The following is a 72089-nucleotide window of genomic DNA, read 5'->3' on the forward strand; positions in this document are numbered from 1 at the left end:
TTTGCTAATTCATCCGCTCTTTCATTTTCAGCCCTGGGAATCTTAGTGACTGTGACTTCTTTAAAATCTTTCCTCATCTTCTCATAGGCTTCCTTGTAAACTTGCATCTTTTCGTTGTTTACCTCAAAATGTCTGGTCACCTGTTGAGTTACTAGCTGTGAATCTGAATATATTACGACTCGGCTTGCCCCCACATGCCGAGCTGCTTGTAGTCCTGCTAATAGGGCTTCATATTCTGCCTCATTGTTGGTAGCTCTGAAATTCAGCCGTACAGCCAGCTGCACAATGTCTCCCTGCGGAGATATTAGAAATGCACCTACACCACTTCCATGATGGGTAGCCGACCCGTCTACATAAACTTTCCAAACCTCCTCGGAATCCGCCTGATAAACCTTTGTCAAGAAATCTGCCAGAGCCTGTGCCTTGATCGCAGTTCGGGGATGATACTATATATCATATTCCCCTAGCTCGGTTGCCCATTTGATAAGCCGACCTACTACCTCCACCTTGGTGAGCGCTCGACCCTTTGTACTGTTTGTCAGGACGGTAATAGGATGCGCCAAAAAATACGGTCGGAGGCGCCGAGCTATGAGAACAAGTCCGTAAACCAACTTCTCCAGGGCTGTGTACCGAGACTCAACCCCCTTCAATAGATGGCTGAAAAAATACACTGGCCGTTGTACATTGTCCTGCTCTTTAACTAGCACGGCCCCCACGGCCTCGGGGGTGGCTGATAAATAGATCCAAAGGGGTTCTCCAACAACAGGTTTGAACAATGATGGTAAAGATTCCAGGTATTGCTTTAGCTCCTCAAAGGCCTGTGTGCACTCTTCCGTCCACTGAAACTTAGCTGCTTTCCTGAGCACTTTGAAGAAGGGCGCGGCTCGATCTGCAGATCTGGAGATGAATCTGGAAAGCGCCGTTATCCTGCATACTAACTTCTACGTTTCCTTCAGATTCTGAGGGATCTGCATGCTTCGGAGTGCTTGAACCTTCTCAGGATTGGCTTCTATCCCTCGTTCAGTCACCAGATATCCCAGAAACTTCCCTCCTTTGGCCCTGAATAGACATTTCAGAGGATTCAGCTTTACACCATATTGTCTCAGAGTCCCACAGGTTTCTTCTACATCTCTTATTAGATTGGACGCCAAGGGGGGCTTGATTAAGATGTCATCAACATAGACTTCAACGTTCCGCCCGATCTGACTCCGAAAGATTTTGTCCATCATCCTTTGGTAGGTGGCTCCAGCATTCCTAAGTCCAAATGACATGACCGTATAGCAGAAAGTACCGTCAGCCGTTATGAAGCTAACCTTCTCCTGATCCTCCCTAGCTAAGGGTATCTGATGATATCCTTGATAAGCGTCCATCATGCATATCCTCTCACAGCCAGCAGTTGAATCCACCATCTGATCGATCCGCGGGAGAGGATAACAGTCTTTGGGGGTGGCTTTATTGAGGTCGCGGAAGTCTATGCACACCCTCCACTTGTTGTTAGGCTTCTTTACTAATACAACGTTAGAAAGCCAGGACGGGAATTGCACCTCCCGAACATGTCCCGCCTTCTTGAGCTGATCCACTTCAGCTCGGATAATTTTATTCTGGTCGGTAGAGAAATTTCTCTTCTTCTACTTGACTGGCTTGACTTCAGGTATTAAATGCAGCGTGTGCTCAGCTATCTCTGGTTTGACTCCGGGCAGTTCTTCCAGGGACCAAGTAAAAACATCCCTATTACGGATCAGACACTGTATCAGCTCCGACTTAAGCTCCGGTGGTAAGTCACTAGCAATGTGAGTGATGCTCTCTGCTCTGTCAGTATGCAACTGAATCTCTTCCCAAGGGATAGGCTCCTCGGTAATAGGCAGAGGCTCCTCTTGGATAGCGTGCACACCACCATCCTGAGTCCTCCTGCTCTTGCGTGCCTCCACCCGGACCATATCAATGTAGCAACTACGAGACACCTTCTGCTCTCCCTTGACTTCTCCGACCCGCTCGCCGACCGGGAACTTAATCTTCTGGTGAAAAGTGGAGACAGCAACCCTGAACTCATGCAGAGCTGGCCTTCCCAGGATGACATTGTAGGAGAAAGGAGAATCTACCACTATAAAGGTGCTCCTCCTGGTGCGCAATAGTGGCTCAGTGCCCATGGATATGGCCAGCTTAATCTGACTCATGGGCTTGACTTCGTTACCTGTGAACCCGTATAAAGAAGTGGTTATGGGTTGGAGCTCAGCGGCATCAATCTGCATCTCCTCGAACGCAGCTCTAAACAAAATATTGACCGAGCTCCCGGTATCCACAAAGACCCGAGCCACTCGGCTGTTAGCAATAACGACCTTGATTATGAGAGCATCGTCGTGGGGTAGTTCCAGACCCCCCAAGTCTTATGGCCCAAAGCTAATAACAGGGCCAGACGCTTGCTCGTGGCTGCACCCCACAGCTCCCACATATAACCGCCGACCGTGTGACTTACGGGCTCGGCCTGAGTCCCCGTCAGTGGGCCCTCCTGAAATCATGCCGATCTCTCGCACAGCAGCGTTACCCCGGTTTTCCAGCTCCCCGACATCTCTTCGGACCGACTTGGTTAGAAGGACCGGCTAGGTCGAGTCGGGTCTCGACGAGCACGCCCGTCCATTGCGGCCCGCCTTCCTCCATTCTTCAGACTTGGGCGCTAACTCGGGAGGCAAGCCTTGCTCGCGCCCGGAGTCATGGGCGAGTGGAAGCGTGAGATCATGCGTCTGGACCGATGATATGTAATATGGTACTCCCTTGGTCCACAGGCACGTGTATGGCGAACTTCAGAGGTGCGACTCGGGGCTGAGGGCAAGCCTGGGTTGAGCAACGCTACCAAGAGGTCGAGTCATGGTGCTCTCCTTCGTGTCGGTTGCCGAGCCACTTGCTTTTCGGCCTTCCTCTTAGTGCTCGAGCTTCCTCCACTTTGATGTAGCAAGAAGCTTTCTCCACCATATCATCAAAACTTGGTGAGGGTTTTGATGGGTCCTGAAGAATTCTTCCGAATCCGTGGGAGAAGGCTCATTAGTATTTCGAGGTGGCGGAGGGACGCCATTGGCCTCTGATCGAACCGATTGATATAGCCGAGAGGCTCACGAACCTCATTTAGAGCGAAAAAGGGTGGTTTTTTGATACTTACGGCGAAACGACGTAAGAAGGCCGTTTTGAAATCCAAGCGATTGATGGACTCTGGGGGCAATCCATCGAACCACTTCTGCGCCGAACCCGACAGGGTATGTAGGAATACTCGGCATTTGACAGCATCGCTGTATTGATACAACATAGCCGCGTTCTTGAACTTTCGCAGATGCACTTCTGGATCTTTGCTTCCATCGTATTCTCCAATGTTCGGGGCTCGATAACCCTTTGGTAGGTTTTCCCTCAAGATTTGAGCCGAGAAGGGTACCTTGTCATCCGGGTCTTCGAGCGGATCCTTGGCAGAGATTATAGCTTTTCCCTTTCCTGAATCCCGGGGTGGATGTAGAGAGCTTTCCGCCACCGACGCCTACGACTCTTCTTTCTTTGGACTATGCTCGCGGGGTCCAGGTTGATGATAGTTGCAGCGAGGCTCTCGGAATGAAGTACGGGGGAGTTCTTCTGGTTGCTTCCTCTTTGAGCCCCTGTCGGAGACAGGAGCTGGTTCTTTGGACGCTTCAGGCGCTAGGTGAGGTCGTGAAACTGTTCCTTGTTTTTCAGAGGCGGCTCGCTTTTTGACCTCCTTGAAGAGCTCGTACTCCCCCGCGATCATGGTAACATTAATCCTCCTGCCGGAACATCGACCAGAGTCCTCCATCTTCACGCTTCGGATCAGGCTATTGTGTTTCCCACAGACGGCGCCAAATTTGATCCTGTCCGAAAACTGAGTCGGACGAAGGCTGGTCATGATGGCCTGGTTGTTGACGGAAAGTCGTGGGTGATCCGGCTCTCACGGGCGGCTGACGATGCTACAGGCCCCTGCACACACTCAGACGATCCCCCCTCCTCACGTTAGAGACCAGAACCCAGGGAAAAAGTCCCCGGGTCAGGCCCTCCGACGCTCAAGTCAGGTCCTTTTTCCCCAGAAAACGCAGAGAGAAGAAAAAACGATTGAAAGTGAAAAGTTATGGAAAAAAGTGACGAGAGAGCGTACCCGCGTACGAAGAATCCTCCCCTTTTTATGCCCCCGCCTCACTTCTAGAACCTGCAACTATCTCAGAAAGCGATAGACGCTGGGCTTTGTCGTGTAGTCCCGGACACCTGTCATGCTGCTACTGGTTGTGAAAGCATCTTCTTGTTTAGGAACCTCCGCCTTTACACATGGGTTTTGTCTTGTAATGAAGGACATCTGTCAGGCTGCTATTGGTTATGAGGACATCTTTTCGTTTAGAAACATCCGCCTTGGCACATATCGCTGGTATGTAATGATTACCCCTTAACGGACAATTGTGATTCTCCGACTCCCGCATGGCTTAGCTCATCCGATCTATTGTGGCCTGCATCTGCCTCGCACCCTCCAATCAGATTCAGCCTCTAAGCGTCACCTGCCAGTCGGGCTGACTCTGAACAGCTCTGTCGATCCCGGTCTGTACCCTGCACTTTGTGTTTCTTGGCCCTCGACTGTAAGCCTGTAGATCGAGCTACCTTTAAACAGCTCTGCCGATCCCGACCTGTACCCTGCGTTTTGTATTTCCTGGCCCTCGACCGTAGGCCTGTAGATCGAACTGCCTTTAAACAGCTCTGCCGATCCCAACCTGTACCCTGTGTTTTGTATTTCCTGGCCCTCGACCGTAGGCCTGTAGATCGAGCTGCCTTTAAACAGCTCTGCCGATCCCGACCTGTACCCTGCGTTTTGTATTTCCTGGCCCTCGACCGTAGGCCTGTAGATTGAGCTGCCTTTAAACAGCTATGTCGATCCCGACCTGTACCCTGCGTTTTGTATTTCCTGGCCCTCACCGCTGGCCTGTAGATCGAGCTGCCTTTAAATAGCTCTGCCGATTCTGACCTGTACCCTGCGTTTTGTATTTCCTGGCCCTCGACCGTAGGCCTGTAGATCGAGCTGCCTTTAAACAGCTCTACCGATCCCGACCTGTACCCTGCGTTTTGTATTTCCTGGCCCTTGACCGTAGGCCTGTAGATCGAGCTGCCTTTAAATAGCTCTACCGATCCCGACCTGTACCCTGTATTTTGTATTTCCTGGCCCTCGACCTCAGGGCTGTAGATCGAGCTGCCTTTAAACAACTCTGCCGATCCCGACCTGTACCCTGTGTTTTGCCTGTCGTCTCCTTTTGTCTTTCAACTACTTTGCCCCTTGATCGATAAGTCTGCCTGACCTCTGACTACCACATATGCTTGACTTTGACTGCCCAGTCAGCTTGACTATTGACTGCCACATCATCTTGACTTTTGACCGCTATATGACCTTGACCCTTCTCACCCTTTCCTTTTGGGCCCCTCTATTGTCAGCCGTATCAATAAGAATTATATTACTGATCTAAAGAGGGCAATAGATGATGATACTTTAGTATTGGATACTTTGCATGATCTCCTTTTGATAATTTTGAATGGAGACTACGATACACATCAAGATTGTCTATGTTCGGTTCAAGAATAATAAGTGCTATCCAAAGGAATCAGCATGTTGGATCAAGAAGATTTATGAGAGGAGTCAATAAATTAGGTTTTTGTTTTACAAAATATTTATTATTGTCTTTAGTCCCCCGTTTAATTGATTTTATCATGAAATAAACACAATTTGTTGTTTTGATGTCTCTGAAAATAAATAAAATTATATTTCAATCACGACACTATTTCATTTTGGCACTTTTAAAGACCTGACAAATTAATTCAGCAAAAGATATGAATAATTTATCAGCACTCTCCTAATTAATTTTTATGAAGATGATCCCAAGGCTCATAAGTACTTTTTGCATACCAAATTATTATATTTGAATTTCATGATATTTTAAATAAATAGTTAGCCCATGAAAACTGATATAAAAATTAGACTGCAAGAGTTGGTTATTAAAACTAAAGTTAAACAGAAAGAGAGACTTATTTGTTAGGATATCCATCAAGATCTTTTTTACCTTATGATTTTTATGATCATTTTATATATCTCTATTTTTGTGTGTGTGAAAATGAAATGCAATAAAAATATCAATAAAATACAATAAAAATTACAAACATGTAAGTCAACCTAGAAAAATAAAATTTAAAATAATTATAATTTTTTTATCATTTTATATATCTCTATTTTTGTGAGAACACGAGGAATAAGAATGACTGTGCCATGTTCGCTTTCCTCATATGCAAATACTCTTTTTTTCCCTTGGTTGCTAAATAAATGATCAAATATAAAAAAGTGATAATTTGACAGATCTATCACGTAACTTATAATAATTATGAAAAAAATGGATGTAAGGAGATTTTATATATATAAAAATCACATTGCAATTTGGTAAATACCAATCATTCAAAGTCCTTTTTTCATACAACATTCTCTAAATCATATCCGAGGTATAGCCGTGTTTATACTCAGATAGTAGAATTAATTCATTGAATAAAAGTCAATTTTCACAGGGTTCATTCTAGGATTAAATGTCCTCCTACTTAAGAAATTAGTACTTAGATTTATCATGACCCTGGGGTTGTAGTACAGTGGTAGGGTATCCAGGTTGCTATGTAGATACTCATGGTTTGATCCCTAGTTATGATAAATTTATAGAAATTTTTCCTCCAAACAAGGTGTTTTTTTTTAGTACTAAGATTTAGCTGATCTCTTCATCTTGTTATAGGGTTGACAATTAAGAATGCTCGAGATGTGCTAAATCACCTTTCTACTTCATTTAATAAAATAAAAGGATAGTTTTCATTGGAGCAAAATGTGATATCGTTCATTCCAAGAGGTCTAATATTGTCGACCCCATTGCAAGATAGATGCAGTGATCCTTTGCACGGGAGAGGTCAAACATCCAACATTGCATTTTGTACGAAATTGACTTCAAGATCTATTGTAGTAAATAATCAAACAGGTACTAACCGTGTCAACCCATGAGGACAGATAATTTTCATTCATTTTGGTCGAACTTATTTATAAAAATTTAAACTTAGAGTGATGAAAACTTTTTTTTTCCAAAGTTAGGCTATAAATGAGACGATTATAAGTAAATTTAATATTCATTTTGATAAATCTTATTTATTTATATTTAGTTAATAGAGAAAGGATATATTAAATAAATAAATTTAAATATTAATTGATCCGATTTGAGATTAGGATAACTTAGCTAAGTAACCACGATCAAGTATTTTTGACTGTTTGGATACAAATCATGTGGATACGAATCATGTTAGCTTTCATTGGGCAACTCTGAATGAGCTTGTGGTGGACTGACTTAGGGGGGCCTTTGAGAGAGACAAAAGAGGGTTAGAATGAAGGTCAAAGAGAACTTTGACGCAACCACTCTGATACTCAAGTCAGGTTTTGGTGATTAGAGAATTGAGAAGAAGAAATGAAAAGTAGAGAAATGTGTATTTATTTTTGTGAGAGCTCGTTCCACTGTCTGCGAGAGCAGCCCGTGTTTATACTACAATTCCACATAGAGAGAAATGACACCCATGCCTCCAACGTCTCTAGTTACACTACAAAAAAACATAAATTTAGTAATGAAGTTTAGTAATGAAAAAAATTTCGTCACCAATTAGTAATAAAATTTGTGACAAACAAAGTAATCATCACAAATTAGTAATAAATTTTGTCCCTAACTTAGCAACAAAACTAATTCCTCACATAATTCACCCCTAAAAATATATTCATTGCAAAATTCATTTCCATTTGATGATGAATTCTTGATTCATCACCAAACATAGAGATTTTGCCTTGGTTAGGATCTTAAATATGGCGATGAATCCAGAATTCGTCGCTAATTCGAAGATGAATCAAGGATTCGTTGCCAAATTTATGACAAATTTTGGATTCGTCACCAAATTTAATGGTATTTTCCAATTTCATAGTTTTTGTTGGGATCTCAAATTTGGTGACAAATTAAGGATTCATCCTCAAATTGGCGATGGATCATGGATTCACTGCCAAATTTAATGTTATTTATCATTTTCATATTTTGGTCGGGCTCTCAAATTTGTCAAAGAATCTAGTATTCGTTACAAATTCGGTGATGAATTATGGATTCATTGCCAAATTCAAAGAAATTCTCCAAAATTCATTGGGATATCAAATGTGGCGATAAATTCAGAAATCATCGTAAAATTTAGAATGAATCCGTGATTCATCACCAAATTATCAATGAATTCATGATACATCGCCAAATTGGTAACAAATTACGATTGGTAATGAATAGAAATTCATCACCAGATATAATAGCTTAACAAATTTTCACGATTCCTTTCCACCTCCAAATCTGCCCGATCCCCCCTACTCTCTTGATCCCCCAAATCCCTTGATCAGACAACAACAATGTCGGTGAACGTGAGATTGGAGAGGCGTGGCAGTAAGCATCCTTCCCTCTGCCACTCCTCCACTCTCATTTTCCCCTCACCTACTGGATCTGGCTTCCACACTCTTGAGGTTGCCACACTATGGCTAACTAGCCTCTGAGGATGGCTGTTGTGGCCAGTCAACTGTTGAGGCCAACTGACCGACCTTTGTCTCTGGTTGGCAATTAAGGCTACTGAGGCAGGCTGGCCACATTGAGGCCTATCATTCGCTATGACTGGCTAGCCGATTCCCTACCTAGCTTGCACCACACCATCTCGATGAGATATGGGTGTTTCCGAGCTAGAATTTTCCACATCCGGATAGTAGCTTCATCCTCCGATTCAAGAAAGCTTGAGTTGATTTCATTTGTGTTGGGATTGATTGTTTGATGTGTGATTGTGTCTTTGATGCATTCGCTATTTGAATGAATTTTTGTTGATTAATTGTAGTAGATCTAAGTTTTATGATTAAGAGTTTCTGTATTTGATTCGAATCTGTTGATGCTTGTTAAGTGTTTGATGGAATTCTCCCTTTGATTTGGTTAATGTAATTTAGATGTTAAAAATTATGCATTGTTAGTTAGTTCTTAATAGCTTGTTATATTTTTATTTTGTTCAATCATAGAATGCTTGTAGGTTAGTTTAGAATAGTTTGCTTATCATTCATTTCAAATTACTTTATGCTTAGTATAGTTTTCTTCATGTTAGTGATATTTGTTACATATTTCTATTGGATTGCAAATAGTTATATTTGATTGTTACCCTTATATTTGATTGTTGACTTCGTAATATTATTTGTGAAGGTCTCATGTTGGCGTGACCTTAGTGTATTTGGAGATACTTGTTTTTGTTCACTTGTTTTAGGTATATCTACGTTCATTTATAATATTACTTATTGTTATATAAATTTGACAACAATTAATTATGTTATTGTTGATTAATTGTAGTAGATCTAATGTTTGCATGCTTAAGAGTTCTTGTATTTGATTAATTTAATAGAAATTAATTATTTTTATTTTATGAGATACTAGTTTTTAGTTTTTATTCGTAATTGTTTGAATAATATATTAATAAATTAAAAATTGAAAAATGTAGAAAGAAAGGAGTTGAATGCATAAAAAGAACTTACCTGAACGTTGGGGTTTAACTTATGAGTTTAAAGTTGCGTTAGAACGATTTTTGGATTTTGCGACTAGTAATATTGATTTTATGGATGTGGATAAATTAAGGTATCTGTGCAAAAAATGCCACAATGATAAATTTTTATAGCCTAGTAAAGTTGGAGAACATCTTTATAAATTTTTTTTTACTCTGAATTACTATAATTAGACATGACATGGTGAATCGTTTATATCTAGTGAGGATTATGGACAAAATATACACGATTCAATTAATGGGAATTGAAGTTATTATAATCAATTAAATTCATATCAGAGGATGGTAATTAATGCAACGGGTCAAAATTTCAATCCTAAAATGGATGGTGCACGTTCTAGTTGTCTTCTAATAGTTGAACAAATGTTTACTACTTATACATCACCATTGGAGAAGGTAGAAGTACTAGGTGTTTATGAAACATGATACAGTGTATAATGGTGGGGTATGATAAAGTTGGGTAGTTAGAAATCAAGGGGGTGTGACAGTCAGAAGTCAAGGGGGCGTGACAGTCACTAGGTATGGAAAAAGGAAGTAGGACCGTGTGACGACATTAGCAATATGATTCCCGGTCGGGTTATCACAGACTAGGATTCCAGATCTGAGACACCTTGGTCTAAGACCTGGCCTAGTTCTTTCAGTAAGCTAATTCCCGGTCAGCCAGCTCCTGATCAGCTCTTGGACGATCTCTCCACAACTCCCGGCCCCCAGGGTCTAGGCCAGGTGTTATACCAGACTAATCATCCCGAGCCGCCCTAATCATACCCGATCGGGACGGAAGGCGCTACATGACAATAAGGTCAGGGAATCATAACTGCATGTCAGAGAATAACTGCTGAGTGTCAGAGAATATTCCAATGGTCTACGGTCATCTGTGAATAGACCCTTCCTTCAGCCTATAGGAGGATGCCATGCGTCCTCCATTACCCGACAGGACCTGACACCCAACATTCCCTGACATCGGTCAGCCTCCAGAGGTACACACTGTCATATAAAAAGGGAGGTCCTCTCTCTTGCGTAGGTACACTCTCTGGCACATTCGCACTTGTCTTCTACTTTTCTTTCTTCTTCGTACACTATTCTTCTGGGGAAAAAGTATCTGACTTGAGCATCGGAGTGTCTGCCAGGGGACTTTTCCCTAGTTTTTGGCCTCTAACATCCTGTGTGCTTGTTTAAGTGTGCGTAGAGCTCAAGTACCGTCGGTGTAGTCATCGTTGTCCATCAACACCACGTGGGGGTCCATTCTTGTAAGCGCATATGACAGCGGTGTCCTAGTCGCCTCTCCATCAACATAGCAACAACTCATCCGACCTTCATCTGACTCAGATTCCGAACAGGATCAATTTGGTACCGTTTGTGGGAAATTTCTTCACCTATTATGGAGCGTGAAGATGGAGGAGGCTGGACAAATCAACGTGACTATGACAGCGGGAGAGTATGAACTGCTCAAGGAGGACAAGAGGCGAGCGACTTCCGAAAAATAGACCACTAGTTTGCGACCATACAAGATGCCTGCCATTTCCAAAGACCCTACTCATGTTTTGGATAAAAGGTCTAAGAGGAAGTAGCCCGAGGAGTTACCCCTGACCTTCTATAGGGAACCAGTCCCAGACTATTATTACAACGACCCAGACTGTTATAATAAAAAAGAGAAACCTTAGGCCTCTATGACGGAAAGCTCCCCGCCCAGGGACTCAAAGAAGGGGAAAACTATAGTCCTTAGGGAAGAGCCTCGAGGGGAGCCAGATGAGCAAGTGCCCTTCTTTCTAAGGGTACTAGAGGAGAAGCTACTGAAGGGGTACAAGCCCCCGACCATTGGAGAGTATGATGGCAGCAAGGATCCGGAGGATCATCTCCGTAAGTTTTAGAACGTTGCACTGTTGCATCAATACAATGACACTATTAAGTGTTGAGTGTCTTGAATACTCTATCTGGCTCAGCACAGAAATGGTTTGATGGATTGCCGAATAGGTCCATTACTTATTTCCATGACTTCAAAACTATCTTCCTGCGCCACTTCGCCAACAACAGGAAGTACTAGAAGACATACCACTGCCTCTTTGCCTTCAAGCAAGGGTCGGCCGAGCCCTTGGGGAGCTATATCAAGTGCTTCAACCAGGTGGCCCAAGACGTCCCATCTGCTACCTCAGAAATATTGATGAGCGCTTTCTCTCATGGACTAGTAGAGGGGGAGTTCTTCCGAGATCTCATCCGAGACCCCGTGAAGAACTTCGATGAGATGCTTGGGAAGGCCGCTAGTTATATCAACTTAGAAGAGGCTTAGGTGGCTCGGCGGAAGGCGGATAGGAGCCTATCCTCGCCAATAAACCAGAGAAGAGGCCACCCCAACCACCAGCTCAGCCTCTTCCACGTGCCCAGGATGCTCGACCACCCTTCCCTCCCGGTCAGGATCCCAAGCCGACCCAACGTGTGGCAGCGGTTCAAGACCCAAGGCTCGTGCAATGGGGGTTACGTTATTGCACTTACCATAGGTCCCACACCCCATGCCATAAATGATTACTTCTAGTTCGCCCGAGACTCTCGGTGCATAGCTGAGCTAGGCCTGCCTCCACCTGAGATCGCGCCCAGGATTCAGCAGAGGATACTGGCCAGCCAACATCCCATGGCAGGTCAGTCTAGTAGACCCTTGGCTGACAATGCAAGATAAGGAAATCAGTAGTTCGGTCGCAACCAGGAGTCAGGGGAAGCCCGGGAAGAGGAGAACAGGGGAAACGCGGCAATCCACGTGATTGGTATGATCTCAAGAGGGCCCACAGATGGAGACTCTATTAGGGGTAGGAAGTCTCACGAGCGGTGCCTAGAAATATATGCTGTAGGATGCAGTCGAGAGCAAGCTGCAGGGCCCATCATCAGCTTTGGGTTGTAAGACCTGGAGGGGTTGGAACTTCCTCACGACGATGCCCTAATAATCAAGGTCATCATCGCCAACAGTCGCGTGGCTAGAGTTTTCGTTGATACTGGAAGCTCTGTCAACGTGCTGCTCAAGAGTGCATTCGAGAGCATGCAAATCAATGCCAGTAAACTCCTGCCCATTGCTACTTCATTATATGGTTTCACCGGCAATGAAGTACGATCCATGGGTCAGATCAAACTAGCTATATCTTTGGGTAGCGAACCCCTGGTGAGGATGCGGAGGAACACCTTTATAGTGGTGGATTCATCGTCCTCATATAACGTCATCTTAGGGAGACTGGCACTACACGAGTTCCGGGCAACAGTCTCCACTTTTCATCAGAAGATCAAATTCCCTGTGAAAGACCAGGTCAGGGAAGTTAGAGGTGAGCAATTGGTCTCTCGTAGGTGTTACATTGACATGGTGAAGGTGGAGGCTCGCTGCGAACCCAGGATGGCAGGATTCATGTCATTCAAGAGGATCCTTTGCCTATAGCAGAGGAGTCCATCCCTTGGGAGGAGATCCAACTCTATCTTGATCGCCTAGAGAGCATCACCCGCATATCAAGTGACCTGCCTATCGAAGTCAAGATGGACCTGGTCCAATGTTTGACTTGCAATAGGGAAGTCTTTGCTTAGTCCCCCGAGGAGTTACTTGGGGTCAAGCCCAAGATGGCTGAGCATAGATTACACCTTCTTCCTAATTCTCGATCGGTCAAGTAGAATAAGAGAAACTTCTCAGCAGAGCAAAATAAGATCATCTGAGATGAGATGGATCAACTCCGGAAAGGAGGTCACATTAAAGAGATACAATTCCCATCCTGGCTCTCTAATATGGTCCTGGTATCTAAACCCAACAATAAGTGGAGAGTCTGCATCAACTTCAGAGATCTCAATCGCGCCATCCCCAAGGACTGCTACCCGCTGCCCCGGATTGACCAGATGGTGGACTCGACCTCAGGCTGTGAAAGGAATTGTATGCTTGATGCTTATCAAGGATGCCACCAGATTCCTCTAGCACAGGAGGATCAGGAGAAGGTTAGCATCGTCACGACATATGGTACTTTTTGTTATACTGTCATGCCTTTTGGATTGAGGAATGTTAGAGCTACCTATCAAAGGATGATGGATAAAATCTTTCAGGAGTAAATAGGGAGAAATGTGGAAGTCTACATGGATGACATCCTCATCAAATCCACTCTGTCCATAAATCTGATTGCCAACATAGAAGAAACCTACAACACACTACGGCAGAATGGGCTGAAGTTAAATCCCTTAAAATGTCTATTTGGAGCTGGGGGGGGGGGGGGATTCTTGGGATATCTCATCACTGAGCGAGGAATTAAAGTAAATCCAGAGAAGGTCCGGGCACTTCGAGATATGAAGGCGTCTCAGAATTTGAAGGAAGCTGAGAAGTTGGTGGCCCGAATAACTGCATTGTCTAGGTTCATATTCCGATCTGTGGATAGAGCCCTGCCCTTCTTCAAATTACTTAGGAGGGCAGCCATGTTTCAATGGGATGAAGAATGTAGCTAGACCTTCGAGGAATTAAAGAAGCACCTGGAGACCTTACCCTCACTGTTTAAGCCTATTGCTGGAGAGCCACTCTGGGTTTATCTGTCAACCACCCCTGAGGTTGTGGGGGTGGTGTTGATAAAAGAAAAGGATGATGTATAGCCGCCAGTGTACTTCTTCAGCCACTTATTAAAAGGGGTCGAGTCCCGATACACGGCTCTAGAAAAATTAGTCTACAGATTGGTACTCATAGCTCGCCGCTTAAGACCCTATTTTCTGGCACACTCCATCATCGTCCTGACTAACAGCACCATGGGTAAGACTCTCACAAATGTGGAAGTAGCAAGACACCTCATCAAATGGGCCACTAAGTTGGGAGAATATGACATATAGTACCAGCCCCGAATGTTGATTAAAGCACAGGCTCTGGCAGATTTCCTAACAAAGGTTCATCAACTTGACTCCGAAGAAACTTGGAAGATCTATGTAGACGGGGCATCTACCTAGTAGGGAAGAGGGATGGGGATACTCCTGATATCCCCTTAAAAAGATGTCCTTCAGTTGGCCGTCAGGTTAAATTTCAGAGCTATGAATAATGAGGTAGAATATGAAGCACTATTGGCAGGGTTGCAAGCAGCTCAGTATGTCGAAGCCACTTAGGTGGTTGTTTATTCAGACTCTCAGCTTGTAGCTCAGCAAGTAGCTGGCAACTTCAAAGTTAACAGTGACAAGTTGCATGTATACCGAGAGGCATATGAGAAGATGAAAGAGGATTTCAAGGAGGTCACGGTGACTAAGATTCCCCGAGCAGATAACCAAAGGGCTGATGAGTTAGCTAAAATGGCCAGCTCTTTGACCACTTGGGTATTGAATAGGTCGATAGCCCAGACCTACCTAGTAGCTCAGATAGACCTACATAACAATATGGAGGAGTCGATCGATTGGAGGGTCCCAATGATCATTTATCTTCAGTAGGGTGTTCTGCCGGCTGATCCGGAAGAGGCCAACCTGATCAGGAAAAGAGCTCATATGTATACCTTGATCGGGGACCAGCTATACAAGCAAGCATTCTCCAGACCGCTACTCAAATGCTTAGGAATGGAAGAGGCAGAGTTTGCTTTACAGGAAGTACATCAGGGATGTTGCGGCAACCATGCAGGAGGAAGGATGCTGGCCTACAAAGTGTTATTGGCCAGGTATTTTTGGTGCACTCTGCAGAAAGATGCTCAAAGACTGGTGAATACTTGCTTATCCTACCAAAAGTATTAGAACCTGACCCATCAACCCGACTGATATGCTAAAGACCTCACTAGTTTAATGCCCCTTCGACTAATGGGGCATGGATATTGTGGGACCATTCCCGATTGCACCAGGTCAGAAATGGTTCTTGCTTGTAATAGTGGACTACTTTTCTAAATGGGTGGAAGCAGAAGCCCTGGCCAAGATTACTGAGGGAGCTGTTATTCAATTCTTATGGAAGAACATCCTCTGCCAATTTAGAATACCACACAAATTGGTTTCAGATAATGGAAGACAATTCTAGGGTCGCAAGATCCAGGCCAAGTATCAAGGATTTGACATAACTCAAGCTTTCACATCCGTAGCTTATCCTCAGAGCAATGGGCAAACCGAAGTTACCAATAGGGAGATAGTCCAAGGGTTGAAAGTCAAGTTGGATCTGATAGATCGAATGAGTACGATAAAGGGGGGGGGGGGTGAATATCGCGCCTTTTTAAAAACTTCTCTTTTCCTTTGAAATCAGAGTCGTGCACAGTAGAAAGTAAATAGACAAGTTTGTTTACTTCGTTCGGAGTCTAGGTTGACTCCTATTCGAAAGCCCGTGGTCCTTACTGCACCGATGAGCAATCCACTAAGATCCTTCTTCCCAAAAACCTCAGAAAGAAGTAATGCGTACAAAACACAATGATATAAGATAGTAACAACCTACTATCTTATATAAGATTAAGTGCAATACAAAACAAATAAAGTATACCGACTGTGTTCAAAAGTTGAAGCTTGGTTGACACTTGTTTGCGTGTAGAGGAATAGTAGAGCAGTCGCACGAGCAGCACTAACACAGAATTGAACCACAACAAATTGCCTCATCAGCCTCAGACCTCGAGCTTCAATTTATAAGATCGTCGATGTTCGGTCGACCGATCCCTATGTTCGGTCGACCGAAACACCTCCCTTCCTTCCTGGCTGAGATCCGATTGTTAAGTCGATCTTCTGCATTAACTGTCCATTAAGGGTTCGATCGACCGATCCCTTTGTTCGGTCGACTGAACAGGCTCCTTCCCTATTCATCGAGATTCGCCGAGATTTGTATTTACTGTTCATTTAATATTGATCGTTTGGTCGACCGATCATCCGGTTTGGTCAACTGATCAATGTATTTTCCTTCTACTCCTGATTGTTGCTTTCTGTGTTGAGTCATCAGGGTTCGGTCGACCCATATTACGGTTTGGTCGACCAATCATGGCTTGATCGGACTCGATCTGTTCTGGTCTGATTTGAACACTACTTTGATCTCTTCATGTTCGGACGACCGATCTAGGTCGACCGATCCAGCCAAACCTACAACACAGTGTTAGACAGAAAAGAATCCTTTAAAACAGATGTTAGCACAATAATATAATAATGCATGAGTAATGTAGGGTAGTAGAACTGCCTTGATCTCAACTTGGAAATCTTTCTAATTTCTTCACTTGGATCAGCGACCTTAGGTTGTTCCCTCCGGGAACCCGACCTCACTGTCGCTCCTCAAGTTATTTACCTTAACTTACCGGCCAAACATGGTCCTCCAGACATGTTTTGTAAAATACCGTAAAATTAAATAATAAATGTTATTGGATGAAAAATCTTATTGGATTTTTCAAAAATTTTTAGAATTTTTTAGAAATTTTTCGAGATTTAAATGGAGTCCGTATGACTTGTTTTGAGGGGATGAATCGGTGGGGCTAAGCGAAGCCTATTTGGGATACCCATTTAAATGGGAGTTGATTGAGGATTTATAAGGTTTATTTAACTTAAACCTAGGTTTTAATTTCTTTATTTTTCTCCCCCGATTCATTTCTTCCTGGGGCGGAGGGGGGGGGGGGGGGGGGGGGGGGGGGGGTGAATAGCGCTCGCGGCTATTTCGTTCGATTATCAGAATCATAAAATGATCGTCGAGTAATTAAAGCAGCAGAATAAAAATAAGCAAACACATAAGAACACAGTCGTTTACTTCGTTCGGAGCCTAGATCAACTCCTACTCGAAGGCCCGCGATCCTTGATCGCTTTCCTTGGGCAACAACTAAAATATCGTGAATAAGTACAAGTAGAAATAAGTACAACTGAAATTGAAATAATACCGACAACAGAATAATAATAAATGAAGCTTCGGGTCGTCGGCGACTGCAACAGCACTTTAGAATCGACTCTTGAGCAGCACACAGCAGAAGGAAAGCTTGTAAATTGTTGATTTGACGTGCTGCTCGAACCCTACTTTTAAACAGTGTTCAAGGCACCTTAAACAAGCTCCAAGGCGCCTTGAAGCTGAATTCTATCCCGATCAGTTCGCTGCGATAAGCCTTTGACTGCTGGAACCTGAAGGCGCCTTCAACGCCCTTCAAGGCGCCTTCAACGCCCTTCAAGGCGCCTTCAGGCTTCTGTCCTAGGTGCCTTGGCTTCCTCCAAGGCGCCTCCAAGCTGGTTTCGCAGCCAGATCAGGTTTTGCACCCGAGGCGCCTCCAAACTCCATGGAGGCGCCTTGGACACTGTTCATCCGAGGGTAATTGTGCACTTTGGTCCCTGCAAGATATGTTAATCATAAAAACACCCTGCAGCACAAAGTTAGCATAAAACAACAGTATGAATATGATAAAAAATATTGTGACAGTCTTCGGACTGTTCGGGTCTGACTTCAAATTTCCAACCGAAAACCCTAGGTCGACTCGACGCCTACTGTTCCCTCTACGGGGAACGCGTCCTCACCTACTCCACTCAGGAGATTTACCTGTTGCCAGTGCGATCCTCCAGATCGACTGGACTTTTGCTCAGCATTCGACGCTTCCGGACTTTCTGCTGGACATCCGCTTCCCGACTAGTCCAGTCTTTCACCTGATTCGCGACATCAGGGCTTTCCACCTAGGGTTACCACCCCCTAGGACTTTTGCCTGAAGCCATCGACCTGCCAAGACTTTCCGCATAGGGTTACCACCCGCTATGACCTAGGGTTACTACCCCCTAGGATTTTCCCTTTGCCTAACCGCAGCTAGGACTTTCCTGAAATACTCAAGCAGACTTGTTAGATCACAAAACACCTTAACTTTGAATCCTTTGCCATTATCAAAACACGAGTTCGATCGTTGGATGCTTCTCGCACCAACAATCTCCCCATTTTTTATTATGGCAACTCAAATTCAAAGTTAAGTAAGCAGATATCAAATAACGAATAGATGAAAACATTTAAAGCAAGCTTAGCAATTTTGCTAAAGTAAACTCTATGAATTAAAAGTATAGCACCAAGTTTAGGCTCCCCCTTAACTGTTACTCCCCCTTTAATATTCATTATTTTAAATTTGATTTTTCTACTCTCATTTTTGAATTTGAATTTTACAATTATTTGAGTATTTGAATTTTCAATTTGCTACTCTCCCCCTTTGCCATATATCAAAAATAATCAAAAAATAGTTATTTGATTTTTAAAGAGGGATAAGAAGATTTTGACAACACTTAACATTTTATAATTTTCATTTCTTACCTTTAGCTAAGTGAAAGGTTGATGTTAGCTCTTTGAAAACTTAGTTAAAATTAGAAAACCACTAGAAGGTGGAACCTTTTGACAGTCTTTAACTAAGTTGAAAAAGCTAGTAAAACTATATGTAGAGAAGTACTTGTTTAGATTTTGAAATTTTGTTAGTGAAATATTTGGAGCCAAGTGATTTTTAAGAAAACATTTTTGGGGCTAAGTTTTAAAATTTTGTAAATAAAAATTGGACCTTAGCTAAGCTCTTTGCAAGTATTGTATTTTGAAAACTATAGCTTAGGTTAAAAAACTTAGCTTAATTTTAAACAATATTAAATTTTAGGGCAAGGAGGGAGTGAAGTAGCTAAAAATTTAGTTTAGGTTATTTAGTTGGTCCTTAAGTCCAAGCATGAGTCGGGTACAATAACTTTCAAATTATCCAGTTTTACTTTTAGAGGTATCAGAGCCCTAAAGATCACACATGATTAATCTGAAAATTGAGTATCCTTTTACCAACTGTCTAACCTTTAGCTACTTTCTGATTGCCTATAGGGCAATAGCTTTCACTTGGTTAGTCAAGTTAAGTCAATTTGGTCCAGATAGATTTGACTAGAGTTGGAAAACTTGACTTGATTGATGTATATTGCGTGTTTAACGCCCAGACTCATATTGATGCACAGATATAAACATTCTTGAGTCCAGGCTGTACCCTATGCATCTCACACCGTTCTATGTCTTTCAAACACAATCAAGGTATACCTAGGTGTTTGTGAGATGCTCTAGCTTAAGTCTAGGGGTACATGATTTCTAGGGGGAAAACCTAAACTAAGTCTAATTTTGAACCTTCTAAGAAAAAGGGAATTTTGAAAACTATTTTTTCTAGAACTTTTAAAATGATAGGTAAACCCAGATTATTTGAAACTGAGTAAGTTGTTGACTAACAAGCATGCAAATAAGTAGATATCACTTCAAGAAAGTCTAACAAAATGAATAGATAGTGAAGTGAAGGTGTCCATAGTCAACAGTCCATAGTACAATGCATAAAAGGGTCATGTCAAAGAGCAGGATCATCTACTCGAGGAGCATCAGCTGGCGGGTCATCAGCGGGAGGTGGTGCATGGGACTGCTCGGGTGCTGGCTGACCTAGAGGTAAATCCGGTAGCCATCTCGGATCAAATGGAGAGAACTATCCGTCGTGTCTGGATGGACTCAACCTCGAGTCGAGCAAGTCTGTCCTCGACGGAGAGTGGTGCAGAGGTCGAAGGTCTAGCTGAGGTGGATGGCCCGGCAGACGGGGAAGGATCCGCGAAAAGATCCTCAGCTAAGAAGTCAGCCCACTCCTCTCCCTCTCCTTGTATATCCTCGGCCGCTGGAGTGATAGGGTGTAACACCCCTAGAAAGCCTAGATAAGAAAGTAAGGATAATGAGAGTTTGAAGGTAGTGAAAAGAAGGTGTAAATATTCTAAGTTGAATATTAAGATGGGAAGGATTTAGATGATTAAAAACTTTATGAAAGAAAATAAAGTTGAGAATATAAAGTTCTATACATGATTTATAATGCAAGGAATTAATGTAAACAAAAGAGATATGAGATATTATATATGCATGTATGAAATATTTATGCATAATGCATATACATGAATTATTTTGTACAAAAATATGTTAGGAGAAGGATTTGATCCTTGGTTCTCTTGTGGATGCATGCATGTGTTAACCAAGTGTGATAGGAGTGAATATTGTAAGAGGAGATATGGGAATTATAATTAAAGGAAAGAAAGGAGAGAAATTAAGAGAAAGAAAAGAGAGAAACTCAAGAAGCATTTCTCTAGCATATTCTTTCTCATTAAGAGAAGTAAATGAGGAGGATGAATCAAGTCAAGTTTTCCTCCCCTCACTTTAGTATAAATAGGCATGGAGGGGGGGGGGGCTTCATCCTCAACTCACTCTCCTCCTCTCCTCCATTTGTGCCGAGCACTCTTCCTCCCTCTTTCCTCTTGTTGCCGAGAGCAACAACTCTCCCCCTTCTTTCTTTCTTTTTGTTGCCGAGCAACACAAGAGGAAGAAGCCTCCTCTTCTTCCTCCTCCTCTCCACCAAAAGACCTAGCCACTTCTTCCTCCATTGGTGCTGAGCAAAGCAAGCAAGGAAGAAAGGTCCACAAGCAAGTTCTCAACTCTAGGAAACTTAAGCAAAGAAGGTAAGCTTCCCCTCACCTGTGGTACAAGGCTTTCATGTGATTTTCGGATTCTTTTTCTATGCCTTGAAAGAAAGTTTTCCCCTATGTTTGTATACATATATGATGCATGATCAGAGGTGTATGTAACCCTAGAATTTCAATCAAAAATATTGTAAATAGGTTAGGAAAATTATTGTCTAACCAAACTAGTGCAAGTTTTCCCCTATGAAATGCTAAGGACCTTCCTATGGTTTTCTTGCTTGGAAGTTGATTGGAACCAAAAGAACCCCACTCTCATGTTTCGGCCAAGAAAGAATTTAGGGTTAGGAGGACCTTGAATTTAAAATAACTATGCTTATATGACATGATATAAAGTTCTTAAGAGTTGTATACTTGTATGTTGAAAGAAACTCATGAACCTTACTCTTAATATTTCGGCCATGGTAAGGTGATAGTTTAGAGAAGCTTAAACAAAATTCTAATATGCTCAATGACCTCTGTGATATTATGTTATGAAAGATGATTAATGCTCTCATGTTTAATTGGAATGTAGAAAATTAGTTACATGATTTATGACATGTAAGATCACAAGAGTCCTAGCTTGTTTATGATCCAACCTTGTGTATGATGTTCTTAGTAAATCTTGCTATGAAATTACTTAGGTTTCCCATGCTTTAGGCCACTTAAAGGAAGTTTATATTCTATGAATTTCGGCCAAGTAAGGTTTAAAGGACCTAGAGGCCTTGGAAATGAAACCTAAGGGGTTAAAAGTACTTCTTATGAAAACTTGATAATGTGTGAATGTGATACATGTTTGTATGACCTAAATGAATCATTATGTGTTCGGCCATGAAGGGATAGATGCCCTAGAAACCCTAGAACAAAATTAAATATGTCTATGCCATGCTGTATGAAAATGATATGATAATAAGTTAGAATGCATGATTGCTTTAGTTACGAAATGATATGCATAATGAAGTTATATTATGAAATATGCCATGATGTGTTATAGCATAGAAAATGCTATACATAATGAAAAGAAATGAAGTTATGTTATGATATGTGATAGCATAGAAAATGCTATACATAATGAAAAGAAATGAAAAAGAATAAATGCATGAAAGATTGTTAAGGATATGATATGATAGTTATGCATGATAAGTTATTTTTATGGTTTGTACCAAGGGTGGGCTCCGTAAACGCCCCTGGGTCGATGGAGTAAGACTCGGGCCTCGTCAGTAATGGGCCTTTGAGTGCCCTAGGTCGATGGAGTAAGACTCGGGCCTAGTATGTATGCATGGTAGGGCTCAAGACTTGCTACCTTGGACCTACGCATTATGTATGTGGTACAAAACGGGATCCCAAATGATGATGATATTAATTTCAAGTACTATTAAGTATAAGTTTTCAAATTCACGATGCATTGCCTACATTCATATGTGCTTGAATTATATGATGATATGATATAATGTCATGTGATATTATGATATGAATATGATGCCCTTGTATGTCTCATGCTTGTGATTTATTTGTTTTATGATATGATATTCATGCTTCTATGAAATGATATGTGAATAAGAAATATGCATGATACGTTTGAATAGAATGATATGTTATGTTATGATTAGTTGAGACGATGATATGTTGATCCATTCTTGATATACGATGATTCTCGGTTTTAGTGAGTAGGAAAGGAACTTACTGAGCCATGAGTGCTCATAGCTTACTTTCCTTGTACCGCAGATAAAAGAGAAAGCTGGATGTACAACGGAGCAGCAGGAGGAGCAGATAATGATGTGTGTGGTGGTGGCTCGGCTAGGACGATTCGGACAAATTAATATTTTTAGTTATAAGTTCAATATATGCACATTTGAACAAATCAGAATATGTGATATTATGCTTAATAAATTAAATTCTTTAAAGTTTTTATACTTCCGCTGTTATAACTAAAGCATGTACGTAAGTAGTATAAGAACGTAGCGCCACCTTTGGTTGGGTAAGAAGGGTGGTCGTTACATAGGGGCAGCTGCTGGCTGTGGTCGTCCTGTCCAGGCTAGAACTCCATCAGCGGTGATATCAACACTGGCTAGTCTACAACTACGGGATCCTAGCTCGTCATATATGGTTGGAGGGATGACTGTCCCTCTGGTCACATCTATGCCCTCTATGGTCGAAAAGAAGCGTGTCAAAATATGACAATAGGGCATTTGTACTATCCTGGAAGTGACTGTTCCAGATGCACAAATAATGTTCTGGAACATATGCAAGGATATATCGATATCTAATCGATGACACAAGGCGTACAAGAAAAATGAGTGTGAAGACCTCATCTTCGGGACATCCCGAGATGAGATCGGCAAAATACATGCTGTCAGGACCCTATACATCACATAGTCCTAAACCCAAAGAGAGACTGACCTGAACTCAGTCAGGCCAAGAGTCTCTCTTCCCCGAAGAAATACATATAGATAGTATCTAACGTAATATGGGAGTAGGGATCGCCAAATGGCAGGTCCCTACTAGGGTAACATAGGAAAGTAGACTCTGAAGCCCTAAGTTCTAGGGTGGTGCGTAACAAAGTGGGAGTAAGCTCAATGTCAACGCCAACAACTCTGGTGGAGTACTTAATATCATCAACCCTCTCAAGGTTGTGATAGAATTGTGCACATAATTCCTGATTTACTGTATCAGTGCAGTAAACCAGTTGGTCTAGCTGATAGTGCTCTATCATCTGGATAGATGGCTGACAAAACTGGGTAAAAAAGGTCCTATTTGCATATCTAGGTTTGATAGGTTCAAAAGTGTAATTAGCAAAGGTATCCCTAAGATGTACAGTAGGGAATCTGATATCTACTGATGGAAGTCTAGCTGGAGTAGGATCAACGTGACGGCGCTTCCTATTTTCAACGATTTTACCAAAATTGGCAAAAATAAGCAGAAATTTTATGTAAAACTTGATCGGGAAGGGTTGAGATTATACCTAGGAGGCATTGCTAGGTGTTGAGGGAAGATCAACGGGTTGAAGGCGCCTTGGTTGCTAGAAATCGCACGCAGAAGTCGTGCTCGGTGTCGGCAGAAAACGAACAGAAGGAATCTGTTCAGTTTCTAAAGTTGGGGATTGAAGGCGCCTTAAGCATCTTAAGGCACCTTAAGTAGTTTTTTGGAGGCGCCTCGGATCGATCCGAGGCACCTTAAGATGATGCAGCGAGAACTTTCCTGCAGCGCTTGGGGGCGCCTTCCCGTGTGGGAGGCGCCTCCATGAGGCGCCTCCATGAGGCGCCATGTGTTTTTTTTTAATTAAATAATTAAATTTTATTAAATTTTGAAGGTTTTAATTTATTACAATAAAGAAATCTTGAAGTTAATTAATTTTGAGAATTTATTTAATTTATTTAGAAGATAAAATAATTTTAAGTTAATTAATTTTGAAAAAGAACTTTGAGTTAAAATAATTTTGAAAATAGAATTGTAAGTTAAAATAATTTTGAAAAAGAACTTTTAAGTTAAGTTAATTTTGACAATAATTTTAAGTTAATTAATTTTGAAATTAGGTTTTAAAAAGATTTTGAAATTAAGTTTTTAAAGATTTTAAAATAACTTTTGAAAAGATTTTTTAAAAGAGTTTTGAAATTGAGTTTTAAAGATTTTTAAAATAATTTTGAAAAAATTTTGAAATTGAGTTTTAAAATCATTTTGAAATTATGTTTTAGAATAATTTTGAAATTAAGTTTTAGAATAATTTTGAAATTAAGTTTTAAAATCATTTTGAAATTATGTTTTAAAATCATTTTGAAATTAAGTTTTTAAAATAATTTTGAAATTAAGTTTTTAAAATAATTTTGAAATTAAGTTTTAAAATCATTTTGAAATTAAGTTTTAAAATCATTATGAAATTAAGTTTTAGAATAATTTTGAAATTAAGTTTTAAAATCATTTTGAATAATTTTGAAATTAAGTTTTAGAATCATTTTGAAATTAAGTTTTAGAATCATTTTGAAATTAAGTTTTAAAATAATTTTATTTTAATTAATTTTGAAAATAATTTAGTTGAATTAACTTGATTTAAGTTTAAGTCAATTTTAGTTTTAATTTCTTAGTCATCTCACCCGATCTAAATTTTTCAATCAGGGAACCCTATAATTGTTGTGAGATGAATTATGGTTAAATTTTAGGGTCTGGTTTAACTTTGTGTTAGATTTAGGTTTAGCTTTTGGTTCAACAAGTAAGCATTCTTTGGATAAACTTCTGGACTATGATGAGTCACAAGGAACTCATTAAAGTAACCATGCCTTCGAGGTTTCCTAAATAGTCCTACCCATTGAACTTAATACTAAACCTTGGTCTAATTAGTTAGGATCCATTTAAGGGTAGCTTCGGTCACTTCCTGTGAGATCTCGGAAAATTTAATTAATAGGGTTATTTGGAAAATAGCCTTATAGGATTTTTCCGGAATTTTTAAAAATTTTCTGGGAATTTTTCGGAACTCGTACGATGAGTTTTGAGGGGATTAATTCCGGGTTCGGATAAAGCCTATTTGGGATACCGTTTAATTGAGGAAATGTTTTATTTATAAAACCTTTTCCCTTTTATTTTCTTTCCCCAAAACGGCGACCCCGATCCTCTCCTCACCCGAACCTTCTCCTCCTTCCCCGATCTCCCCTCTCTTCTTCTCTGTGCTCTCCCTCTCTTGCGGATCACTCGGCGTCGAGGCCGAAGGAGACTCTTCATCGGAGCTCGACGGTGCTAAGGAGCTGGATCCGATCGGGGGTCCTGATCCGGTGAGTTCTGCAGCTGAGCGTCAACGGCGAGGTGGCTAGGGCACGGTGAGGAGCAATATTCACCGACTCCCAACCGATCGACCTCCGTTCTTCTCTCCTCGCGCTGCTCATAGTGCGATCCACCTCTTCACTAGCCGGATCTGGATCGAGCCGTGCCACCCGACCGCCGGCGTGAAAGGGGCAGTTAGGGCTCCAAAGGTTAGGGCTCTATTTCGGTGTTGACCTTCCTTGTTGGATTTGTGATCGTCTTCCAGTTCTGGGCTAGGAGAAAGCATCGGATTTCTGTGGATTGTCCTTGTGGCCGATCAATGCATTCTCCTTTGTGATCCAATTGAATCCATTGAGGTGAGGTTCTGTTCTATTCTGTGGTGTTGATTCTTGATCGCTTTGAGATGTTTACTGCATCAGATCAGTTCTGGGATGTTTCCTTCTTTGCTGTGATTGAGGTTTCGGTTGAATTCTTGATCCGAATTGTGGAGTGGATCCAGCAAGGTGCTGTTCAGTGGGTTGTCTAGCTCCAGCAACAGCTACCCTTCCTGGTAGCACCACTTCTTCGTGTGGATCAACAGATCAGAGTTAGGAATTAAGGTAAGATGAATTAGATTGTTGTTGGAATACTTGGCTGAATCCATGATCTCCTTGTGTTTGATCCGAACAGAGGAGTGAATTCCAAATAGGTTCTGTTCTGTCCTGTTTTGTGGATTGGTTGGCTTCAGCAGTAACTCATCTTGGTCTCGGCAGCAACAATCCTCTTGTCCCAATAGCCACAGTAGCTGTGGAATTGAGGTATGGTTTTTGATCTTGCTGTAGGTTAGTTAATTTAGGTTTATGATTTGGATTAGGGTAATTGTTTCATGTGTTGATGAATTAGTCTATGTATTGAATAGGGTTAGGTTTGAATTGAATTTTGGTTAGAACATGTTGTATATCATGTTTCGAATTTGGATATTTGTTAGGTGATCATGTGTTAGATGATTAGGAATGATCTTGATACCTATTGATAATTTATTCATCATTAGGTTGTGTAGATTAATTAGGTTATGTGGATTTAAGTTTGAATTTCTAATCTAATGGTTGATTAGGGATTAGGGAACTATCCCTAATTAACCGTTAGAAAGGTTGAAGGATATGATTTAGGGTTTGTCCCTAAATTTCTATTTAGGATTTATTTAGCTATGTGTTTGTATTCTAGCTAAATAACAGTAAATGTATTTATTTATACAGGATTTTGATTCGAGACAGACGTCTCGACATTGGATTAGGGCTGGATTGTACCTTCTATTTGAGGCGGGTACCCTTTGACTTATCTTTTGATAATGTCTTATGATATGTGTAGCTTATATATATTTACTAGTGGTAGATAGTAGACTATTTCTTCCCTGGTCTTAGCTAGTTGATACCTATCACATGCTTCATCTGCTAGTTGCTTTACTTCAGGATTGGATATTTTAGCTCTTGCCATGTGTATATGTGTTCATAGAGATGTATATTTATAGTGCTATACTCTACTGGATTAGTTGCTTTACATGTGTGATACATGCTCTTGGATTCATGATACTTACATCATTGTTATATGTGATGTCTTTGGAGTTATGCTGTTTATATCATGGTTATAGTTATATGTGTTTACCTTTTTGGCATGCACTTATATGGAGAAGGCTTTGTTCAGGTATGTCATATTGTAGCCGCATGCACCATATCGCATGATTGCATGCTGGGCGATTGACGACTCCATTATTGTTGAGCTCGTCGGCCGGCTACATGGGCCTGCACACAGCGTGTCCACTCATGGGTAGTGGCACAGCACTAGGGTGTGTATGGTAGTTAGCTCAGTAGTGCTTCATTGGTCCGCTCATGGGTAGTCATTGCGTGGTATGACGGCGGATCCCTCCGTCCGTCGCGTCTGGGAGTTGAGAGCATTGTCTCCCTCACTATGTTTGAGGTAGGAGGATAGGTGTACTCACAGATCCGTCCACTCGGTCACTCTTCAGGCGGTAGTGGCGGCAGAGTGCCCTACCCACTCGGCCTCACCATTGTGTGTGAGATGGGTGACTGGCGTCAGGGGTGACCTGTCATATTGCATCATATCATGGATTGCATTCGTTATGATTGATGCATTTGGTGATTGCATATGATTGACATGCATATAGGTTATATGCTTTTGTCCGACTATCTTTATCTGTATATGTCCGGTTACCGAGCCTCGCGGTGAGTACAGTTTATTTCAGTTATGCATTTTCTTATTATTCTTGCTATAGGCTGTACTATCATGCCTTTGGTTATTACAGTTTATTTCAGCTATCGTATATGTTATCGTTAGGAGACCGTCTGTAGGTTTCTTGTTAGGAGGCATCTTGTAGGCTCATGGTTTAGTGTCTTGTACCATAGGATGTTGCTAGTAGTTATATGTTCTGTACATATCTATTGGATTACCTGCCGAGTTCTTTGAACTCACCCCGTTGTTATTATTTTTGAGGCCGGCAGGAGATATTCCAGTCGCTAGCCCCATTATCGCGAGGATTTTCTTTGTCGGATTATATTTTGCTTTTGCATCTTATATACTTGTATTGTGGGTTTGTATTGTGGACTTTACATGGAACATTCGGGTCTGCTTTTGTTTTCCGCTGCGGATATATTTTCATTACTTCGTGGATTTTGTTTTTCTTCGTTGTAGTGGAGTAGGATGTGTACGTATATCTTCGTTGGTTTCTATATCATCTTTTCTTTATATAACTGTGTGTATTGTTCATATTATATCTGTGTAGAAATGTTGAATATAATTGCATGGATTGTTTACTATTTGTGTGTATTGTTCCGGCCGAGTGTGGCCGAGGTATAGATATATGTATACTGAGATTCATATTGTCCGCCGTACAGGAGAGATGCTGCCGAAATTTCTTCGGACAGGGACTACATGGGGCGTGACACTTCCACTTGGCCAAATGCACCAGGTCGAAGCAATATCTTCCTAGACATGCGATGCCCAAGCTTCCCTAATGTACTATCATCCAAAAACTTCACCAGTACTGTGGGTCAAGTTAAACCTAGCCCGTTTTAATCTAACCTTAATTACCCTGCCGGGTAATCTACACTTGTTTTACCCATTTCAGGTAGATTAAGTTCAGTTACCCAGTCGGGTAGTTCAGTTGGGGGTGCCAGCTATTCTGGATCCTCCATCTATATTTTATTGAATTCGAATTATTTTAATTTAAGTTTGAATTTCTAATTTTTGAATTTTGATTTAATTTCAAATTTTGAATTTGTAATTTAAATTTTGAATTTTTTGAATTTTAATTTAATTTCAAATTTTGAGTTTGTAATTTGAGTTTTGAATTTTTTGAATTTTAATTTAATTTCGAATTTTGAGTTTGTAATTTGAATTTTGAATTTTAATTTTATTTCGAATTTTGATTTAAAATTTGAATTGTTTTCGTGTTTACTCCCCCTGGATCATAGCCTCGATATGGTCTATCGAGGTAGTGTATTTGATCCTTCGGGACCCAGTATTGGCCAAGTCCAACTTGATTGACCAATTTGGACTTGGGGACCCATGCTTGGATTACCTTTCTATTTGGTTTGTTTATTAAGGATAAATAAGATTTATATTTCTTTTTAGTTTTATATCCTAGCCCAGTTCTATTGTAAACGACTCTTTGTGTCCCAAGAATTAGGTCAAGATTCTTGGAGCCTAAAAAAAACCGTTCTAAGGTATTTTTTAAATCCTTGGCCTGATTTTTCAAACTTGAATTTTCTTCCTCAAGTTTTTGAACATGAGTAGAATTTTCAGTCTGAACTTGATCAGGTAAGGATTTAGAGTTAGTCACTTCTTTAAGGACAACTACTTCCTTTAGAAGTGATTTTATCTTAAGGTTTGACTTAGCTAACTTGCGTAATAAATAATTGATTAAATTATTAAGTCTAGGAATACTTACAGCGGAGTCTGGCCCTTTGGAAACGGATGCGGATCCGTGGCTTCGCTCGGACTCGGCCTCTGACTCGCTCTCGCTCTCGGATTCAACGATCTGGTCTCGGGCTATCAATGCGAGTAAACTCGTCTGATCGAGTTCGTCGTCGTCGTCCTCTGAAGAAGATTCATCCCACTTCGCCTTCAGGGCCTTCTTCCTTCTTTGCTTTTTCGCTTCCTTTTGGTTAGGGCAGTTGGCCTTGATGTGCCCTTTCTGGTTGCACCCGTAGCAGGTAACTTCAAATTTTACCTTAGAACTCGGTTGGGCCTCCTTGGATTGTACCACCTTCTTCAGGTCTTTCTTGTTGAAGCCCTTTTTCTTCTTGTAGAGCTTTTTCACGAGGTTCACGAGTTCGCTGGTTAGTTCATCTTCTTCATCTTCTGAGTCAGGTTTGTCTTCTGATTCCGGTTCAATTTTTCGTCGTAATCTCGGTTCCTGTGTTCGACTGGTACCTGCAATCAAAGCAACCCCCTTCTCGGTTGGCTGTGCATTAGTTTGCTCATGAAGTTCAAACTCAGAAAATAACTCATCTAATTGTAAACAAGACAAGTCCTTGGAGACTTTGTAGGCATCTACCATTGATGCCCACAATATACTCCTCGGAAATGAGTTTAGAGCATACCTTATGATGTCCCGATTCTCGACTTTCTGCCCGATCGCATGAAGAGAATTGAGAATGTCTTGAATATGTGCGTGGAGCGAACTCGCCGTCTCTCCTTCTTGCATTTTTAGATTGTACAGTTTATTAAATAACAAGTCACGCTTACTTACCTTGGTTTCCGAGGCGCCCTCGTGGAGTTCGATCAGCTTTTCCCAAAGCTCCTTTGCTGATGAGAATGGACCAGCTCTGTTGAGCTCCTCCTTGGTCAGTCCACATTGGAGGATGCAGGTCGCTTTGGCATCAGCTTCCACCTTCTTGATTGTGGTAGATTCCCATTTTTTGTAGGGTGTCGCCTTGCCGTCTTCGTCGGATGGGAGTAGTAGTCCGGTCTTGATTATCATCCATGTATCGAATTGCGTCTTCAGGAAGGTTTCCATTCGCCCCTTCCAATATCCGAGGTCTTCTCCGGAGAAAAGTGGGGGGTGAACGGTGCTGAACCCTTCTTGTTGGGCCATTTGTAATATCGACCGTATATGTAAAACAAAAACAAAAGAAATGTGCTAAGACTAGGTCTTGGATTAGCAGTGCGGGAGTAAAGTATAAAAAAAAAATAACTCGAGTGGTGTTGCACCAACTTCGAGCGAGATCGATACGACTGAAAAAAAACTGGAATATAGTAAGAATACTAATTTCAGTTGACTCCGAAAAATTAAAAACACCGCGAAAAATTACGTGATTGGTGGTTGCACTAGATCAACGCTGCCCCGCTCTGATACCAATTGTTGGATCGAGAAGCGCTAGAGGGGGGGTGAATAGCGCTCGCAGCTATTTCGTTCGATTATCGGAATCGTAAAACGATCATCGAGTAATTAAAGCAGCGGAATAAAAATAAGCAAACACACAAGAACACAGTCGTTTACTTCGTTCGGAGCCTAGATCTACTCCTACTCGAAGGCCCGCGATCCTTGATCGCTTTCCGTGGGAAACAACTAAAATATCGTGAATAAGTACAAGTAGAAATAAGTACAACTAAAATTGAAATAATACCGATAATAGAATAATAATAAATGAAGCTTCGGGTCGTCGGCGACAGCAACAACACTTTAGAATCGACTCTTGAGCAGCACACAGCAGAAGGAAAGCTTGTAAATTGTTGGTTTGAGGTGTTGCTCGAACCCTACTTTTAAACAGTGTTCAAGGCGCCTTAAACAAGCTCCAAGGCGCCTTGAAGCTGAATTCTATCCCGATCAGTTCGCTGCGATAAGCCTTTGACTGCTGCGACCTGAAGGCGCCTTCAACGCCCTTCAAGGCACCTTCAGGCTTCTGTCCAAGGCGCCTTGGCTTCCTCCAAGGCGCCTCCAAGCTGGTTTCGCAGCCAGATCAGGTTTTGCACCCGAGGCGCCTCCAAACTCCATGGAGGTGCCTCGGACACTGTTCATCTGAGGGTAATTGTGCACTTTGGTCCCTACAAGATATGTTAATCATAAAAACACCCTACAACACAAAGTTAGCATAAAACAACAGTATGAATATGATTAAAAATATTGTGACAGTCTCCGGACTGTCCGGGTCTGACTTCGGATTTCCAACCAAAAACCCTAGGTCGACCCGACGCCTATTGTTCCCTCTACGGGGAATGTTCCCTCTACGGGGAACGCGTCCTCACCTACTCCACTCAGGAGATTTACCTGTTGCCAGTGCGATCCTCCAGATCGACTGGACTTTTGCTCAGCACTCGACGCTTTCGAACTTTCTGCTGGACATCCGCTTCCCGGCTAGTCCAGTCTTTCACCTGGTTCGGTACACCAGGGCTTTCCACCTATTGTAACGACCCGCCTTCTACTACTAGGCTATAAGGCGAATCGCTACAGTTGTACTGTGCTAAACTATACTGTGCGGAAAGCTGGGCTAATTAAAATTTTACTCTACTATAACTAAGACAGCTGATAAGAAAGGTCTAAAGACCTCCTTTGCTGGTGTACATGTGCTAAAGAGGGGAAACTAAACATCCCAACTTAGCTAGGGACTCATAATTTACTTCCCAGCTAGCTGCTGATCGATCCACGGATCGATCAGACCTGCTACGATTCTGTCCCCAGCTGGATCGGTCGGCAGACCGATCCAGGTATGTCTGGATCGGTCGGCAGACCGATCCAGGAACCTGGGAATTCTCCGGAAGCTACTGTATTGCGCTGGATCGGTCGGCTGACCGATCCAGGTATGTCTGGATCGGTCGGCAGACCGATCCAGGAACCTGGGAATTCTCCGGAAGCTACTGTATTGCGCTGGATCGGTCGGCTGACCGATCCAGGAGGATACAGTAGCATACTGTATCCGTCTGGATCGGTCGGGAGACCGATCAGAGTCTGATTTCGCCCGGAAAATCAGACTTCAGCACTTTGGCGTGCCAAAATACAATCTAACGACTACCTACTGCATAATAAACTATTCTAACAACATGTAATAACATTCTAACATGATTACTGACATTTTAAAACATTCTTTCATAGTTCAATGCGTTCCAAATCTAAATTGCATGAAAATGAAAGTATCAAAACTAATAAGCTGAAAGTGCTGAACGTAAATGCTAACGAGTTCTAATGCATAATTAAAACTTGTTAGATCCCTGAGATCTTTCATTCCAGTTCCACACACACACATCCTCATCTGCATTGACCTCCAGCCTCCACTGCTAATCCACTTTTCTTTTACCTGTATCCGCAGATAAGAAAAGTAGTACTGTAAGCTAACGCTAGTAAGAAACCATCTACCTCACAAAATCATGCATACGATGCGGTTATGATATGAAAACATGCTATTCGAAAATATTTTGAACAGGCTAGCATGGCATGGCATACAATCATAGAAACATGGCATACTGAACAAGTCATGGCATAGCATACAACTAATCATAAAGCTAACATAGAGAACTGAACTGAAACATAATACTGAGCTAAACTAAACTAAACTGAAGCTGAAATCAACTCAACTAACATAACTGATTTTGAGTTTGAAAACTAGTACATAATAAGTGAAAATAATAAACATGCTGTTGGGCCCGGCAACTGTACTTGCTGTGCGCGCATCCCTACTAGACCCGGGGTTGCAGCAGCATGATTACTATTTTGATCTATTATGTAAATAGTTTTCAAAACTTCACAAATTAGTTATGTGAATACAAGTTAGACTCAGTTTAGCATTAATTAGTTCAGCTTATGTATCAGTTCAGTTTCTTATTGATACACATGATAGTTCCATGATTAGCTATACATGTTTAGTATTTCAGTTAGCATGATTTCTTTATTGGTTTATGAGCATGAGTAGCTTTACATGTTAGCTTTTCAGTTAGTTCCTTTGCTATTTATGAGCATGAGTAACTTTACATGTTAGCATTCAGTTTTAGCATGTTTTTATTTATATACATGCATATCGAGATTTTGTGAGTAGGATAGCGCTCACTAAGCTTTTAGCTTATAGATACTATTTTCCTCCTACTGCAGATAAAGGAAAAGGAAAAGTATAAGAAGGAAGGCGACAAGGAGATGCTGTGACAGTGTGTGTGATGCCAGGACTATGGAGAGATCCAGAGTTCGCTAGTGAATTTTCAGGACCTACCTGTTTAGAGTTTTAGTTTATGTTATTATGAAGTTGAGATTGTAATTGAGTTTATTTCCGCATTGTAGTTTGATACCTCCTATTGTTGGAGTGATATGGTTGTTTGCCGTTGCTAGAGTAGTTTCATATTTTTATTGTGCTATTATACTGCGTGGTTGTGAAATTATATGTTCCAGCCGCCTGTGGCTGAGTATACATGTTATGTATCCCAGTTTGGGGTCACCGGTACAAGGGAGACTCTGTCGAAATTTTTCGGTAGAGTTTCTATGTGATTTTTAATCATACCGGTTAAGTAGAGTTAGTAGTCAAGTAACGGTCATCCTTAGAGTGTAGTAGTAGTAAGAAGGGTGGTCGTTACAGTTGGTATCAGAGCAGTTCCCATTCTCCAGCATCACACACATCAGCATCAGCCTTGCCGTCTTCCAAGTAAGAATACCTTTACTCTATTTATGTTTCTTGCTTTCATGTTTAGGAATAATTATAGCATGCTTATGTGAGATAGCCTCTAACATGTTTATAGTAGCTAGTTAAACGTGATTAGATTAGTTATGTACATCCTCTATGTCTTTAGAAATGGCACGAGGACGCCCAGCTAAGCAGGCACCAGCTACTGAGCCCCAGCAAGAGGCAGGCAGTTCAGTGCCCCTCCCAGACCTTACAGCATTAGTGGCTCAGTTACAGCGGCAGCTAGCTGAACAGCAACAAGAGATAGCCACCTTAAAGGCTAGTCAGCAGAATACTCCCACAGTCACCCCGGAACCTAACCTAGCGACCCCAGCATTTGTAGAGGTTCCACCAGTACAGCCCACAGCACCAGTAGCTCCAGCAGCGGAAGCAAAGAGAGAGGCTTACCTGATCCAGTGGCAGCGAATCAAGCCCGAGAACTTCTCAGGCACCAGCGAACCATGGGATGCTCAAGCCTGGTTCAAAACACTGGAGAGCACGATGGAGCTTCTGGCCTGCTGACAGGAGACGCACGTATGTGGTGGGAGAGAGTCAGAGCGAAGCGCCCAGTGAACCAGATGACATGGGCTGACTTCGAGAAAGAATTCTTCGAGGAGTTCTTTCACATGCGGGTCACAAACCGCCACTACGACGAGTTCACGGAGTTTCGTCAGGGCAACCTATCAGTTGAGGAAGCCATGAAGAAATTCAACAGACTGGCTCGTCTATGTCCCGAATTAGTCAGCACAGAAAAGGAACGAGTTCGGCTGATGCTCAAAATGTTGAGGCCGGAAATAGCGATGAATGTGGCCGGTGGCATCCATAGGCCACAAACTACAGAAGAACTAGTGAGTAGTGCTCTGATCACCGAGCACTACCAGAACAGCATCAAGCAGCAGAAGCAAGTCTCCTCAGAGTCCAAAGGCCAAGGAAACTCTCACACTCAAAAACAGCAAGGCCACAGCTCTAATTGGAAAGGGAACTCCAACAGCAAGCGCAAATCAGGGAGTGACCCAGAAGGAGGACCATCTAGCAAGCGACCCAGTTATCCAAAGTGTGCTACTTGTGGGAAATTCCACCCAGGGGTTTGTCGCAAGGGCATACGAGGATGCTTTGAATGTGGACAAGAAGGGCACATGGCCAAGCAGTGCCCGAACAAGACCGGTCTTCCTCAGCCACAGCAGATTCAGCATGCAGGCCAGCCAGCTCAGTTATATCAGATGCAGGCCGCTCTAGAAGGTCCATCTATCAGCCAGGGCAGATTAGAAGCCCCTCCAGCTATGGCGAATGCGAGGATCTACTCACTCACCAGAGAGGACGTAGCAAATGCCTCGACAGTTGTCACAGGTCAGATTAACATTTTACAGTATAGTGCTACTGTTCTATTTGATACTGGGGCAACCCATTCTTATATAGCCAGGGCATTCGCCGAAAAGTTAGCAATACCCCCAGAGGTACTCAGTAGTCAGTTTCTGACGACATTACCTTCGGGAGAAGTTATGACATCCACGCACTGGTTTAGAACAGTGCCAGTCATGATAGCAGACAGAGAACTCTTTTGTGATCTGATAGTGCTAGACATGACTGAATACGATGTCATATTTGGAATGAACTTCCTGATCAGATACGGTGCCTCCATAGAGTGCCGTAAACAGAAAGTCGTATTCCAACCTGAAGCAGAAGAACAGTTCGAGTATATCGGAGAACCCAAGAGAAAAAGGGCAAGTTAAGTCCTCAATACGTAGGACCCTACCCCGATCACAGAGAGAATTGGGAAGGTAGCTTACAAGCTAGACTTATCTCAAGATATGTCAGCAATACACAATGTATTTCATGTCTCCATGCTAAAGAAGTGTATTCACGACCTTAGCCAAGTGATTCAGCCTCAGACAGTGCAGATCCAAGAGGATCTTAGCTATAAGAGCAGACACAGATAGTGGACAGAGCAGACAAGAGACTAGGATAAGCAGAAGGATGGCTGGTTTCGGTTTGTGATTGCAATGGGTATGGATAAATCTAGTTGTGGACAGATTTAGTAGATCATTAGAAGTATGATTGAATGTGCAGCTTTGCTTTCTGTCCGTGGAACTTATTAGTAGAGATGGCTTGTGAGTTAACCATGTTATTAGTCTTTTGGTTATTAATTCTTTAGCCAGCAGAATTTTTAGATAAGTTTAGTGAGCAGAATTTTAGTAGCATAGTATACAGATCTTAGATAAGCTTACTATGCAGATTTTGATTAAGCCTGTATGCAGAATTTCGATTGAGTTAGTATGCAGATTTTAGTTAAGCTTAATATGCAGATTTATGTTTAAACTTGTATGCAGATTTTGTTTAAGTATTTCACAGTTAGAATTTGCTTAAACATTTCAGTTTCTTTTTAAAGAAGCATTCTTTTAGAAGTATTAACAAGTATAAGAAAGATAAAGAAAAGAAAGAAAAAGGCCGAGGCCTTAAGTAGATCCCAAAGTCAAGACTTTAGGGATTTTGGCACACAAGGTGCTTAAGAAAATGCCGAGGCATTATATAGAAGTATTAAGAGATAACAAGTATTTTACTTTTATCAGTGGCACTGTACTGGACTCTCTGTCCTTGGGCTATAGTCGTCCCTAGGTTTAGATAACCTAGTAGTAACGGCTCGGCCGACGGTCGACGGTCGACGACCATAGGGTCGCCAAATGGGCCGCCGAATGGGTCGGGTCGTTACAAAAGTAAAAGCACAGTTGCCGGGCCCAAAAAGAAGTTGATTATTATTTTGAAGTATTATAAGTATAAGTTTTTGAACAAGTAAAGCAAGTTTTTCATAAACATAAAGTATTAAAGATTAAGTTAGAACAAATGAAATAAGATTCAGAAGGTGTTTAGAATTCAGTAAGTTTAGTCCTTTATGCTAGCATGATTGTATAGATTTACTTTACATGTTTAGCCTTGCAGTATGTTTCTTTCACTAGTAGATGAGCATGAGTAGATTTCCTTTTGAGTAATCAGTTTTAGCATGTTTTTACTTATATACATGCATATCGAGATTTTTGTGAGTTGCTTCTCACCTGCAGTAGGATAGCTCCGAGGTTTAATTCTTGATTTTCTCCTTGTTCCCGAAGCTTTGCATGAGTTTTCCTTGCTTCCTCTATTTTCGGATCTTGTTCTCTTGAATTCGATGGTTTGCTTGTTTGTTTGTTTAGCTTGTGGTTGCTTGCTTCGGATTTTGCTGTTCTAGGCAATGAGCATGAGAAACAATTCAGATTTTGGGTTTCCGGTAGAAATTCCTTTTTGTTTCTGCTGTGGAATTCATCAGGGAGATGAGAGGAGGTTTTAAATAAACTTTGAGCATGTAGTTTAGTTATTTCTGGTTGAATTGATGTGGCTGCCGTGCACCTCAAAGAAGAGAATTAAGGTGGCAAGTTTCCTGGACGGGGTTTCCTGAGGGTTTGAACAGAACGATGGGTTTTAAGCTGTGATAAAAGATGCCTCATTCTTCTGTTGTTCATGGAAAATGTTGAATAGAATTGATGTAGTTGTGTTTCCTCTTACCAGATGTCTAGTTGCCCATAATAATTATGTGTGCAATGGAATGTCCTTTGTTTGGTAATGCTGGTAATTTGTTGTGGTGACTAAAGTTATACAGGAATTTTTATCATGACCAGGAATAGGAAGTTTCAATTAAGCTTGGTTTAACGTAGGGTACATCTAGAGGAGTATGATCAAGAACAGATATGGTGATAAATGTTTAAGGGTAGAGATTTCTCCCCATGGCTAGAAATTTATTTAGACAGAGCAATCAGTTATTAAGTTCATGCTTGGTTTATGTTCTAATTGCTTGTACACGTGAAGCAGTAGGTGATGATCTGGTATGCATAGCTTTGGGGCCAGGATGTTCTTGGACATGATTTACAAAAGAAAAAAAAACAATTTCAAGATTTAGTAACATAGTATGCAGAATTTAGTAGTATAGCGCAGGATTGTGTGCCCAGTAAGCTTAATTTGGTTGTGTAGCCTTGCAAAAAAATCTTGGTTTGAGGTTTAGATATGCTACTTTCATTGAAGTATACAGATTTGAGGTTCTTTACTCTAGCATGTGGTTTAGATATGCTTCTTTGCTACCATTCATTTAAGCATACAGATTTGAGTTTCCTTGTTACCTCAATATGCAGAACTTCAATCTTAGAGCACCTTTTATTAAGCATTTCATATGCAGATTTGTTTATGTTAAGCTTTGTATAGCTTTGTATACAGATTTTTAGTACGTAGGGTGTGTTCTAGTGCACACCAAGTGCTTGATAAAATGCTTAGCTCAATATAATGCTACAGTAGGCATTTTAATAGCTCAGTAAATGCAGTAGAAGCATTTAAAATAACTTATTTAGTCTTGCTTCAGCTTATATGGGACTACGGTCCAATGGGTGGGCTCCCACAGTCGCCTCTAGGTTTAGATAACCTAGTTCTAGGTTCAGATAACCTAGTTAAAGCAAGGTAAGAAAATTAGCTATGAAATCAGTATTTTATTTTCAGCAGTGGCACTGTACTGGATTAGATATCCATTGGGTTGGGCTCCCACGTCCCTAGGTTTAGATAACCTAGTAAACCCTACTAGACTCGGAACTTGCAATCCCGGTTTCAGCAAGTATAGTTGCCGGGCCCATCAGCAGCATGATTACTATTTTGATCTATTATGTAAATAGTTTTCAAAACTTCACAAATTAGTTATGTGAATACAAGTTAGACTCAGTTTAGCATTAATTAGTTCAGCTTATGTATCAGTTCAGTTTCTTATTGATACACATGATAGTTCCATGATTAGCTATACATGTTTAGTATTTCAGTTAGCATGATTTCTTTATTGGTTTATGAGCATGAGTAGCTTTACATGTTAGCTTTTCAGTTAGTTCCTTTGCTATTTATGAGCATGAGTAACTTTACATGTTAGCATTCAGTTTTAGCATGTTTTTATTTATATACATGCATATCGAGATTTTGTGAGTAGGATAGCGCTCACTAAGCTTTTAGCTTATAGATACTATTTTCCTCCTACTGCAGATAAAGGAAAAGGAAAAGTATAAGAAGGAAGACGACAAGGAGATGCTGTGACAGTGTGTGTGATGCCAGGACTATGGAGAGATCCAGAGTTCGCTAGTGAATTTTCAGGACCTACCTGTTTAGAGTTTTAGTTTATGTTATTATGAAGTTGAGATTGTAATTGAGTTTATTTCCGCATTGTAGTTTGATACCTCCTATTGTTGGAGTGATATGGTTGTTTGCCGTTGCTAGAGTAGTTTCATATTTTTATTGTGCTATTATACTGCGTGGTTGTGAAATTATATGTTCCAGCCGCCTGTGGCTGAGTATACATGTTATGTATCCCAGTTTGGGGTCACCGGTACAAGGGAGACTCTGTCGAAATTTTTCGGTAGAGTTTCTATGTGATTTTTAATCATACCGGTTAAGTAGAGTTAGTAGTCAAGTAACGGTCATCCTTAGAGTGTAGTAGTAGTAAGAAGGGTGGTCGTTACACCTATGGTTACCATCCCCTAGGACTTTTGCCTTATGCCATCGACCTGCCAAGACTTTCCATATAGGGTTACCACCCCCTATGACCTAGGGTTACCACCCCCTAGGGTTTTCCCTTTGCCTAACCGCAGCTAGGACTTTCCTGAAATACTCAAGCTGACTTGTTAGATCACAAAAAACCTTAAATTGAATCCTTTACCATTATCGAAACAAGAGTTCTATTGTCGGATGCTTCACGCACCAACACTCATCTGCCCGAAACCTCCCTCTCCGGGCGATTTCTCGCCTCACCGACGCCAAGCTTGTGATCGCCGGCCATCTTCCTTCGTGTGAGGCTTGGGCAATGACTCCATTGGTGGTGTGAGAGCAATAGACACTCTCCCTCTTGTGATCCTATGTTCTTTCTCTCTCGCGTGCGGACGACCCGACGTCGACAGCTTCCCCAGCGATCTTGGCTTCGTCGCGTCACCAAGGGGAAAGTGTCGCCAGATCTAGACGGCTCAGACCATCTCCGACGGAGTGATCCTCTCTTAGGCTGTGCTGGCACGCGAGGCAACGACTCAGCGGAGCTAGGGCACGACAGGGGGGGGGGGGTGACTCGCGTCCCCAACCGATCGATGGTCTCCTCCTCAATATGTTCGCTAGGAATTGTTCTGTAGCTCCATTCCCGCTGGATTGGATCGGGCGACAGCATCGGAGGCGACTGATGTGCATAGATTTTATATACTTTTATGCATGTTTTGACGCACATTTACATACTTTGATCTTGTTTGATCTATGCATTTTTATACTTCCAGCTTTTCTTTTAGCATATTTACTCTTTTTATTCGGAGATCTGCTTTTTGTGCATTTTTTGTACACAGGAGTCGAATTTGGTGAAGATTCTGCATTCTTGGACAAACTTATGAGCTAAGCATTGGAGAAAGCACTTGGCCGTGTGCCACACGCCTGGGGAGTGCTCGCCGTGTGGTCAACCAGAGAAATAGACAAGGAACTTAGCGTGAACCTCACACTGCAAGTTTTGAAGCAAATCGAGTTCAATCCTTACATGGCCGTGTGGATCTACATGGTGTGTAAGGTTTCAGAGACCAAAAGGCCTGGTGAATCACACGCCATGCAGGTTCCCAGCTAAAAGTGTTCGGCCAGGTGCACCACATGGCCGTGCTGTGGGGCAGCCGTGTGGATCTACACGTGCTTGGAGGTCTTGATGGAGTTGTCCACTACTGTACACCACACTGTATGGATGGTAGAGAGGGAAGGCTCGCCGTGTGAACCACACACGCCATGCCTCGGTCCGTGTGGCCCAAAGCCCGCTATTTAAAGCCTCTTTGAAGATTTGAAAGGGGATCTTCTCCCCTTTGGGAGAAAGCAAGATTTGGTGGATTCCTCACATTCTTGGGAGGATTTTTGGGCGATCTAAAGGGAGACCTTGGCGAATTCGACTCCGGGAGCGATGATTGGATCCAAAGATGGAGCTATATTGTAGATAAGTTTTCTTTCTCTCCTCTTCTTGGTTTGGGATTAAAGAAATGCTTGTAATCTTCTTATCTTTGATTTTCTTTCTTCGTTTTATGGAGTAGATCTTTTTGTTCTAGGATGGAGGGAGTATTTGTGAGATAAATTGATGTAAACTCTTGTGGATTTGCCATTTCTTTGTTTCTATGATGTTGCCTAGTTTGTATCGATTGGATCTTGAATGATTAATTGTGATTAGGGCTTAATTTTCATTCTTGATTGATTGTTTGGATATCTTATAGACTTTGTAGAGATTAACTCTCACTCGATTTTCCGAGGGATCCATGTGACAGGTGCAAGCCCGTGTAAGGACGTTTGAGGGATAACCTTGAAGGGGAAATGAGAATATTCAAGAGGGTAGGATAGATTTTATGATTCAATCCTTGTATCTTTATGGGTTAAGAAGCTATGAACTTCTATGTTGATATCCGAGGGAAGCATAGTAATAGGTGCAATCCTGTGTAAGGCCAACGTAGGTTCATATCTAATTGATCACATTTAGGTACATTTTTCAGTCCTAAGCCGGCTATCTATTGCAAGAGAGAACCGACAACCTTCTACAAATATTAGACAATTGAGAAATAAGAATTGGTAAACCATATACATTCAAGAGATCTTACAAAGAAACCAAAACTCCTAGAACCTCCCTTTATCATAACTCAAACCCCAAACTCTTGTTTGTTAATCTTTCATTTTAGATTTGTTTTTCATCCTTAGCATTTGAAACCAATTGATTAGTTGTTTAGCTAATTCACTTTGAGATATTTCTAGTGCTTATTCTAGTCCCTGTAGACACGATAATCTTTTATATTACTTGCGACATTTCCGTACACTTGCGGAACGTGACAAGTTTTTGGCGCCGTTGCCGGGGACTGCGCTATAACATTAGGAATTATCAATTGAGTTAGACTAAACATAACTTTTCTTTATTTCTTTACATTTTCATAGTTGTAACTATTTTTTTTTTTTAGAATTCTGTTTCTATAAGCTTTTCTTTTCCTGAATAACATTCTTGACAATTCTTTTTGTTGCAATTCTAATTCTAATTCTAACTTTGCATTCTTGATTTCTAACACTCTAATCTAAGTTTTCTCTATTTTCTCTTTTGATCTAGTTTCTTTCTTCTTTTCTTTTGAAAACATATCTTGTTAGTTGATTAGTATATGAATTATTCTAGACATTTTTCTTTTTCCTTTTATCTTTTATTTCTTGTTTTCATTATGCACTTTCTTTCTTGCAATTTAAATTCTGTATTTTCTTTCTTGCTTTTCATATTGCATTTTATTTATTGTCTTTGATTCTTCATTTTATAATCTTTTCTTGAATGTTCATGAGCACTAACATGTCATGCAGGCCCATGAGAAATTTTTCTATACCCTTTTCTGCAAGATTTTTATCTACCATTGTACAACCTCAAATTGAAGCAGAAAGTTTCCAACTAGACCCAGAGATAATTTTCATGATACAAGGTCACAAATTTGGAGGAGAAGTATCAGAAAGTCCTTATCTGCATCTTGAAATATTTTTAGAGATTTGTGATTTGGTGAAATGTGAAGGAGTATCAGCAGATGCAGTTCGATTGATGACATTTCCTTTCAGTATCAAGGATAAAGCAAGGACTTGGCTATATTCTCTCTGTCCTCAAAGCATCACAAGTTGGGAACAATTGGAGAAGCAATTTCTGAATCATTTTTTCCCTCCAAGTAGAACAGTGTATATGAGGAATTGCATAACAAATTTTTCTCAGGCATATGGAGAATCATTATTTGAAGCATGAGATAGATTCAAGAGTCTTCAAAGACAGTGCCCTCATCATGGTTTTGAAAAATGGTTGATTTTGCACATATTCTATGGGGGAATTTCTTTCTCGGACAAGAGTTTATTGGATTCATCAGCTGGAGGTTCTTTTATGGACAAAAGTGTAGATGAAGCTTATTCATTAATTGATCAAGTGACATTGAACCTCCATGAATGGTCGAACAGAAGTTGGATGGAATTTCCCTCAGATATTCAAGAAGTGCAAGCCATAAATGTAAGAGAGCCTGTCAAACAAAATGAAGTTTAACCACCTAAAAATGTTGAAATTCACAAGTCATAGAGTGAGGAGTTCAAACATTTGGGGGCAAAGCTTAATAGTATTGTTTCAAAATGGTTTAAAGAATATCCCCCTCCTACACAGTCAAGATCTAATGAAAAGTGTGATGATGTTGGGTTGAGAAGTGGCAAAAATCATGAAGAACCTCTGAAGAATGACATGTTTAGAATTGAGAAGAATAATAGAAGATCACAAGAACTCAGTTCCATTTCTCTAGGAAGTTCCCAAAGGCCACAAGTACCTTTCCCTCAATGATTAATCACACCAACACTAGATAAGCAAGTTGGACCTCCTCCAAAAGCTCAAAGGGAATTTGGGAAAAAGGAAGTTCAGTCTTTCCCAGGACCTTCACTAAGGGTTCCTTTTCCACAAAGGTTAGTGGGGGTCAATGAAAATAAAGACTTCGGCAAATCCTGTGACACTAATATGGTTGAGTGCAGATTTTTGAATGTATATGAAGATGAGGATTTTTCAGATGAGGATTTTATTGATAATGCAGTGGTAAATAAGTTTTCAAATCTACCTCAAAATTTTATAGGGTGTTATAGTGACATTGAATTTTCAGATGATGAATGTGATGTGGTAGATCAACTTAAAACTGCTAGTGAAGTTATTGATCCTCTTGTTATTGATTCTCATATTGAGGACATAGATGTTGGTTTATTTTTTGATGTATGTGTTGATGATGATGATATGAAAGAATGTGTAGGGAGCTATGTTGTGGAAGCAGCATCTCAAGGATCACCACCTTTGTCAACACAACCCTTAGAGGTTTTAAGAATTGATCATGTTGTGGAACAATGTGTAGAGACTTATGCAGAGCTAGCAGAGTCTCAAAAATCACCATCATTGATATCATCAACACCTGAGATAGATCCAGAACCATCATTTGTTTCAGAGGAAGTCACATCTACTTGTTTAGAAATTTCAGGTATTTCTCAACAAAGTGAGGTTTGTATTTCTTGTGATCTTTTGGAAAACTTTATGGAGGTACCTATAATTGACTTTGTTGAATGTGATTCGGTTTTTATTACTTATTCATCTTATCTTGATATGGTTCTAGCTCTATACTATATAACATGTTTGTGGGAGATTTGTTTTTCTTTTGGATGTGCAGATTTTGTTAGTTAGAGCCCTAGAGCCAATCATTTGATGATTGTATGGACTCATTGTATCATATTCTTGTATATTAATAAAGGCATTTGTTTGGTTATTATACTTATTTGTATTAGTGCCAAATAGACTAAGTATAATAGCGTCCTTGAGTAGAAGGTTCATACCTATATCAATCGATTAGTTGAATCGATAGTGAGATGATATAGGGAACACTACTCTAAATCATTCCTAGTCGAGTATTAACATTCAGGGACAATGTTAATGCAATAAGACTAGCATGTAGGTCAGCTCGATGACTTGATCTCACAAGTCATGGATATAGAGATATCATGCTGACACATGGGTATACATTGGAGAATGTATACTGAATGACCCGCCATGAGAAAGTATCATGGATCGTTATATGAGTGTCATATACTTTCTCATGTGGCTATTAGTATGACTATTAGTCCTTAGACCTGAAGTCACCATGGATCCCTACATAAGGAGTTATGTACTTTAGTTTCGTCAAACGTCACCCGTAACTGGGTGGACTATAAAGGCGATTACTGGGTATGTAACGAATTATGCAGAGGGATGTGAGTGATGTAGATGGGATCTATCCCTCCCATATGACGAGAGCGACATCGCTATTCTTGATAGAGTGAGACCACGAAGTGTATGGCCATGCCCAAATGAGTCAACATTAGATGTTGAGCTCATTTGATCGAGTGAGTCTACTTGGAGTTCAAGATTTAGATTGATTAGAGGATGACACGGTCTATGCCTCACATTAATCAATCTAGATGTCTAGGATAGAAGGACACTTGTCACATATTGTGAGGAGTCACAATTAGTAGTCACAAGGTGATGTTGGATCTCAACATTCTTGTAACTTGGGTAGCAATGATGTATTGCTAGATGCCGCTCATTGCTTATGTTTCTAAAGGAGTTTAGAAACATTGCCAACGTTACAAGAACCTATTGGGTCACACACAAAGAACAAGTGGATGGAGATTAGGTTCATATGATGAACCAATTGGATTAGGTTCATGTGATGAACCAAATTGGATTAAGAGTAATCCAAATTGGGCTAATTGAGTTAGACTCAAGTTGATTCATGTGTTCAATGAGTCTAATTTGGATTATGACTCATTGAATCAATTTAATTAAATGAATTAGATTCATTATATTAAGTTGGCTTGAATCAAATGGTTAGATTAGATCAACCATGAGAGAGATTTGGTCAAGTTTGACTTGATTTGAGAAGGAAGATCAAAGGTCAATTTTGAATTGACCATTTGCCACCTCATTTGTGAGTTGGCATAAGGTGGACCATTGATGATGCTCCACATCATCATGGTTGCACATGTGTGTGACACCTCATGGAGGTTACAAATCCCTCTTTAATGGCCACATTAAATGGGAAGGGGGTTACACACACATGAAGGAGAGTGAATGCAATTCATTCTCATTCATTCCATCTTCTTCCTCCTTAGCTCTCTCTTTCTTTCTCCTCTCTTTTGGTCGTGGGTTCCATGAAGGGAGAGAAGGTGGTTGAGTTGTATTCCAAGAGAAGAAAGAAAGGGTGAAGGTCACAAAAGAGGAGACTACTTCTTGAGTGTAAGAGTTTCCTTTCTTCTTTCTTTTTCCCTCCATTTAAATCCTATCCGATAGCTCTAGAAAGTGCTAGCACACTTGGGGCTCTCTTCTCCATCCTTTGAGTGTGAGAGACACTCCTTGTTCATGTGGATATCACTAGAGAAGTATCTACCTTGATACTTTGGAGATCCGACAAGTACCTTGGACGAGCGGGATTTTGCAAGGGCACGCATCGAAGGTAAAATGGTTTTTCCTTTGTAGATCTACTGTAGATCGTAGTATAAAACTCGTATTTGTGTTTTCGAAATTTTTCCTTGCACGGATCTACGGCTTTGGGTGATTCGGGGTTTCCGCGACGCGAAAAGCGGTTTTCGCGGCCCGAAAAACCCAACAGATTTCACATGGGCCAATAATTGGAAGCTCAATCTGAACCGTCTTCGACCACCTGAAAAAATTTCCAGGAAGACGAAAATGGAGAGAGTTATACTTTACTTTGTAGCTCCTTTGATGAAATCTCTCTCCATAATAAGAGCCCTTGGTAGGAGGGTTCTAAAATATCTTACCCCTCCAAGAGCGAGATTTCGATGAATCTAATGAGGTGGTCGAGCTAATGACCTTAAACAAGCGCTTCTTGGAAGGCAACCCAAGTTCATTTTCCTTATTTTCTTTTATGCCTTTAGTTCTTTCTTTATAATAAACATGTATCCTCTACTTAATTTTTCTTGTCTATCTTATTTTTATAGAATTCAAAGTTGTGGAGGAATGTGAGCATTGGATAGAGGAGTATTTTTAAAACATGAATGTCAACCATTTGGAGCTCATCACTTGGTAACTTCTCTAAATTTCATAAATCTTCTCCACATTGTTTTTAGTTTTCATTGGGACAATGAAAAGTTTAAGTCTGGGGGGATGCATTAGATGCATTTGATTTAGTTTAGTTTTTGCATAATAATTTTTTTTTTGTTTTTTGCTATTTGCATCATTCATCATATCATGATTGTTTGTTTCTTAATGCAAAATACTAGCACGTTTATTATCTAGATTCATGATGTTGTAAATGATGCTAGTAGTAAGCTTTATGTACTTCTTTTCTCTATCTTGGGTAGCATGAAATAAGCTAAGAATCATATGGAGATGCGTTTTAGTCTTGGCTTGACCTTAAGAATCTTACTTTCACTACACTTTGACTTGATACTTGAATGGTTGATATCATTGAAATAGTCATGATTCATCTTGTTTGCTTAGTACTTGATTTCCAAGGTGATTTTTCAAACTTTATTTTGGTTACTGGATGAGGCTCAACTCATGAAAGCTCATTTGGAAAAATCAAAATATCCCAACATTTGTGCTAAAAGTACACTTGTGAAATAAGATTTGCCCAATACAAATACTTATGAAAAAAATTGAAAAAGAAAAGCAATGAAAAAAAAATAAGGGATATAAAAAATAGTTGTCGTGAGTGGAATCTAGCAAGTCACCCCTTTGAGACCTAGTTAGGTTACTAGGGAAATGACTGCTTAGCTTCTCTTGAGATTGAGCACACCTTTGAGACCTTGGGTTGGTTGAGAAATATGAACCAAGTGAGTGGAAAGTAAGTGCCTATCACTGGTTACTTGTCTCTCACTGGAAACATTAGGAATTCAAATTTGATGACGACTTGACTAGGACATAGATTGAAACTTGAAGGGTTTTTTAGTTACTTTTACACTGTGCACAGGATACTTAAGCTTGAGCCATACTTGATTTGTTTCCATGATTATGCTTGTTATTGGAACTCTTTGATAGAGTTAGGAAAGTACATTAGGGTTTATGAATGCGTTGTAGAACATATGAATTTAGATTGCAGCATTTTGCTTGAGGACAAGTAAAGGTTTAAGTCTGGGGGTGTGATGTGCATAGATTTTATATACTTTTATGCATGTTTTGATGCACATTTACATACTTTGAGCTTGTTTGATCTATGCATTTTTATACTTCCAGCTTTTCTTTTAGCATATTTACTCTTTTTGTTCGGAGATCTGCTTTTGTGTATTTTTTGTACACAGGAGTCGAATTTGTTGAAGATTCTACATTCTTGGACAAACTTATGAGCGAAGCATTGGAGAAAGCACTTGGCCGTGCGCCACACACGACCCTGCCTGGGTCGAGTGCTCTGGTCGTGTGGTCAACCAGGAGAAACAGACAAGGAACTTGGCCTGGCCGTGTGAACCTCACACGGCCGTGCCAAGTTTTGAAGCAAATCAGAGTTCAATCCTTACATGGTCGTGTGGATCTACATGGCCGTGTAAGGTTTCTAGAGACCAAGAAAGCCCTGGCCGTGTGCACCACACGGCCGTGCCAGGTTTCCAAAAGCTGGGGCAGTCCAGGCCGTGTGGATCTACACGACCTTGCTTGGAGGTCTTGATGGGAGTTGTCCACGGTCGTGTACACCACACGACCGTGTATGGATGGCAGAGAGGGGAAAGGCTCTGGCCGTGTGAACCTCACACGGCCATGCCTCGGGGCCGTGTGGTGCCCGAAAGCCCCCTCTATTTAAAGCCTCTTTGAAGATTTGAAAGGAGATCTTCTCCCCTTTGGGAGAAAGCAAGATTTGGTGGATTCCTCCCATTCTTGGGAGGATTTTTGGGTGATCTTGGCGAATTCGACTCCGGGAGTGAGGATTGGATCCGAAGATGGAGCTATATTGTAGATAAGTTTTCTTTCTCTCCTCTTCTTGGATTGGAATTAAAGAAATGCTTGTAATCTTCTTATCTTTTGCTTTCTTTCTTCGTTTTATGGAGTAGATCTTTTTGTTCTAGGATGGAGGGAGTATTTGTGAGATAAATTGATGTAAACTCTTGTGGATTTGCCATTTCTTTGTTTCTATGATGTTGTCTAGTTTGTATCTATTGGATCTTGAATGATTAATTGTGATTAGGGCTTAATTTTCATTCTTGATTGATTGTTTGGATATCTTATAGACTTTGTAGAGATTAACTCTCACTCAATTTTCCGAGGGATCCATGTGATAGGAGCAAGCCCGTGTAAGGACGTTTGAGGGATAACCTTGAAGGGGAAATGAGAATATTCAAGAGGGTAGGATAGATTTTATGATTCAATCCTTGTATCTTTATGGGTTAAGAAGCTATGAACTTCTATGTTGATATCCGAGGGAAGCATAGTAATAGGTGCAATCCTGTGTAAGGACAATGTAGGTTCATATCTAATTGATCACATTTAGGTACATTTTTCAGTTCTAAGCCGGTTATCTATTGCAAGAGAGAACCGGCAACCCTATACAAATATTAGACAATTGAGAAATAAGAATTGGTAAACCATATACATTCAAGAGATTTTACAAAGAAATCAAAACTCCTAGAACCTCCCTTTATCATAACTCAAACCCCAAACTCTTGTTTGTTAATCTTTCATTTTAGATTTGTTTTTTCATCCTTAGCATTTGAAACCAATTGATTAGTTGTTTAGCTAATTCGCTTTGAGATATTTCTAGTGCTTATTCCAGTCCCTGTGGATACGATAATCTTTTATATTACTTGCGACATTTCCGTAAACTTGCGGAACGTGACAGCGACCAATCAAGGTATACTTCATCAGAAAATTTTGTGGATTTAAGGATTCTGGTATAATTGGGTTCATTTGTGGTTCTCTCTTTGATCTGGATTAGGAGGAGTTAGATCATTGTGCTGTGGACTTGCCCTGTTGCTGGTCATTACAAATTCCACTTCTTGAACCTGTGAAGGTCTTGGGAGAGGAGGTAAGGTTCTGTTAAGGTGAATTTTTGTACTGTGGATTAAGGTTTCAACAATTCTTTGCTGTACAATTGGGGTTTGGATTGATTATTGGGAAGAATTTGTGTGTAGGTGTCCCTTTGTATCTCCCGGGCAGTTTTGGTTAATTGTGAGCTGCTGAATTGTTGCTAAACCTCGAGGTTAGTGATGTTCCAATGAGGTATTTTTGTTGGATGCATTAGTATGTTGTTAAATTTGGTTTCTAAAGGATGGTAGGGTTTGTGCTTGCTTAGATTTATGAGTGGGGTGATGTGGATTGGATGAATTATTGTGGATTAAGGATTAAGACTTTACTTCTAGTGGTAAGTATTGTTTTGGTTGATATAGATTAGTATGTGATCGTTCTTAGGATCATTGGATTGATTGTTGATTGGATTATCAGATGTGGTGGTTTGAGGATTTGGTTGATTGGATGATTATCGAATTGGGAGATATTGTGATGTGTAGGGATGGATTAGAATATACGATGGAGTTGGATTAATGGATGAATTTGTGTTGTGTGATTAAGGATTATTTGGGGATTAATAAGAGATCAGATTTGAGTGGAGTTATCCTGATAGGGTAGGAGTTTTATTTAGCTATTTTAACTCTTATGAATTTAGCTAAATAAAAAATATATTTTGATTTATGCAAGACTTTGGTATGGGATGATCTTCATGATTTGGGATTTACCTTATCACGATCGACAGATAAAGGTGGGTATTTTCTTCCTTGGTTCTATGTAGATTTTTATTAAGCTTAGTGCATGGTTATTATGTGATAGTTTATGTTGCTTTACCTTATATCGTGTTCGTTGGTTACTTTCCTACTTGATACTTATGGTTGACCCTTGTGATGATCTATTTAATTCTTATACAATCTACACTTTGGATTATCTATACTCTGTGGTATTTTGTGTACATGTAGAGTGTGTATGGTAGGGGATGGTTCGTTGGCGGTGTTCATATGATGATTGCCCATTTGTATGTCGTGTACACATTTGTCCGGTGTGATGATTGGAGGAGTTGTGTTGATTGTATTTTTGTTGTATATACATGTGTCTTATGTGTTTTTACTGGAGGATATATGTTGATTGTACCTATGTTCTGTGTACATGTGTTAGGGGAATTGTTGGAGATTCTTGGTTGATTATACATGTGTAGTTGTATATATGTATTTGGTGGGATATGCGGAGGTATCATGACGATTATACTCATGTTGTGGGGTACTTAGGCGGATTTAGAGTTTGCATGGATGATGATGGTGTTCGTATCATGATTATCTATATGTATCATGTTCATCATTCATTACATACAGACGATTATCGTCTCCCTTATGGTTGATAGGGTTGTTAGTCTTTTATAGTTGTCCATTCGACCACTATTGGAGAGTGGTAGCTTGGAGCAAGTCCTGTCGCGCTTACTCAGCCGCTCAGTGTTCTATCAGCCTCGACCACTTTGGAGTAGTGAGTCTTGAGGGTATAGTAGTCAAAGGACTAGAGATGTGAGTGGTTAGGGACCCTTAGCTATGTAGTTAGATAACTACTTAGCTGACCGTCCGCTTCGACCGCCTATAGCGGTGCATGTACTGGAGGCTAGTACGATTTGTCACGGACCCAAGCCTCTCGGCCATACAGGGGTCGTGGTGTCTAGAGAGGTGGTGGGGGTGACCATGGAGCATGCATACACATTTTTGCATGTGATGCGCGGTGCATCTTTGGAGATATTTTTGCATACATGCCTAGTAGATACTAAATGCATGTGATTGTGGTTGTTGCACTTGTTTGAGAAATGCTTGCTGCATATGGTTGTCATGCTGCATACATGTCATTTATTTTACATGTATATGCAGTTGTATTTATATTGCACAGGTGTCATGAGTGGGTTTGTTGCAGATCCGGTGAGTTTACTGATCATTGTACCATGTGTCGATTCCAGATTGGGTATGTATCTGTCATTATGTTAGTTGTGATTTGTACAGTTTATATGTCAGGTTATTATGTCAAATATGTTTAGGTGTATTGATTATGATAATATGATCATGTTCTTTTTTCCCTACTGAGACTGTATACTTGTGATCTCCATGTTTTATTTATGGGCCATGCACTATCTTATCTATTACTCGCTGAGTTACCTATACTCACCATCGCATTTGTATCTTTATGTTTTCAGGCAAATGGTAGAGTGTCGCTCGGAGTATTCTGTATGCCGGGTCCTACGTCACATCCGAAGACGGTTTCATCTAGTGATTGTTTTCTTTTTGTATATCCTTTTATTATTTTTGGCATTGTATTTGTGTGTAGCCATGTGGCTATCTTATGGTTTTGGTGTTGTATTTGTGTTTAAGTCGTGCCGGCATGCATTGTATTTATTTGGTTTGTGTGGGCTTTCCTTCGTTTTTTCGCTGTGTTTCTAGTATAGTCGTGTGGGCTGCTTTATATATAACTGCGTGGTTGTGATTGTTTCATTCTAGCCGAGTGGACTGTGATTATAACTGCGTGGTTGTGTATATATTCCAGCCGTATGCGGCTGATGTATATTTTGTATGTATTGATGCTTCATATTGTCACTGGTACAGGGGAAATGCTGTCGGATTTTTGTTTGGCAGGGACTTCTTTGGGGTGTGACAATTTTTGGTATCAGAGCATGTTTACGATGCCTGTTGTTCATGTTTTGGGATTTTATGTTTCGATTTTCTTGATGTGACTTTTCAAATTTTGGGATCAGGCAGCAGCAGGACATCTCCAGGCTATAAGAGGTATGTTTGCATATTATTATCATACATTTCTATTGGTATATGTTTTGTTGTCCATGGTAGTTAGTTATGACTATGTTAGTACTCTTTTGTTAGTACTTGTCTAGTTGATTGTAGCATGCATTCCATGTGTTGGGTTAATCACTTATCACGGTTGACCCTACTGGAGATCAAGGATTACAGTCTCAGGGGAATTCCTTATATCATACTACCCATAGTGTTAGTGTCTGCCACTATTGTTGGTTGATAGTTAGTGTCACATACCAGTTATTTGTTAGTATTAGCTGGGTAGTGGATGGTTTTTGTATACTCATGTGGACTCAGTTAGTAGAGTACCGGTTTATTCCTGTTAGTTCTGTCAATTTAGGATTGATTTATTTGGTTGACTGACGTAGTTGTGGTTTGACTTACCTTAGTTGGTTTCGTGCTCTTTTTGGTTTGATCAATAGAGGGTTAATTTAGATTCTTTCTGGTTCCATTTATAGAGGACCGATTTACCCTTGTTGACTTAGGTAGTTGTGTATCGATTTACCTTAGTTAGTTTCATCAGTAGATGATGGATTTACTTTTGTTGGATCAGATAGTAGTTGATCGATTCATTTTGTTGGTCCGACCAGTAGGGGATTGACTCACTCTATTTTTAGAGATTCTTATCTTTGGGTCATTCCTTCCTTGGTTATATATTTTGGGAGACACATTTGAGTACATGACTTGTACAGGTGTAGAAAGGATTGGATTAGCCGTATACCATTGTCGGCATAGTCAGTCTATAGAGGATCGATGTATCCTATTCCATGGGGATCTTGATCATGGATTATCTGTATCTGATTGGATGACTTGGAAGGTACATTCAGATATGATACCCAGTGTTGTGGAAAAAGTGTAAAGCTACTTGCTTAACACTTATGAGATACAATCGTTATTAGGGTATATAACTTGGAGAGTACATTTGGATATATGATTTGTACTAACGTGAGAGAATTGAAGTTAGCTGCTTAACCTTTACATGACCCGATACCACGTGAAGGAAGAAGCAGAGAATTCTTTTTGGAGATCAGGTCATCACTTAGTGATTTCCTTGAGGTGTTTGGAGAGAGAGTAGTTCTCTACTTCTTTCGTTAGCATGATGGATTTTAAGGTGATGACTGGTAGACTCGCCTAACGTTGCTCCATGGGAGATCCTGACTCATAGACCTATCGGATGTAGTTAGATATCCTTGATGTACCTAGTGATATACGACTTGTAATGATATGGAGGAAGTGGTATTAGTTGAGTAATACCTAGGAGGTCCGATCGTAACTAGGTATAATTTCAGATGATGATCTTCGAGGGGTAGAGAGTTGATTGACAGATATTTTGATCAGTTATTTAGTTGTAGTGTTCCTCTATCTTTGTATTCATTGCTCGATACTGAAGATTACTGAACCTCAGGGTGGAGCAATCATAGTATGATGGGGTACAAGACAATGGTTAGACGACTCAGCTAACATTGTCTCTATCAAGTAACTCAAGACCTTGACCCAATGATCATCTTACCAGGTCTTGTAGTCTATATCTCATATTAGAGGGTTTGACCTTTTATCGATATTTGTCGAGAGACATTTATGGGATGATTATGAGAGTTGTGGAGATATCTTCTTCATGAGTGGACTCTCAGTCAGGAGGTTGTGTGAATCTTTGGACTTGAGATTGATATTCTTTTACTGTGGATATTTGAGTATCTAAGAGGATGAGATGATGAGATTTTACAGACTTTTTGGATAAAGCTAGTTTGTTGGCAGTGAGTGTTGAAGGTTGGATGCTTTCCTTTGACTCTATCTTTGTTTAGGAGACTATCTGGTATGATTGATTGATGTTGAGGATGATTGGAGACTGGTGGATATTGGGAGATTAGGTGTGGTGATAGGTGGTTTTTTAATGATCTATTGGTGGATGTTTAGTTTGATGATCTACTATTTGGTGTTAGATGATGATACTGACATGGAGTGTAATATGTCTGTGATATATATGGATTTGTTGATTTGTAGTTGGTGATTAGATTACATTCTTGTTGTTGGGGATCTTACGGTTGAGTAAGCTTGTGGTACGTATATTATGAGTCCTTGGTGTTATCATTTAGGCATGTTGTGCCCTAGATGTTTTCATGGACTCAATGTATTTGGTATTCCTCAAGTGATTAGATCAATTTTTATTGTCTTCATTGACGATGTTGTGATTTATTCCCGATCTGAGGTGGATCACGTACACTATTTTCGCATAATCTTAGAGATGTTTCGACAGGAACATATATATGTGAAGATTAGTAGTGCGTATTTTAATTGTCTGCCGTGAGATTTCGAGGACACGTGGTTACCTATAGGGATATTAGTGGATCCAAAGGAGATAGAGGATGTTACCAGTTGGGAATAGTCGTAGTCTATACAGGAGACTCATAGTTTTCTTGTTTTGGCTCGATATTATGGGAGATTGGTTAAGGGTTTATTCAGCATTGTTATGTCGTTGACTGGATTATCTAGAAAGGGTATGGCTTACAAGATTAGTTTCAGGTGTTGAAATGAAAAAATTATTAATTGCACCATCTTAGTTGTGCTTTTTTAGTGTAGACGGGTTTGTACTCTACACAAATGTGGTGTATCTGGGTTTGGTGCAGTTTTGATGTAGTATGAGCGAGATAGGCTCGTGCTAGTAGTTAGAATTCCCGTGTAATGAGAATGAGATTCTTTGATTTTTCATGGGAGATTATATGAGTTTCTGAGTCACTTCTTATCCGGGAGGAGTTACTGTAGGAAGCACATTGATTTTGATTTGCAGTACATTCAGGTGACCCCTGATGTATAGAGATTTGGAGCGTTCTTATAGGTGGAACGATATGAAGGAAGACATCGCGGATTTTGTAGCTTGATGTCTAATATGTTAGCAAGTGGGGGCTGAACATCGAAGACCAGTAGGATCATTTCAGTGGACTCGTATATTGGGATGGAGTTGGGAGCATGTTATGATGGATTTTGTTGTGGGATTACCTAGAACTTGGAGATGATATGATGGTTTGGGTATCATTGTTGGATGACGACTTTGCTCCCTAGCTATCGATTTGTAGGACAGATTCTTTTGGATTGAGTAGTAGGATAATACTCTAGAGAGATTACCGGACCTCATGGTATATCTCTGAGTGTTATATTATATGGAGATCAGTGATTTCACATCATGGTTTTGACTGTGGTTACAACAGACTTTAGATTAGGAGTTTTGCTTTTGTATATATTTTCACCTTCGGACTGATGGATAGTTTGAGCACCCTATATAGATATTAAAGGATTTGATGACAGTGGATTTTGGATTTTAGAGGTAGTTGATTTATTCACAGTTGGTTAGGTAACAGTGTGGGAGTAGCAGAGGTTGGGTGAGCTCACAACCCGCAGAGTCATCCTTTAGGGTTGGAAATTTGTCCATGGTATTTGGATGGAGTAGTATATGAGGATGTTGATTGGTGGTTACTTTGGACGAGTATCCCTGAGTTGACCAGTAAATTTGGGGACCAAATTTTTATTAGTGGGGGAGAATGTAAAATACCATAAAATTAAATAATAAATATTATTGGACGAAAAATCTTATTGGATTTTTCGAAAATTTTTAGAAATTTTTCGAAATTTAAACGGAGTCCGTATGACTTGTTTTGAGGGGATGAATCAGTGGGGCTAAACGGAGCCTGTTTGGGATACCCATTTAAATGGGGGTTGATTGAGGATTTATAAGGTTTATTTAACTTAAACCTAGGTTTTAATTTCTTTATTTTTCTCCTCCGATTCATTTCTTCCCTGACAACTCATCTACCCGAAACCTCCCTCTCCGGCGATTTCTCGCCTCACCGATGTCGAGCTCATGATCGCCCGCCATCTTCCTTCATGTGAGGCTAGGGCAACGACTCCATTGGCGGTGTGAGAGCAATAGACGCTCTCCCTCTTGCGATCCTCTGTTCTTTCTCTCTCGCGTGCTGACGGCCTGACGTCGATAGCTTCCCCAACGATCTCGGCTTCGATGCGTGTCTGACTTTGCTTGCTCAGTGTCTGATCACCGATCCACTAAGACCTTTCCTGCAATACTATATTAGCCAAAAACAATAATAGTAATACAGAATATAATGATAATCCTAATCCTAGATTTACCGAGATTCGCTGGTTCGGTCGACCGCATCCGATCAACCTTGCTTGGAGTTCACTCCTCCAAGACTTCTCGTTACCTAAGGTTACCACCCCCTAGGGGTTTCTCAACCTAACTTCACTCACCAAGACTCAGTATTCGGCTACCTAGAGATCAGGTCTTCCAAACCTATCCACCTAACTTCCACGATATACCGAGATTTCCCTTGCCTCAGTATTCGGCTACCTAGGGATCAGGTCCTCCAGTCCACCTGGCTTCCACGATATACCGAGATTTCCCTTGCCTAGCCTTCAACTAAGACTTCCCTAGATCAAGCTTCATACTTAAACATATTTAAACATATTTGTCTAACATTAAAACCTTGGAGGTCGATTGTACCAACAATCTCCCCTTTTTGATGTTTGACAAATATGTTTAAGTTAGGTCAATTCAAAAGATTTAGATTTCTAACTTTAACCTAACTTAAACCCTTCTTCTCCCCCTTTTGTCATACAACAAAAAGAACCCTTCATAAATGGATTTTATTTCTAAGGCATTTCCTAAGTTTTGCACCAACAATGATGTAGTACCTTAAACATTCTCAAAATATCCCTAAGTTTTTACCCTCAATTATATTTTGAAAAAATATTGATTCCTAGTGTTAAAAATTCTTTTGAAGAAGCTTTCAAAATCTTTTTCAAAATAAAGATAGAATATTTTAAGGATAATATGAAGCTTTTAAAAATATTTATCAAGGAATAAGAATGTCATAAAAATAATTTTCAAAAAGATTTGCAAAGAGTTTTTCAAAGTATGAAACATAAAGTTTTTAAAGGAATTTTCAAATTATTTTTTAAACTATGATTTTTCAAAAAGTATGAGTTTGAAAAATATGATTTTGAAAAGATAATGCTTGAAAAATAATTTTGTAAAAGTAATTTTTTTAAAAATATTTGATTAAGAGATTTTAAGATAATTTTCAAAAAGATTTGTAAAGAAGTTTTATCAAGCATTTTTCAAAGAGTGTTTTGAATCATTTTCAAAATATGTTTTCAAAATTAAGATTTTGAATAATCCATGAAAAATATTTAAAAATATGTCCTTCAATAAAGTCGCTCCCCCTTAACCAGACACCCTTTTTAGATATCTTTGTTACCCACAAGGAAGATATTCCTAGATGTGTCTAAGGGTCATGGTTGACTTAAAGATCTAAAAGCTTAGGTGGTGAATTACAATAATTTATATATATCTAATACACCCAATCAATTATCAATCAAAATTTGAAAATATTTCTCAAGAAAATAGATATATAAGTTTTCAAAACATGTTTAAAAATATTTTAAATTTTAATTTTCTTAGCATCTCACCCATTCTAAATTTTCAAGTATGGTAATCCTATAATTACGTAAGATGACTTTATTGATTGTGAGTTATTTGTAATTAAGTTAAAATTGAGTTTTAGTTGAACTTTGATTATGTTAAATTAATTTTGGGTTAAAATGATAACATTTATTTTTATTTTGTGAATTAATTGAATTTGTAAATTAATTTTAGTTTAGAAATTGTAAAGTTATTTGTTATAGATAATTAACTAATTAATAAAAGATCTAATTTAGGGTCAATTAAGTTGATTTATAATTTAATGACTATTAATTGGATTAAGAATTAATTGTAATTGTTATTCCAGTCGCTAGCCCCCCTTGTCGCGAGGATTTCTTGTTGTTGATTTCTGTTATTGTTTCTATGCATATGCCGGTGATGTGAGATTTTTGTACTTGAACTTTATGTTGACTTTTGGGTTTGCTACTCTTGTTTTCCGATGCGGATATTTTCATTACTTCGTGGATTTTATTATTCTTCGTTGTAGTGGAGTAGGAGGTTTTATATATATCTACGATGATTTTTATATTGTCTTTTTGATTGTGGATGGTTCATATTACCTTGTGTGGAATGTTGATATAAATTGCGTGGTTTGTTTACTATTTGTGTTGTATTGTTCCGGCCGTGTGGGCCAAGGATTAGGTATATGTATTCTGGATTCATATTGTCACCCGGACAGGGGAGATGCCGCCGAAATTTCTTCTGACAAGGACTACCTGGGGCGTGACAATATTTTTGGTATCAGAGCAAGTTTACGATACTTGTTTTTCGTATTGGATCTTTCGGTATTTCGGATTGTACAGATTTCCGTTGACATTTCTCGTTTCAGAATTCCGAGGTATTTTGACGAAGTTCTTTATGGGGTTAAGCAATGAAAGAACATCTCCAGACGGCAAATGGGTAAATTAGGTAATTATATAGTTTTCATACCTGTAGTGATATCTGGGTAATATTTTGTGTACATATATGACACATACACGTGTTCCGGTACCGAGATGTGGGCGACCACGTAAGAGGGTGATAGATTCTTCGGAGAGAGAGTCTTCAGAGAGATCTGCTTGGGTCGAGCTTGTCCATTAGGGACAGACTCGTTAGGATATTATAGGCACGTCGGATTATAGGATCCCGACGGTTCCGACTGTTGGTGCAAGTTCCTTTAGGTCAAGGTTGACTGAGTTGACCAAGCTTGAGTCTTGGTCATAGTTTCGATGTTTGACAATACATGTAGACGCATGGACAATGCAGGTGCAGTTGTTCATGTGGGGAGATTCTGATCAGGGACTGATCAGTGTGGATGAAGAAGAGTCAAGTAAGTAGGTCAAGAGTGACCGGATACCTAACTGGGAAGTCCTAACTGGAAGGTTAGGCAGATGGAAAGTCCTAGTGAGTGAAGCTAGGCATATGGAAAACCCTAGTAAGTGAAGCTAGGTGAAAATCCTAGTGAGTGAAGCTAGGTGAAAGTCCTAGTGAGTAAAGCTAGGCAGATGGAAAATCCTAGTGAGTGAAGCTAGGTGAAAGTCCTAGTGAGTAAAGCTAGGCAGATAGAAAATTCTAGTGAGTGAAGGTAGGTGAAAGTCCTGATGAGTGAAGCCAAACAAGGGAAAATCCAGATGGATCAAGGATGATTAGACATCTGGTGTTGGGAAGTCCAAGTAGGTCAAAGGATTGACTGGATACTTGGCACGAGGAAATTCAGATGGGTCAAGGTTGACCAGACATCTGGTGGAAGTCCAAGTAGGTCAAGAGAGTGACCGGATACTTGGCACGAAGAGAAAAGTCCAAGTGGGTCAAAGGGATTGACCGGACACTTGGTGGTGAGTCCTGGCAGGTCAAGGGAGTGACCAGATGCTAGGCATGATGTACCAACAGGTCAAGGTTGACCGGATGTTGGTTTGGGAGGCTTGGGACTTGGTTTTGAGTAAAAACTAAGAGCTGGATCGATCAGTGGATCGATCCAGGAGCTAGATCGATCAGTGGATCTATCTAGGCTTTTCCCAGCGAACAGAAAGCCTCTGGATCGATCCGTGGATCGATCCAAGCCTTTCCCAGTGAACAGAGAGCCTCTGGATCGATCACTGGATCGATCCAGAGGTCCCAATCGATCAATGGATCGATTGGGATGCTGCTGGTTCGTGCGATAAGCACTGGATTGATCCGTGGATCGATCCAGGCGTTTTTCCAGAGCACAGAGGCACTCTGGATCGATCCGTGGATCGATCCAAAGCCTCCCCGATCGATTGGGAGTTTTCGAATCGATCGGGACCCGACCGTTGCGTCGTATTTGAGCTGCAGGCGGGCGTCTCCTTCGAAAGCTCTCCACTGTTTCATCTTAGATCTCTTGTCAGCTCCTCCACAACACTCTCAAAGTTCAGATCGCCAGTTCTTGAAGGATCTTGGAGGTTTTCCATGTCAAGAGGCGGATCAAAGCCAAGAAGAGAAGCTAGGGTTAGGGTTTTCTGTACTCATTGTAAGCTTTGCACTTGTATTTTGTTTCCCTTTCCTCTCTTCTTGTATTGAGAGTCTTGTAGGGCTTCTCCGCCTTCGGTAGTTACCGAAAAGGAGTGTTTCATAGTGGAGGTGTGTGTGTGTGCGCGTGGATCCTTAGACTAGTCACCTCTTGTGAGGTTGATACCAAGTAAACCAACCGTGTTAGCGTTGTATGCTTTTGTTTCTATATTTTCCGCTGCGCATTCTTGAAGAAACATTCAACGCCAAGCACCGAGCACGCGACGAGCTATTCACCCCCCCCTCTAGCTACTTTTCAATCCTAACAAGTGGTATCAGAGCAAGGTTGCTCTTCACCGGATTCATCGCCGGAAGGGGCAAACAAAACAAGCAAAGCTAGAGGGTGAAGAAGTTGAAGCAAATTCATCAAAAGTCAAAGATTTCAAGAAGCTCAACTTCAAGATGCAATTCCAAGATGGACTTGGATTTGACACAAGGGTGGCTCCACCGTACACATCCACAAGCTTCAACTCTTGGAAATCAAGAATCGAAAATTTTCTTATGATGGAGATAGAGCAATGGTTTTCTCTAATGGAAGGCTTCAAAGCTCCAACAAACTCCAAGGGCAAGCTTCTCAAGAAAAGCAAATGGAGCTTGGAGCAAATTCAAAGGAGCGAGGCAAATAATAAAGTGACCAAGCTTTTAGTCAACTTATTGCCTAGCCACATTTTGGCTCAAATCGGAGAATTCAACGATGCCAAGGAGCTTTGGAGCAAATTGGCAACAATCCATGAAGAACCCTCCACTGTACCGAATCAAGAGGAATCAAAAGAGGGCGACTCATTGGAGCAAGATCAAGAGGAGGACTCTGAAGTTGAGAGATGCTCAACTTCCGAAGAAGAGGAAGTCCAAGAAGCTTCATCCTCAAAGGAGTGCAATCAAAAGAGCAAGGAAGGAGAATATTCCTTGTTTCATGTACAAGAGGATGAAGAAGAAGGTGAAGCCTCCACCTCTAGGATTGAGGGGGAGCAATCTTCATTGACACCGGATCAAGAGCAAGAAGAATCCTCCACATCCGTGTTAAAAGAAGAACAGGATGAAGTAGCTTCCACCTCCACAAGTCAAGCTAAATCAATGGGAGGACAATCATTTGCGGATCAAGAGGAAGCCTCTACCTCCGAATCCAAAGGAGAAAGTGCCAACCCTACACATGAAGGTATAAATATTTCAATTAATAATAAAAATCATATTATATGCTTTGAATATAGGGAAAAAGGGCATTACAAAAGTAAATGCCCTAAATTGGTCAAGAAGAAGGACTAAGTGACACAAAAGGGCAAGGTGAAGCCCAAGGAGACCATCCCCACGACAAAGAAGAGCAAGGAGCACATTGTGTGTTTCTCTTGCAATCAAAAGGGGTATTACCGAAGTCAATGCCCTAAGGGGAAGAAGGTGGTCAAGGCTCAAGGAGGAAGCACAATTCAAGGGGGAGCCTCCAAGGTAAAAAGGAAGGTATCGTTTATTGAACCTACTCCCTTCAATAATGGTAAAAAGCATGATAGTTCTAATCTATATCATTTTAATGCTATTTACCATGAAAATAGGAGGCATGATAAAGTTAAAGAGAATCATGTAGCTTATCATGCTAAAACCTCTCAACCTAGGTTTAGAAGGGTAGATAGGAATTTAGGCAAGAACCCTAACGATTCTAGGTATTTGCCTAAGAAGAAGAAAAATCAAGGTTTTAGCGAAAAACCTAAGGTTGAAGAATTATGGAAGGAAAATCAAGTCTTGAGGTCAAGACTTGACAAATTAGAGAGGACTCTTAGAAAAATCACAAATATGACACAAGGGTCCAAGAGTCAAAACCTAGGTCTAGAAATATCAAAGTCATCCAATGGTCACAGGGGTTTGGGATACAAACCTAAAACCAAGAAGGATGTAATTTCTTAACATAGGGTTCCATATAGCTATGGAACCAACTTTAGGCCTAGTGGGCAAGCCAAAAATACTAGGGAGGTCATCCCTAAGAGTAATGTGACTAAGACTTCTAAGAAGTCCAAGAAGGTCACAAAGAAGGTCACAAGGGAAGCAATCCCTAGGGTTGACCTAGAAAAAGTGACCAAGCTTCTAAGAAGCCAAACAAGGTCACTAGGAAGGTATCTAGGGAAGTTATCCCTAGTGAATACCTAGAGCATCCAAGGAGCACCAATAGGTTTTGGGTTCCTACGAGCATTTTCTCTACCCCCTAGATGGGTTAGAGAGTGTCAACTCTAAGTGGAAGGGTAGTTAACCCAATCATGATGAGTTTGACACTCAAGGAGCATTTTCAAGGTTATTATTAACCTTTGGAAATGAAATGGATTTATGATTTACTGTTTGAAAGAGTAAAATGTGCCTAACGATGGAAAAATTGATTTTATCTTAAAATGGCATAAATTGGGAAAACCTAGAGAAATACCAAGTTGAAATTTTGGTATTCTCTTAGAAATTTAAGGCAATCCGGGCCTTGATTTTATGTGATTACTCTTGAGGAAAAATGGAATATGCCAACATTTGAGGATATGCTTAATTTTTAAGTGGCATAAACAAATCAAGAGAAATAAAAATGTCAATTTAGGTTTTGACATTTCTTTGAATCATTTAGGGCAATCTAGGTTTAACGTTTTAAGTTAAAAACAAGTGGTATATTTTGAGTTAGCTAAGTGGTTAAGGATACTTAGATAGGTAATCTAGGTATATTTTATTTATGATAAACCTTGCCATGATTGTTTGCCCATCATATGCCATGACATCATGTCTATTTTTGCATTCATGTTTTATTATGAAAAATCCAAAAAAAAAAAAATCATGTCATGACATTCATACATCATGTAGTTATAGGATATTTTCTTTTGAAAATTATTTCCTTTTGATGTATGCCATAACATAATCATGCATTAAGTTTAATTCCTTCTAATTAAGGACAAATGGCATTTAACAACACTTATTAACAAGTGACATCCTAGGTGGATGTCTAATATCTCTAAAATGCTTAGATAGATATGCATGATCCCTAGAATAGGGCAAAACCAAAATCTCACATCTCACAAGGACTATAAGGTGACTTGTATGTGTTTTAGTGCACATTAGATACAAGTGAGATGTTAGGAAGATAAACAAAACTCAAGATGTTGATTTAGTGCATTCTTTTGAGTTTTAGGTTCATCAAGACACATAGTTATGTGTCTTCCCATCATTGGGAGAGCTAATGTACAAATCATGTACATTAAGCCCAAGGAATGTGATGGGATATTGGTTTTGAAAATTATTTTAAAATGCTTTTGGAAAACCTTGGTGAAGGCTATCTTTTGATAGTAATCACCATTGAATAGTTAGACACAAACTTGAAGAAAACTCTAAAGTTTTAGCAAGTTTTCAAGCTTGTGTCAATATTTGAAAATATGATGTATTTTCATAGAAAACTATTTTTCCATGATAAAGTATGCCCTAAATAATGTCTACACAAAATTTCATGATTTTTGGATTTTTGTAGAATTTTCTAGGGATTTCTGAAGTTGGCTGAATTTGAAATTCAGCAACTATCAGAGCTTCGATCGATCCATGGATCAATTGGAGTGCCTAAATCGATCAGTGGATCGATTCAGAAGGCATTTCTCGCGAGCAGAAGCTCGCTGGATCGATCAGTCGATCGATCTACACATCCTGAATCGATCAGTGGATCGATTCAGCTAGGTTCAATCGATTGGAACCCAACTCCAATCGATCCAAGATGTTGATTTTGGCTGAGAAAGCCTGATTTCAGCATTTTGAACCTTGTTTAGTCAATGTAATCATTCTAAACCTCTCAAAATACATTTGTATACATAAAAAGGGTGTTTTCATGTTGAAAACAAGGATGGATTGGTTAAGGAAGACTAAATTGAAGTTTAGGTCGAGGTTTGTTTCAAATTTTGAATATTTGAACCTCAAAAATTCTAAATTTGGGTTTCCTAAAGTTTAGGGATTCCAAGTCATTATTGGTGCAATGACAGAAGTTACCACCATGTCTTTAGGGGGAGGGACTCTTTAAAGACATGAAAAATTATTTTTCATGAACCTTGGAGGGTGGTTAACCTTCTTTAGAGAAAATGTTCATGAATGAGCATTTGAACATGAAATGGGGAGTGGATATCCTCATTATTTCAAGTGGTATTTTAAATGGTTGAAAAATGCTCAAGGTTGGGCATCTGTCTACATTGAGGGAGAATGTAGGGAATATGAAGGGTATGAGACCTTCATTATGATGTTGATCACAACCTTGAGAAACTCTTTAGGGGGAGAGTTTCAAAAGGGATAAAGGTTCAACGAGTGAAGTTGTAACCAATGATGAGTATCTCTTCAGGGGGAGAGATAGTGTATGTTTGATGTGTGCCAATAGGGGGAGAATGTGTGATTTAAGTTAGGCCTTCATTACCTATGGGGGAGGTCATAGGGGGAGAATGAAGGGAACCAACATTCATACTTTGGCATGAAGAGAGTTAAAACTATGGGATTAGCTTAACTCAGAGTGGTCCTAACTTAAAGGTATTGTCAAACATCAAAAAGGGAGAGATTGTTGGTGCAAGTTCCTTTAGGTCAAGGTTGACTGAGTTGACCAAGCTTGAGTCTTGGTCATAGTTTCGATGTTTGACAATACATGTAGACGCATGGACAATGCAGGTTCAGTTGTTCATGTGGGGAGATTCTGATCAGGGACTGATCAGTGTGGATGAAGAAGAGTCAAGTAAGTAGTTCAAGAGTGACCGGATACCTGACTGGGAAGTCCTAACTGGAAGGTTAGGCAGATGGAAAGTCCTAGTGAGTGAAGCTAGGCAGATGGAAAACCCTAGTGAGTGAAGCTAGGTGAAAATCCTAGCGAGTGAAGCTAGGTGAAAGTCCTAGTGAGTAAAGCTAGGCAGATGAAAAATCCTAGTGAGTGAAGCTAGGTGAAAGTCCTAGTGAGTAAAGCTAGGCAGATGGAAAATCCTAGTGAGTGAAGCTAGGTGAAAGTCCTGGTGAGTGAAGCCAGACAAGGGAAAATCCAGATGGATCAAGGATGATCGGACATCTGGTGTTGGGAAGTCCAAGTAGGTCAAAGGATTGACTGGATACTTGGCACGAGGAAATTCAGATAGGTCAAGGTTGACCAGACATCTGGTGGAAGTCCAAGTAGGTCAAGGGAGTGACCGGATACTTGGCACGAAGAGAAAAGTCCAAGTGGGTCAAAGGGATTGACCGGACACTTGGTGGGGAGTCCTGGCAAGTCAAGGGAGTGACCAGATGCTAGGCATGATGTACCAACAGGTCAAGGTTGACCGGATGTTGGTTTGAGAGGCTTGAGACTTGGTTTTGGGCAAAAACCAAGAGCTGGATCGATCAGTGGATCGATCCAGGCTTTTCCCAGTGAACAGAAAGCCTCTGGATCGATCCGTAGATCGATCCAGGCCTTTCCCAGTGAACAGAGAGCCATTGGATCGATCACTGGATCGATCCAGAGGTCCCAATCGATCAATGGATCGATTGGGACGCTGCTGGTTCACGCGATAAGCGTTGGATTGATCCGTGGATCAATCCAGGCGTTTTTCCAGAGCACAGAGGCGCTTTGGATTGATCCGTGGATCGATCCAAAGCCTCCCCGATCGATTGGGAGTTTTCGAATCGTTCGGGATCCGACCGTTGCGTCGTATTTGAGCTGCAGGCGGGCGTCTCCTTCGAAAGCTCTCCACTGTTTCATCTCAGATCTCTTTCCAGCTCCTCCACAACGCTCTCAAAGCTTAGATCGCCAGTTCTTGAAGGATCTTGGAGGTTTTCCAAGTCAAGAGGCGGATCAAAGCCAAGAAGAGAAGCTAGGGTTAGGGTTTTCTGTACTCATTGTAAGCTTTGCACTTGTATTTTGTTTCCCTTTCCTCTCTTCTTGTATTGAGAGTCTTGTAGGGCTTCTCTGCCTTCGGTAGTTACCGAAAAGGAGTGTTTCATAGTGGAGGTGTGTGTGTGTGTGTGGGTGGATCCTTGGACTAGTCACCTCTTGTGAGGTGGATACCAAGTAAACCAACCGTGTTAGCATTGTATGCTTTTGTTTCTGTATTTTCCGCTGCGCATTCCTGAAGAAACAATCAACGCCAAGCACCGAGCACGTGATGAGCTATTCACCTCCCCCCCTCTAGCTACTTTTCAGTCCTAACACCGACTTCAGAGGTACATACCTCGACTGTACTACTAGTGGTATCACCTTCAGGATACCGGGCACCCCCTCCAGTCGTGCCTACTACTGCATACTTGAGGTACGAGACGAGGGACAAATCTGGTGGGACACGCAGCGCTCGATTATAGGCGTGCAACATATTACATGGGTGAGATTTAGGGAAGAATTTGAGAGTCAGTATTTTTCCCGTGCGTATCAGATGACACATCGGCAGGATTTCTTGAGTCTTCGACATAATAACCGCTCAGTGATGGAGAATAATGTCGAATTTAATCGGTTGGCCAGATTCTGTCCCGAGTTAGTTGCCGAGGATAGGTCTCGTATGCTTCAGTTTATTCAGGAACTGGACAGGCATCTTCAGGTGAAGATTGTCGGTTCTGATCATTCATCATACACAGAGGCACTGGATTGAGCTCTTATGATTGAGTCAGCTCAGCAGAGAGTAAATGCAGACAAGAAGAGGAAGCAGACTGATCGGACTTCTGGACAGATCCAGCAGCCACAGACCATAGGACAGCAGCAGAGCAGTCGCACTTAGACGGGTCAGGGTACTTCTGGGTCATCTGGCCGACCTCAGAAGTCAAGACAATCAGGACATTCCCGGTCTGCTCAGCAAAATCAGAAACAGTCCACTGGTGACCCTTTCTGCACTAGATGCAGATCCCGAGATCACATCACCTCTGCATGCACCCTGGGACAGTCAGTTTGCTATTATTGCAAACTGCCTGGGCACTTGAGCCGAAATTGTTCGCTAAAGGCTCAGCATGTAGCTTTCGGGATTTCTGTTCGGGGAGGACAGTTTGGTCAGTCCGGGACTCAACGAGGAGGGCCGAAAGCCCAATCTTTACATCGTCAGCAGAGGATAGCTCCTCCTGCAGAAGCTACATATGGCATGCACGGGCAGGAGCATTCCGGTGTCCTTGTGGAGAACCCCACGGTATTCCACACTAGTGTTCTCCGGTATTATTCGTCAAGAAGAAGGATGGTACTTTAAGGTTGTGCATCGATTATAGGCAGCTGAATGCAGTGACTATCAGAAATAAGTACCCCTTGCCATGGATTGAGGATTTATTTGATCAGCTCAGGGATACATCAGTGTATTCTAAGATTGATCTACGGTCTAGATATCATCAGCTGAGAGTTAAAGATTCTGATATTCAAAAAACAGCATTCCGCACTAGATACGGATATTACGAGTTTATGGTAATGCCATTTGGGCTTACCAATGCTCCCACAGTATTTATGGATTTGATGAACCGTATCTTTCTGGAGTATCTAGATCAGTTCGTTATCGTGTTTATCGATGACATATTGATCTATTCACGTTCCGAGGAGGAACATGCACAGCATCTTCGCATAGTCTTGGAGACTCTTCGACGACATCATCTGTATGCGAAGTTCAGTAAGTGTACATTTTAGATGTCTTCAGTTGGTTTTCTGGGACACGTGGTGTCAAGCCGAGGTATTTCAGTAGATTCTCAAAAGATCGAGGCTATCACTAGCTGGGAGCAGCCGAAGTCAGTCCAGGAGATCCATAGTTTCTTGGGACTGGCTGGATATTCCAGACGATTCGTTGAGGGTTTCTCCAGTATTGCTATGCCATTGACACGTCTGACCAGAAAAGACGTGAAGTTCACTTGGTCAGAGGCTTGTGAGACCAGCTTTCAGGAGCTGAAGCGTAGATTAGTATCGGCACCAGTTTTAGTTTTACCTTCTGGAGAGGACAGATTTGTACTTTACACAAACGCATCTCTACAGGGCTTGGGCGCTGTTTTGATGCAGCATGGTGTTGGATCGAGATCGCGCTAGAGGGGGCGGGGGGGGGGGGGGGTTGAATAGCGCTCGTGGCTATTTCGTACGTATCGGAATCATAAACAGCGTTAGAGTAAATAAAGCAGCGGAATAAAAGCAAGCACACAAGAACACAGGTCGATTTTACTTCGTTCGGAGCCTAAGGCGACTCCTACTCGCAGGCCCGCGATCCTTGATCGCTTCCGGTGGGTAACAACTATAAGCTCGATTATTACAGACTAAGTATTACAAGAGATGCGATAAAAGAAATCTATACCGACGACGAAAAAGAGAAATCTTGGAGCTCTGGGCCGTCGTAGACTTGTAGCAGCACTTCCGGGAATCTTTCGAAGCAGCACGTTGAGTAAAGAAGACTTGGAACTCGTTGGTGTGAGCTCCTGGTCGAATCCCCTTTATAAACAGTGTTCAAGGCGCCTTAAACCCTTTCAAGGCACCTTAAGCCTGAATTTTATCTCGTTCTGCTCGCTGGGATAATCCTTTGACTCTCGCGACCTGAAGGCGCCTTAAACCCATTCAAGGCGCCTCCAAGCTGTCTAAGGCGCCTTAAACCCCTCCAAGGCGCCTTAAGCCTGCTCCTCGCGCCAGCTCAGGATTTTGAACCCGAGGCGCCTCCAAGCCCCATGGAGGCGCCTCGGACACTGTTCATCCGAGAAAAATCTTCGTTATTTTGTACCTGCAAGATATGTTAGTCCCAAACAACATCCTGCAACACCAAGTTAGCACAAAATAACATTATAGAAAATAAAGAATGTTTAAGACAGTCTCCGGACTGTCCGGGTCTGACTTTGGATTTCCAACCGGAAACCCTAGGTCGACCCGACGCCTACTGTTCCCTCTATGGGGAACGCGTCCTCACCTACTCCACTTAGGAGATTTACCTGTTGCCATTACGATCCTCCAGATCGACTGGACTTTTGCTTAGCACTCGATACTTCCGGACTTTCTGCTGGACATCCGCTTCCCGGCTAGTCCAGTCTTTCACCTGGCTCGCAACACCAGGACTTTCCACCTAGGGTTACCACCCCCTAGGACTTTTTGCCTGAAGTCATCGACCTGCCAAGACTTTCCGCATAGGGTTACCACCCCCTATGACCTAGGGTTACCACCCCCTAGGGTTTTATTCCTTTGCCTAACCACAGTTAGGACTTTCCTGAAATCCTCAAGTAGACTTGTTAGAATACAAAACATCTTAACTTTGAATTCTTTGCCATTATCAAAACACGAGTTCGATCGTCGGATGCTTCCCGCACCAACAATCTCCCCCTTTTTGATTATGGCAACTCAAATTCAAAGTTAAGTAAACCAAAAAAATAAATAACCACTTAATACCGGCAAATTTGCTAATTATAGGTGACCATATTAACCAAAGCAAATTTTGCTAAACTCTATGCTCCCCCTTAACTGTTGCTCCCCCTTAACTGTGATTCCCCCTTTTTATTAATTTAAATTTTAAATTTTGCTACTCTCCCCCTTTGCCATATATCAAAAAAAATAATAATAGACTAGATATTTCTTAGTTAAGTGCAAAGATAGATTTTAAAGTTAGCTAGGCTCAGTAAGGATGAGAACATTAAGATTGTAATGTTGCATAGATCTTTTAGAAGTATTGAATTTTAAAACTTAGGTTCAAATTCAGTTGGTCCTTAAGTCCAAGCATGAGTTATATTCAATTAACTTACTAGGTATCAGAGCCCTAAAGATCAAAACATGTTTAGGCAAAAACTGAGTGTCTTTTTCCAACTATCTAACCTTTAGCTACTTGCTGATTGCCTATAGGGCAACAGCTTTCGCATGGTTAGTCAAGTTAAGTCAATTTGGTCCAGTTAGATTTGACTAGAGCTGGAAGACTTGACTTGATTGATTTTTATTGCGTGTTTAATGCCCAGACTCATATCGATGCACAGATATAAGCATTCTTGAGTCCAGGCTGAACCCTATGCATCTCACGCCGTTCTATATTTTTCAATCACAATCAAGGTAGACCTAGGTGTTTGTGAGATGCTCTGGCTTAATTCTAGGGGAACATGATTTCTAGGGGGAAAACTTAGGCTAATTCCAAAATTTTGAAAACTCTAAGAAAATTGGGAATTTTGAAAAAATTATTTTTCCTAAATTTTGCAAAATGAAATGAGATACCTACTCTACCCAACACATTCCTATTTGCCTTCTAAGTGCACTGAACTTAAGTTTAGGTAAGGGTTTTGTAAAGATGTTGGCTAGGTTTGATTTGGACTCAACGTGATTGAGTGCAATTTCACCTTTAGCTACATGATCCCTTACAAAGTGGTGTTTTACCTCTATGTGTTTAGTCCTAGAGTGGTGAATAGGATTTTTGGTGAGATTAATTGAACTGATATTATCAATAAAGATTTGTGTATTTTTATATTCTAGTTGATAGTCTTTTAATGTATGCATCATCCACAATAGTTGAGATGCACATTCTCCTAGAGCTATGTATTCAGCTTCTGTGGTGGATAGAGCAACACAATGTTGCTTTCTGCTTGACCAACTTACTAGGCACTGACCTAGAATCTGGCAACTACCACTTGTAATTTTTCTGTCTAACTTGCACCCCGCATAGTCTGAATCAGAATAGCCATAAAGGTCAAAGGTGCAAGTTCTTGGATACCAAAGTCCTATATTTAGAGTTCCTTTAATATATCTAAGTATTCTTTTAACGTATGATAGGTGAGACTCTTTTGCACAGGTTTGGTATCTTGCGCACATACCTATAATAAACAATATGTCGGGTTGACTTGCAGTTAGGTAAAGTAAGCTACCTATGGCACTTCTATAGTATTTTGGGTCAACTGGTTTTCCTTCAGGGTTAGAGTCAATGTTTATGTTTGTTGCCATTGGAGTATTTATGATTTTTGAATTTTCCATACAGAATTTTTTAATTAACTCCTTAGCATATTTAGTTTGATAAATGTAGATTTCATCTTTAGTTTGTTTAACTTGTAAGGCTAAGAAGAAATTAAGTTCCCCAACCATACTCATTTCAAATTCACTTTCCATTAATTTGACAAATTCTTTCAAGAATTTTGAATTAGTTGAACCAAAGATTATGTCGTCAACATAGATTTGGGCTATAAAGATGTCTTTTTCTATAGTTTTTACGAACAAGGTCGGATCGATTTGTCCTTGGTTAAAGTCTTTGGATATTAAGTAATTAGATAATCTTTCATACCATGCTCTAGGGGCTTGTTTTAGTCCATATAATACCTTTTTTAATTTAAATACATGGTTAGGATAGTCTATGTCTTCAAACCCTGGAGGTTGGCTTACGTAGACCTCTTCCTTGATAAAACCATTTAAGAAGGCTGACTCAACGTCCATTTGGTACAATTTGAACCCTTTATTTGCTGCATAGGCTAATAACATC

The 72089-nt window shown here is 40.7% G+C and overlaps 1 long non-coding RNA gene and 1 other non-coding gene across 3 annotated transcripts; one reads left to right on the top strand and one right to left on the bottom strand.

Annotated features, from left to right (window-relative positions):
* Positions 1 to 25575: 25575 nt before the first annotated feature.
* Positions 25576 to 27036, top strand: LOC122053977. 2 transcript variants are annotated; one of them, XR_006132482.1, is made up of 3 exons: positions 25576 to 26336; positions 26407 to 26534; positions 26973 to 27036. It is a non-coding gene; the product is annotated as an uncharacterized LOC122053977 (long non-coding RNA). The 2 variants fall into 2 exon arrangements; XR_006132481.1 differs by lacking the exon at positions 26973 to 27036 and having other exon boundaries at positions 25576 to 25946; positions 26003 to 26336; positions 26407 to 26735.
* Positions 27037 to 43108: 16072 nt separating this feature from the next.
* LOC122054324 lies at positions 43109 to 43214 on the bottom strand. The gene has a single exon (XR_006132651.1). It is a non-coding gene; the product is annotated as a small nucleolar RNA R71 (small nucleolar RNA).
* Positions 43215 to 72089: the final 28875 nt, after the last annotated feature.

Source organism: Zingiber officinale, chromosome 3A (assembly GCF_018446385.1).
Source record: "Zingiber officinale cultivar Zhangliang chromosome 3A, Zo_v1.1, whole genome shotgun sequence".
Taxonomy (NCBI): domain Eukaryota; kingdom Viridiplantae; phylum Streptophyta; class Magnoliopsida; order Zingiberales; family Zingiberaceae; genus Zingiber; species Zingiber officinale.